Source organism: Lonchura striata, chromosome 4 (genome assembly GCF_050655825.1).
Source record: "Lonchura striata isolate lonStrDom1 chromosome 4, ASM5065582v1, whole genome shotgun sequence".
NCBI lineage: Eukaryota > Metazoa > Chordata > Aves > Passeriformes > Estrildidae > Lonchura > Lonchura striata.
The window spans coordinates 63,028,010-63,081,740 of NC_140706.1; the positions used below are offsets into that span (position 1 = coordinate 63,028,010).

General features: G+C 42.9%; 2 protein-coding genes across 7 annotated transcripts; one reads left to right on the forward strand and one right to left on the reverse strand.

Annotated features, from left to right (window-relative positions):
- Positions 1–4,447: 4,447 nt before the first annotated feature.
- NOCT (nocturnin) lies at positions 4,448–12,940 on the forward strand. Of its 2 annotated transcripts, none has more exons than XM_021548528.4 (3): positions 4,448–4,725; positions 9,750–10,019; positions 10,843–12,940. In XM_021548528.4, the coding sequence occupies exons 1-3, from the start codon at positions 4,548–4,550 to the stop codon at positions 11,676–11,678; spliced, it is 1,284 nt and encodes a 427-aa protein (XP_021404203.3). In that variant the 5' UTR covers positions 4,448–4,547; the 3' UTR covers positions 11,679–12,940. The 2 variants fall into 2 exon arrangements, with proteins under 2 accessions (XP_021404203.3, XP_085434334.1); XM_085578208.1 differs by having other exon boundaries at positions 4,722–4,999.
- Positions 12,941–17,520: 4,580 nt separating this feature from the next.
- On the reverse strand, positions 17,521–52,542 carry ELF2 (E74 like ETS transcription factor 2). 5 transcript variants are annotated; one of them, XM_077783022.2, is made up of 9 exons: positions 52,405–52,542; positions 46,669–46,864; positions 45,533–45,698; positions 25,876–25,989; positions 24,739–24,912; positions 23,693–23,779; positions 20,204–20,396; positions 19,467–19,820; positions 17,521–19,235 (listed from the first exon to the last, which is right to left on the reverse strand). In XM_077783022.2, the coding sequence occupies exons 2-9, from the start codon at positions 46,738–46,740 to the stop codon at positions 18,608–18,610; spliced, it is 1,788 nt and encodes a 595-aa protein (XP_077639148.1). In that variant the 5' UTR covers positions 46,741–46,864; positions 52,405–52,542; the 3' UTR covers positions 17,521–18,607. The 5 variants fall into 5 exon arrangements, with proteins under 5 accessions (XP_077639148.1, XP_085434332.1, XP_077639149.1 ...); XM_085578206.1 differs by lacking the exon at positions 52,405–52,542 and adding an exon at positions 51,833–52,181; XM_077783023.2 differs by lacking the exon at positions 45,533–45,698 and having other exon boundaries at positions 52,405–52,511.
- Positions 52,543–53,731: the final 1,189 nt, after the last annotated feature.

Sequence of the window (53,731 nt, forward strand, 5' to 3'; positions counted from 1 at the left end):
TGGGACTGCTCATGGATTCCTTGGACCACCAACCACTCTTTCCTTCCAGAAGTATCTGGTCTTCTGAAAAGGGAAGAAAAAGCTGATTACAGAGGTTAATGCTTGTCCCAGATTGAGAAGCAAGATGTATTCTATTGCCATCTGTGTAGCAGTTGTCTTCTGTTAAGTGAGCAGTTTTCCTTATCTCTTTCACAAGCAATCCTCTCTCAGGGGAGACGTCTGCTGGTAATGGGCTATTGAATGTCACTGCGTGATTGATAAAAAATTATAGCATTCCATTGTGAGATGCTCCGCCCAGAGGGAGGAGCCAAGCAATCCTAACTGGATATAATGTGAGTTTTGGGGACATCAGAGTCAGCCTTCCCACAGGTTTCCAAGAGGAACTGCTGGGGTTTTCCACTGGACCTTCAGAGGAAGACTACACCCTTCTACAGGATCACTGCTCCGACAGAACCACATCTGCCTCTCCAGGAGGATTGCAGCTACTCCAATTTTGACAGCTACCAACATGCTGGCCAAAGGAGTGTCAGGTTGTATTCTGACTCTGTCAGTGGTTTTTCTTTTGTATTATTGCATGCATTTTGTTTCTTAATAAATTGTATTTCTGACTCAGAGTCTCTCACTGGTTTTCCTTTCAAACCAGAACAATGCACAACAAGCCTTAGTCACAGGTTTGCCCTTTTGATAAGGGTGCCCAGACTTGAGAGCAGACAAGCCCAGTCAGGTGCAGAGCCCTGCAAGGAACCAGGACTCCCAGTCTTGCATGGCAGTCAAGCCTCCGTCTCTTCTTTGTGTATTTAAAGTGGAAAGGATATGAATCAGAGCTGAGAGTCTTCAAAGAATGGTCCACATGCTTGAAAGCAGAGAAATCCAGGCTCCAGCCTTTTCCCACCCAGGCTCTCCAGCTGCTTTTCCCACATGCTCCCTGCATTCTCTGCTGAGGCCAGGCTACTTCACTTTACAGAAAACAAGATTGGAAAAGTTAGTGGGCTACTAATTACCTACCTGCTGTTTAATTATCTTTCTTGGGGTTTTTAGTTTGTTTGAAAGCGTTTACATTAGAGTATTTTGCTTAGGGAGTGTCTTGGCTTGTAAGATAAGCATGTATTCTATTGCTATCTGTTGGAGGTTGGGCAGTTTTTTTATTTCTTCTAAGAACAATGTCTCTTTCCGGGGAGATATCTTCTGTTAATAGACTATTGAATGACTCCCTGCATGACAGGTAAAATTACATCATCCCATTGTGAGATGCTCCATCCAGAGGGGAGGAGCCAAGCATTCTTACCTGCATAAAATCAGCACTTTTTGAGACACTGGCAGTCACTTTGCTGGATTCCCAGAGAAGCAGCTCTCTTCTCTGCTGAATTCCCAGAGGAAGACCAGGCCCAACTACTCCATCACCAAACCTTCAGAGAAAACTACACCACTTCAGCAGCATTTCACCTGCCACTCCAGGAGGAGCAGCCATCATTTTAACTGGACTACTACCAACACCCTGACTCCTCAGGGTGTCAGGTTTCTGACTCCATCACTAGTTTCGTTTGTACTAATTACATTTTTTTAAATTTTTTTTTATTTAGTTTTTCTCCTAGTAAAGAACTGTTATTCCCATTCCCATATCTTTACCTAAGAGCCTTTTTTAAAACTGTAGCAATTCAGAAAGAGGGGGTTTACTTTTTCCATTTCACAAGAGGCTTTTGCCTTCCTTCACAGATTCCTGTCTTTTCAAACCAAGACAGGAGGGCTAGATGAGCATACACAGCCAGGTGTAAGTTTAAGCACCAAGATCTAGGACCCACCTTTGAAACTGCAGCTGCTTTACAGATGTTTTTTTGAAGAGAAAAGCAGCATTGAGAGAAAAACATCATCAGTAGAGGGCTTGTGAGACTATCACAATCTATGCTTTGATAATCAAAAAGGAAATGAGTAACAAAGACAAACAGATAAAATCACAGATGAGAATAACAGAATTAGCACAAGTCTCCAGAGGTGAAATTGGGATGCAATCAGTCAGCGCCGAGAGGGTTCAAAGCATCAAAATGGTACAAGTGATGAAACCCAGCTCTAGAAATGAGACAGGAAAGTCTGAACAAGGAAGTAAATCAAGCAGAGTGTGGGCAGAAAGAAAAGCTAGCTCCATGATCCCAGAAGACTCTAGGTATTTTCCCAAGTTGTCTCTGAACCCCTAACAAGTAGCCCTCCAAAATCCAGGCAAGAAGAGTGGTACCAGGTGATGAAAGAAAGACCAAAAATGCACCTGCTTTCAGAGGGGAAGGAAAGTTCCCCGCACTATGGAAATTTGTGAAGAACAACCTGACAATGACAAATGTGGCTGGAATGGAGAGTAACACGAAGACAAGCAAATTTGTGGTGGGCTGTATGCAGGAGATAGTGGTGAAGAGGTGCGGCAAGAAGCTTAGGGAGACAATAAGATTTAGAAGACATAATGTGAAAAAAAGAAAATATTTAGAAGACATAATGTGAAAGAAGCATGTTTATTTTTTATAGTGGAAAATAAAGACCAGGCCCTTGAAAATCAGTCTGCAAGATTAAAATACTGCTAGAACAATGACAGGGATCAACCAGTGTTGCCCAAGCCAAGATGCACTTCCGGCACTCAGGGAAGCAGGTCAGCTGTTATGCTTAGGAAAGACAAGCATCGTACAACAAGACAAGTCAGAGATCGTACAACATGCCAGTGGAAAAGACGAGTCCCATCTTTCTGATGGTACCTTCAGCCCTGGAAGCCAATTTAATCCCTGGAAAGGTCAGAACTCCCTTTCCCTGCACCCAAAGGCATGCCTACATATGTGCCCAAAACCAACAAGAGTTTTCTGGGAGTTGGGTGAGGTTGTGAAATCCACTTCGCTTGCAGCTTAGAACAAGGTCACATGTCACCCACAGAGGCAGCCTGCAGGCAATTCATTCTGACAGCACAAAGAACAGAGTTAAGATCTCCCCAAAACCTGACTTCTGCTTGGCAGTAGAGCCCAGCCTGTGATGCTGCTGAACTGAGACAACTCTTTTGAGGTTGCTCTGGAATGGTCTTTTTTAATGCTTGCACAAATACTTTTGAGGATCCCCATTCATTCACATTGACCAGTTCCTGAACTGTCTGGCAGTTGCAGAGGTGGGTTGTTGGCTCCATCTGGTTAATGAGGCAGGACTAGAAGCATCCTTAGTCTCCCCAGTGTCCCTTCTTCTGGTTGTCCCCCATCCTGTTGTACAGCTGGTGCAGTGGACTGCTGGGGCTTGGGAGCCCACCAAGAGAAGGATGCCCCAGCAGCCAAACAAAACCTTCCACTCTGATGATCCTCGAGGTCTTTTTCTCACCTGTATGATTCTACTATTCTCTCTTGTCTCCAGAGGATGGCTATAACCACCCTAAGCCCAGTAGACAGCAAGCTGCAGAAAAAAAAACCTTGACAACAGACACTGGAACACCAAAACACAGGGAAAACAGGGATCAGCTCCTGTGCCCTAATGCCATCTTCCTGGCAAGAGAAAGCCTGAGAAAGAGAGGGATGAGCCAGGGGTGTTTAGGCAGACCCAGGTCTAATGCCATGCTGCCAGTTCATCCTAGTTCCTGCAGCAGCATCCCTCACAGAAGGCATCTGCCTCCCCCAGGCCCTCTTGGTAGTTTATCGAACACATAAAGGATCAAGTACTTCTGGGGATAAAAAAAAAGTCACATTTTGAGAAGGAAGCTTGTTCAGACCAGCTGCAGGCACTGCCCTAATTTCAGCACAGGAATTTCGGGCTGCCCTTGGCCTGACACAGGCCGCTGGAGCAAAGAGGACACGGGAAGCAGAGGGGAACAAGAAACAAGAGCACCTAGCAGAGGCGCCCCAAGCTCTGGGGCGCAGACCCCCTTTATCGGGGGTCGCTCCCCTATTCCCCCCCAACCCAGCGCCTGGCATGCTCCCATAGGGGCGCATCCCATAGGGGATGGCACGTGCGGGATGCTGCGCTGGGGGAGAGTCCCGCTCTCCACGTGGTCCTGGGGACATGGCGGGCGTGGGCAGGGGGATGCGCCTGGCATCGCAGTGCCTCTCCCAAGCGCTGCGGAAACCCGCGCCGCTCTCCCACGCGTGCCGAGCCCCGCGGCTCCCGGCGGGGCGGGGCGGCCGCGGAGCCGTGACGTGCGCGGAGCAGAGGGCGCCCCTCACGGCCGTCACCGGCGGGAACCCGCCTCCGGGCCAGACCACTCTGCGGCGGGTAGGGGAGGCGGGAGCGGCCACGGGGCGCGTTCTTCCCACCGCAGCGTCCTCCGCCAGCGGCGGCGGCAGCCGCGGGACGGGTCACGGAAAACCGGCTCGCCGGTCTTCGCGGGCGGGCTCGGTGTGCGGGTGGCGGTGCCGGGAGGGTTTGTTGGTACCTCGTCACTCCCCCTCTGGAGCGAGGGTGGTAGTGCCCGATGTATGCGCCGCGCGAGGCGCCGCCGCCTCTATAAGCGTGTCCGCGGGGCGGGCACGGGACCCGCTGCGCCACTGATCCCGCCCGGTGCTGCCCGATCCCTGCCGGTCCCGCTCCGTCCCGCCGGGAGCATGTACCAGAGCTCCGCGCGCTGCCTCTGCTCGGCCCTTCCCGCCCTCTGCTGCGCTCCCGCCGCCGCCTCGGCCTCCCGCCTGCCGCGGCCCCGCTCCCACCCGCCGCCCCCCGGCCCCGCCGCCCCGCGGGCATCAGCGGGCGGCCCGCCCGCCCCGGGGACGCCGCCCCGCACAGGTGGGTGCTGCCCGAGGAGGGCGCGTAGGGAACCGCGCGGGGTCACAGCCGGGCGGCTGCTGTCAGAGCGGGATCTGCGCTGTCCTGCCCATGTCAGCGTGTTCCTGGTCACTCGCCAGCCACCTCTCCGGGCTGGACCGGCCCTTGGGCTCTAAAGCCCCGGAGTGAGCGGGCGGCATCCCGCAGCATCGCGGCGGGCGCTGCCGGACAGCCCTCTGGAGCTTCGGGCGCTTCTGGCTCCGTGTGAGGGATAGGGCACCCTCTGCGCCCACAGGTAGGCTGGAGAGAACCCAGGTGTCGGTGGGCTGCCCAGGCTGGGTGCTTGGAGAGAACCCAGGTGTCGGTGGGCTGCCCAGGCTGGGTGCTTGGAGAGAACCCAGGTGTCGGTGGGCTGCCCAGGCTGGGTGCTTGGAGAAAACCCAGGTGTCGGTGGGCTGCCCAGGCTGGGTGCTTGGAGAGAACCCAGGTGTCGGTGGGCTGCCCTGTCTGGTGAGCCAGAGGGTCAGTGTCCACATGCCGCTGTCAGGAACGTCTCTCGCATAGCTGAGCTACCCTCTTTAGCGCTGCCCTTTGTGTAGGATGAGCTTGACTCACAGTGGGGTCTTTTCACTCAAGACAATGTGTGGGAACAGCCCAGGTTACCCTCTGGCTGGCAGCAGCAGCCATCAGGTCCCTATTTGCCTGTACTGTTAAGTAATTAAGCCCTGTCTTTCATTCCCCACATGAGACTTGGAAAGTGCCCAGGTGTCCTTGTGTGCCTGTGTGGACACCACCTTGGTGTGGTGCACCCACAGCATCCCTGTGGTCGGATCCAGCCTTGAGCTACCTCTGTTGACTCTGGCCATGGCCAGAATGCCCACTCAGAGCCATTGCTGCTGAAAGCTGGGGCAGCAGGGCAGCAGCCACCGTGCTCCAGACTGTTACTGTGGGCGGGGTGATATGCCCAGCTCTTTATCATTGAATGGCTGGGGTTGCAAGAGACCTTAAAGGTCATCTGGTGCCAGCCCTCCCTCAATGGGCAGGGACGCCTCTCACTGGACCAGGTCGCTTAAAGCCCTATCCCAAGCTGGGCTTGGACACTTCCAGTGACAGAACAGCCACCGCTTCTCTGGACAATGTTTGAGGCTGTATTACGTATCTGGCATGCAGGAAGATCCACTTTGCCCTACTGCCTTCAGCTGGGGTTGGGTTAAAGTGAATTCATTCCCTATTGCTGCTGTTACAGGAGGAGTGTAAAAGCCAGGCTGGGGCAGGGTGCTTCCATTCCTCCTGTTGAAACTAGGCCAGATGCCATATGGCAGGATTGAAGCTTCATGACACTACAGGGAAGAGGAGAGTATGCATCTGAGAGCTGGCAGAATCGAGCTCATGATTCATAAAGCACTCATGAAGATAAAGCTTTCCAGAGCTTGTGCTCTGTACTTTTACTGATTCTCTGTATTACTGGAGGCAGGATTTTAGGTTCCCTCTTCTTTCTGGTGTTGCCTGTTGAGAACAGGCAGCTTCTGCCGTGCTCTGACAGACGCTCATTGCTGTCCCAGACAAGGTTGTACATGTAGTATGATATCTTGGTAGCTTAGATTTTGTCACATGGCGGTGGCGCCTATCAAGTTGTTCCTAGAACTGGGGTTCCAAGGAGGGCATTTCTAGCTGCTGCCAGCCTCTGGGGCCGTGGAGGCTGATGCAACTTCAGTCTGGAGTTGCCTCTGGCAACTGGTGTGTGGAGTCATTCACCTGGCAGGGAATGCCTTGTGGTAAATGGGGCTTCTGGCTGAAAGTGGTGCTGGGAGGTATGACCTGGAAGGAGGGGAAATGAGAATGTTGTTCACCTTATCCAAAAGTTCAGGGCTCAATACCTTTCTGCAGCCCTCATTTCTGAAGCAAAGTCCTTAAAGTCTTGTCTCTGATAGCTTGTTGCCTGAGATCCTAGAAGTTCATCTCTTCTGTGCTGGATGATGCAAAAAACCTTCCAACTTTATACCCTTTTCTTACATTTAATTCACAGTTTGAATTCTTCCCTTGCCCTTACTTTGCTGAGGTACCACCCTTGCTGAGGGGAAGGAACTTTTTGATTTTAAGCACCTTGAATAGTAATTGCTGAGTTGGTATTCCCTGTTACATAATGCCAGGAGAATCACTTTCATGTTTGCTATCCACTGGTACAGTGCAAGCTCAGAAGTCTCCTTGTGCCTCTGCCCCCTCCAGCACCACAGCGTCAAAGCTTTGGCAGCACACATTATCCCAGAAAGTTACAGGCCACTTAACTTGCACCGTAAGATTTCAGGGTGCTGACCTTGTATTGTACAGCTGGACTGCTGTGGACATGGTTCAGCATTGCAGAAATAACAACATGGATTCTGTATTTGGAGTTCTCATGTTCAGGTTGTTGGTCTGGTCCCTATTCTGCAGAACACCTCAGTCTGTGTTATCATGATTTCAGTACTTTGGGTGCAAAGAACTTGTGCAGACAAGCAGTCATCTTAATCTGGAATCTTTCCAAGGAGCCCCCTCCTTCAGCCAAGAACTTTCAAGCCACCTGTATCAGGACTGAAAGTGCTTAATTTGCAGTCCAGACCCTCTTTCACACAATCATCTCTGGGTCCTCAAAAGAAGACTGAAGCTCTTTTTCCTTCCTGAGACATGACTGACTTTAAGAGCTGTCAGATCAGTTCTGGGCCATAGTACAGGTTAGTCTATGCTTTACACCCCATAAAGAGGTGGATACACCATGATCCCAGGGATGATGAGATTTAGACAATACTCTGGCTTTGTTTGCAGCTTGGCAGGTGGAGGCTGAGCTTAGCCTTGATCCTGCTGTAACAGCTGTAAGCTGCTCAGGGCTTTGCCAGCAGACCTTTGACTCCAGCTGTGTCGCACCTACCTTGTCCCTTTCAACATCATCCCTCTGACTCAGGTCAAACCACAGGCAGCCTAAGAGCTTGCTAATGGCTTCTTGGAGGGTTATTATTTCCCAGTGTTCCTTTGGAGAGTGCCACATGAGCCATGGTCATTCATGGCATGGCAGGGGCTGACAGCAACCCTGATGCAGCAGAAAACACTGCTTATCTCCAGTTGCAGCACTTAGCCATGGGTTGTACCTGTCCTAAAAATAGGTGTGTGGCTCCCTGTGGAGTATCTATTAAAAGCTCTACTGATTTCTTTGGGTTTCTACATGGCTGCCTGGCAGCCCTGGCTGTGTGTTAACTGTACTCTTCTGTATCCAGCACAGAGCGTGCTTTCATTCCTGCTCCCATACCCTTCACAGCTGTGTCAGGGTCCTGCTTAGGGATTTTGAGTTTTCCCTCACTATTAAATGCCACTTCTACTTCAGCAGTACTTGGCTTCTTGAGAAGAATTGTAAACTGAGAAAGACTGCAGAAACTGAAACACTACACATGGCTTCCCTGGAAAGACATGTGTGTGAGCTCAAGATCATATCTCAGTTTGAGGAACTCCTAAAAGGACCGAGATGAGGATAAACATCCTATATCTAATCTAAATTCCCATTTCACAATATTCTTGGAACTGTTCCATGGGCTTACACACACACATTAAAGCAAGTAGTTTTGAGTATCTTTTAAAAGTACCCATTTTCCTGAATACAAGGACGTGAGGCTTGTACTGGAGAGTCTTTCTCTTCCTCCTGAGTATGTTTATTGGACTGTAAGGGTGTCCATCTTACTGCCTGCCACTCTAGCCTGTCATTATTGTATGTCTGTCACCAGCTCTTGAAATTGTAGTGCTGTAATTCAATCTGAATATGCAGCCAAATCTGCCACAAGATGTGAGCACAACATGACAATTTCATCCTCTTCCTTTTTTAAGTAACTCAAATGTACAGATAAGCCTACTCAAAAACCACTGTGGGCCAACAGCAGTGCAACACTGAAGTTCTTTTGCTCAAGATTCCCTTTGCAAAAGGCATTCAGAGTAAATAAGTAAGTTGAGACAACAAAACTCAGTCAGCGTTGCCTCTTATGCAAGTTGCTGTGGTGCAAGCACTGCCCTTCCTGCCTTATGTTTGAAGGAGCAAACCCCCCTGAGATCAGGTTGGAGAGCTCTTGCACACACAGTGTAGAAATGCCACAAAATGTGCATAAACCAAAGGGCCAGAACAGAGCAGGGACCCATGGCAGCTGTAAGCCCATGTGGGATGGGGGGACCTCCCTGTAGGAGATACCGGGCTGGCTGAGGGACAGTTGCATTAGCAAGGAGAGCTGGAGACAACCGCTTGTGTGCAGGTCGTGTGGGTAAGGTGGCCAAAGGAATAGGAGGTGGCTGGGGCCCAGGGAGGACTGCAGGGAGTACTGGAAACTGCTGGGCTGGGGCAGGGCACAGCACAAAAGAGTGAGAAGATAAAGGGAGAAAGCAGGGGGAGGGGGGTGAACATAGGGATGTGGAGCTGTGAGACATCACATCCTGAGGTCCAAGCCAGCAGAAGCATCTGGCTGCTTCATGCTCACGACAACATTACTGATCTGGGGATAAATGACACTGATCAGAGATTCCTATTAAATACTAACCTGAGGGTTAGTCAGGTTAACTGGAGTCTGCAGCCTGGAGGCATCCCAGATGGATACAGGGTGCCAGGCCATACAGAGTGCACCTCCAGCAGAAGCAAATGCTGCACATGAAATAAGGAGCAGGCAGCATTTGTCCACCTGCTGGGCTCTCTCATCTGTGAATAGGGAAAAAGCGTGCTCTATATTGTGTTTTCTACAATATATGCAGAGTTAATCTTAGCCCTGCTAATTCTGGTTGAAAGACTTCTTTAATGCCTTAGAAGACAGCAGCATGATGTCTTAAACCAGGCTGTTTGCAGGGTGCAGCCCCAGGTGACAGGCTGAACATGCCAGGCAGAACATGAGACTGCACAGGACTAACCCTATCTCTGCATCCGTATTTTGTCTCAGACTCAGGAACAGGCTCCTGCACAAACAACCAATGTTGTTGTTGCAACAAGGTACCCAAGTGAGGAGGAGAGTTGTGGTGGACCATCTCTAACACCAGTTTTTCCCTTGCAGTGTGTTCCATGGGAAACAGCACCAGCCGGCTCTACAGTGTGCTAGCCAAGACTCTGAGCAGTGGTGCTGTAGCCCAGCACCAGGACTGCCTGGAGCAGCTGGACTCAGCACAGCTGGATCCTATAGACCCCAAGGATTTGCTGCAGGAATGTCAGATTGTTCTGCAGAAGCGGCCACCCCGGTTTCAGAGGAACTTTGTGAACCTGAAGAAAAACAGCACCAGTAGCCACCGCCCCATCCGGGTCATGCAGTGGAACATCCTCGCCCAAGGTAGGAGATGCTTGTGGGCTCAAGGTATGAGCTTGAGATCAAACACAGCTATGAAAACCCTGGCAGAGCAGAGGGAAAGGAGTGAACTACGTGAGATAAAACTGACTGAGGGCCAGGGGGAATATTTTGAGCACTTGAAATAGTGGCTCTCCTTCTGTCCCATAGGAAAGGAAATAAAGGATCTCTCCTTGCAACTCTGATGCCAAAGATAGCCCTGCATTCCTGTCTTAACTGAACATAGTGTATTCTACAAGCTGTGACCCATCAGTTTTAGATGGTTGTTAACCCCACAGAAAAGTCATCCTTTTCCTGAGTTTTATTTGTAAAGTTTCTCTTCAGTTTCTGATTACTTATTGGTGAACTATCCATAAATTCAGATCTGCTACGGGAATTCTTAATACGTAAAAAAACTTTAACTGCTAGTTTTGAATCAAGGCTGTAAGTTGACGAGTGCAGCAGCCTCATCTTAAAATATTTTGGAGTGGGCAATTTCCCTCATAAGGATTGTCTTAACCTTCTGCAGTTAAGTCACTTTTAATCCACTTAATTTTATTTTGGCTTAAGCTGCAGCAGCCACATGTGGAAGTACTTGCTCTTGTGTAGTGGGCAGAGGGGGAGAAAGTCTTAATATATCTTTTATCTGTAAAAGGAACTTAATTTTTTTTGAGTGACTCCAGTGACTTGAGAAGGGGTTCTCACACCTGCTGGAAAATCTGGTACCCTTAAAGTCACTACATGTAAACTGATAAAACCTGGAGGATGAAAGGCTGTTTCAGCTATCAGTAACTCTGGGTTTTTTGTTTACCCTCCCTGCTAATTCCAGCTCTCGGGGAAGGCAAAGACAACTTTGTTCAGTGCCCCATGGAAGCTCTGAAATGGGAGGAGAGGAAGTGCCTCATCCTGGAGGAAATCCTTGCATACAAGCCCGACATCTTGTGCCTTCAGGAAGTCGACCACTACTTTGACACCTTTGAACCAATCCTCAGTCGCCTGGGCTACCAGTGCACGTTCTTCCCAAAGCCGTGGTCACCGTGCCTGGATGTGGAGCATAACAATGGGCCAGATGGCTGCGCCATGTTCTTCCTCAAGGAACGCTTTGAGCTCATCAACAGTGCCAACATCCGGCTGATGGCCATGAAACTGAAGACCAACCAGGTGGCCATCGCTCAGACGCTGAAGTGCCACGAAACCGGGAGGCTCTTCTGCATCGCCGTCACCCACCTGAAAGCCCGCACAGGCTGGGAGAGGTTCCGCTCTGCTCAGGGCTGTGACCTCCTGCAGAACCTGAAGAACATCACCCAAGGAGCAAAGATCCCCCTGATTGTCTGTGGAGACTTCAATGCAGAGCCAACCGAGGAGGTCTACAGGGAGTTTTCGAACTCCAGCCTCAATTTAAACAGTGCGTACAAGCTGCTGAGCCCCGATGGACAGTCGGAACCCCCCTACACCACCTGGAAGATCCGGCCCTCTGGAGAGTGCCGGCACACGCTGGATTATATCTGGTATTCCCAGCATGCCTTGAATGTGAACTCAGCCCTGGGCTTGCTGACTGAAGAGCAAATTGGGCCCAACAGGCTGCCCTCATTCAATTACCCTTCTGATCACCTGTCCCTTGTATGTGACTTTAGTTTTAATCAGGACCCTGACAGGCTGCTGTAATGTCTTGGAGTGCTACCTGGTATTGCAGTGTTTGAACTCACTGGTCTTTTAGAGAAAACCTTTGAAGCTAGATGCTGTTGAAAGGTGAGAAAATCCTGTTGACTAACCATTATTTCAGGCACTTGTTTGGAGTTACACTTGCTGTTCAACCCTCATTAGTGTGCAGCCTTCAAGGGAGGAAGAAGGAAGCCAGTGTTCTCGTCACACTCTTCCTGCCACATCAGGGTTTGAAAGCTAGAAGGCAAATGGCTTTATTCTTTCACTAAGCCCACTGTTTTAAGGATTTAATCCTCTAATGAATGTGGAGGCCTTAGTATTTAAATCAAAACACTTGTGTTTGTAAAACATCTTGCCCTGACAGCATGCTAATATGTATTTCATGTTAAGCTTCTGCAAGTACTAAAGGGAGTGAGGTTCGACTACCCAGTGAGATTATCTTAAATCTTTTTCTGTTGCAATATGAAGGAAGTTTAATGCAGTTTAGACAAAAAGCTAAGCTCATAATAGTGTGGTCTTGTCATTTTTTCATGACCTGAGATGACAAATTCATTAGAAGTGTGAGGAAGGAAGGACCCCTCCAGTAAGAGCAGGAGAGGAAAGAGAGGCTGGCTATGACCTAGAGTAATACCCTCACTTTTCCAGAACAGTGTGCATGTATGCAGGCTGTACAGTGTGACTGTACCTTCATCTCTTCTGTGCTCCCCTTTGGAGGACACAGCTAACCAGGGACTATTTCTTCCTCTGCTCTGAGTATTACTTTTCTAAATTGTTTAAATTTGTAGTCCTGTCAATCTTGCTGTTTCAGTAAAGGGCCAGTCTTAATATTGAAAGATTTTCTTTTATTTATATTCAGAAACTAAAGCTACACCGGAACCTGTTATAAGATAAAATTTATTAATTGAGAGGAATAAATAAGTCTGATTTGAAATCATAGAGTGACAGTGTTCAGGAGCCTCTTCCTGTGACCCAGGAAAACTCTGGCAAAGCATCTGGGCTACAATAGAGGTGTGTTAGTATAGTAACTGCTGTGATTGCTCACTGGTGACAGGAACTGCACATATGTGTTGTAAATATACCATTATGCCAGAAAATGGCATAGGAGAGAGGGAGGAAGAGGGACAGCAGTTGGAGTTGTGCTGACATTTAGATAGTTGAGGAAGATATAGCAGGGCAAATAAAGCAGTATTTTCACTTGAAGTAGGGTGCATAATAACTCTTAAATGTTCCAGGTGTTTATTAATAAAACTCTTTGGAAAAAAGTAGTATCTCAGCTGCTGTCTTTCTCACTTTGCTGTCCCAAGTTCCTGTTGCCAAGGAGGTGACCTGTCTCAACTAGTTTGAACTTCAAGTTGGTGCTGATGCTTCCCCTTCAGACCCCTTTTCCCCCATCCCTAACCCTAATCTCAGAGTGGCATGGCTGCTTTGCCTTCACAGCACACACCCTTTCTCCAGCTTGGAATGTCCAAATTTCTCAAGTGTGAAGGGAAGGGAGTTATGCTTAGCTGTTAAGCTGCTCACTCTTATAGTTAGAGAGGAAACCTACACTGTATTACTGTAAATATTTCCCTTTCCAACAGTTGTGTGGAGCTACAAACCTGCAAAGCAAGGTTCAAGAATTCCTCCCTGAGGGCTGCTAAATGTGCAAGGGAAGGCTGGCCCCTTACAAGATGCAGCTGTATCTGCCACTTTCTTCTAAAACCTCATTTGAAGAGAAGAAGTGCCACAGGCGTGAGCTTTACACAGCCCATAAATTACTATACTTGCATTGCTGAGAAGGGAAATAGAGTCTGGTGACTGGAAGTCCCAAATTCCCACAGAAACACACTCATCAGGCAAACAAATTAAGTGCTGTTGTGCAGCTGTAACATGCTCTGCACGTGTTCCTGATGCTTGCAGGATGAGGGCAATGGTTTGCTTCCAAGCAGAGACTCCTTTAGCCAGCCTGGGATTTATGTGGATTTGACTTTCCCCAAAGAAAAGGATTTTACAACCAAGGAGAGACAGCCTTGGTGAATACTCTTACCGTGCACATGCAACATGCCAGCACCTCCTTTGGCTAGAATTTCAGAAAGAGCAAATTGTGTCCCTGCAAGCCAGAAGGGTGGCACTTTTGGGGGAGATTTTGGGCAAGAAACACAACATTCCCAATGCCCCACAAAAAGACAGACCTTTGAGCATTGCTGCCATGTTTCATACCAAGTAGACACTGACAGCTTCCTTTTTATGGTGCTGGCTGCCCTCAGTCGTGCAGAGGGAGTGAGAGGCAGTGCTTCTCCTTTGCAATTATTTTCTCTTAGGAGCTTCCCTCAAATGGTCTTGCAGGGAGGAAGAAAAATACCAGTGCCTGTTAATTAACATCTGTAGTCATCTGCAGCTAAACACTTCTAAAATCAACACCACAATGTAGACCTATAAACTGAACTATCACAGCTGTAGAATTTCCACTGTCACTCTCACAGTGAGGTATATGGTATCTGTATGATTCTTAAGACATTTTAATTCATACCCTTGCTTGCAACACTAATTCTCCTAAACAAGAAATTAAACTGTTGAGAAGAGCATGATTTGTATGATACTGCCATCACTGCAGAACCTCTTCTGAAGTGGAAAGGGCTGGGATTCTTCTTTCATCCTGGACATGTTACAGTAGATGTTTGCTGCTTCAACTCCTTAAAGAGTAATTTTGAAGGCAAGGGGTGGGGGGGTGAAATAACTGAAAAGTCTTCCCATTTCAAGGCAATTTTTAATACTCTACTCAGAAAATCCCTGCTACAGCACAATGTTGAACCCTTTCTGCTGGATTTTAATAAAAAGGTAGGCTGCAGAAATTAACTGGTAAATTCCAAGGCAGTTTCACCCCTTTATTCCAGTACGTGCCATAATTTATTTTGCAGACAGACTTTTGGAAAACTTAAATGGATTATTGCTCTTGCTTTGTTTTATGCAGCAAGAGGCAAGCCTGCAGCTCTGAAATACTTCTGCCAGCTATAAATATCAGTACACTAAATATTTTTCAGAAGAAACAGAAAGGATTTTTTTTTTCCTGTGTAGCAGTATGACTCTTAACAATAATAATTGTCTTCCAAGCTCTTCTTACGAATATATGCCTTATAAGCACACCAAGGCTAAAAAAAGGCTACACAGATCCCTTGCTTTCATCTTCAATACAGCATGCCTTAGCTTTAGAAGTGACACTTTTCCCTCACTCTCAAGCAAGCTGCAGGAAGAAATGACCCACTTGTTTAATTTGCTGAGAGGCAGAAGCTGTTGCAAGATTATTAAAACACTATCTCTCCTGGAGAACAATTAGATTCCAAATACAGTGTCATTTGGATCTTCCTAATAAGCTTAATATGTGCTATTTGAACTGTCTCTACAAGGCAAAATTGCACTTAGCTTGTTCTGGCAGTAATGATCTTCACATGTAGCTGAGATCCCTGCTGCACACGTGATGAGTACCAACTGGAGGCTCTAAGCACCTCTCCATTTTCTCCTCAACTTCTGACTGCCCTTGCCTCACTCATCCCTGATCACCTCAGATTTAACTCTACAAAACCCTAAAGTTGATGAAATCAATTAGCAGAAGATCCCAAGAGCTCAGCCTTCCTTTCAGCACACTTCATCCAGGTAAGTTGAGATGTGTCAAGATCCAGACCCCTTCACTGGGAAAGATGTGCAAGAGAGCACTAACAAAAACAGCTGTTTCGGAAATGGAATTCCCCTTTCAACTTTTCTTATTTTTGATACTCAGACATTTATTCTGAGTTGCAACTCAGAGATGAGATGTTTTTTTACCCTGTGGATTACATATCATCACCCTTTTCATTCTAGAAGTTAAAAAGTCAGTTTGAAAAATATTTTTTATCTGCAAAATCAGCGGTACCAAGTCTGTGTATGTCCCAATGCCTTCTGTATAAAGCATACTCACTTCACAGAAGTTTCATTCTACCCACACATCTACAAGTTACTGCTTGCCAAGGATGAGTTAAGCCTGGACCCTTCCACCTGAACCACCAGATTCAGATGTAAAAGGGAATCCCACTTTCACACATGTACAAAACAACAGGAAATCAATGGGATTTCAAAAGCCTGGGAGTATAGCTAGATACTAACCATTTCAATATTCTAGTGTTCCTTTCATCTATTTCAGATGTTACAAACATGACCAAAGCTCCCTCATCCCTCATTGGAGGTCACATCCTCCAATACCACCAGTAAAAACATACTTACTTACAGAATCAACAGATTAAGTCCTCTTTCCATTTCAGTTACATCAGTGCATCCTCACACAGATCGAGATTCTCACAATACTTCATGAACTTCAGGTGAGTATCCTCTGGCAGCCAGTATCATGTGCCACTCACTGGTGGCCAGGGGAGAGAGCCAAAGGACCATCACAAATTCCGTGGCAAGACACAGCACTGGCAGCGTCTCAGAGCTGGCTACAAGCTGACTACCCCGCCAGTAGTGGAGCTGGGTGCATTCATTCCTCTAGTTTTTGCCATTACGTAATGAAGTCTTGGCATTGCAAGGTCATCAGCTGGAAATCCTTATCTAATTCCAAGAAGATAGTTTGTCCCCATTTGACTTCCAGCGTATCTAAATTAGTTGTTGGAAAGGTCTTAATTACAAATATTTGACATAGATATTTCATGCTGAGATACAGCATTTCTTGCAGATACAATCATGAAACAGCCATTTATAATAGGGTTTCTTACAGACTGGACTTACAACAGCAGGTTTAAAAACACTTGTTTCTTTCTTCTTCTCTTTTGGCTCAGATTTGTACCACCTGCCTCTCTTTACACTGCTCCATTTCTCTTTACACAGAATGTTTAGTGCCTCTCAAACTGCCAAATTGAGTGATTGCCTAGCTTCCCCTACTTCCCTTTCCTACCTTTCTTAGAAAAAAAAGTCGTTTTCTCTCTCCATTTCCTTGTGTGAGGGTTCTTAGTCCTCTACCCCATGCCAGAAACACAGTTCATGCATAAGAACTTTTGATTCTTTGGATTGCTGCAAATGGAAGATTGCTGCCTTATATAAGCAGCAATCTTTTTTATCTGCTTCAGCTTAATTTTGTTCTTAAACTCCACTTCCCTGCTCAAGAGGATGAAAAAGAACTGCTTTTCCAGAAGTTTTTCATAGTTCCCCCCTCAATGCTGGCCTGACTGTGTAGAGCTATTCCCACTCTTCTTACCAGTTGAAGGGAAGAATGAGCCTTGCTGCTAGGACTCTACAAATAACCTGATTCTCAGCATGTAAAGTATTTCATTCTGGTGTCTTTCAGCATTACAGAAGACCTCAGCTCCAGACAGCTGTTAAAATTGGTCCTCCAGGCATACAGTTAGATGATAATTTAGACTTTAATTAAACTTCAAAATTACCCAAGTTCCTGCTCTGAAGACTTTCCAGGGCATATCACTAGGAACTGGGGGTCCATTGGGCACCTGACTACCCACAGCCTGATGTGCCAGTGTGGTGCCCCTGAAATCAGGCTAAGCTACATTCAAAGCCATGCACATGGACTGGAAATATGGAGCCAGTACCTGGTGTAGCTGGAAGAGCAGTTAGGTAGTTCACAGATCTCATGTGCACGCTCACCATCCTGATAACGTCTAAGAACTAGACCCCTGCCAGAAGTTACCTCACCAGCTATATCAAGCTTCACAGGTATTTAAACAAATGGGTGAGAGAGCTGGTCAACCCTTTGAAGCAGGAAGGAGTCCCAAAATTTCACAACATATCATCTATATTAGGATGAACACCTGGAAGATTTCAGATAGGAAAAGAAGGTTAACAGGTTATCAGAAAGGAAGAAGGAAAAAATAAACAGCACACCAAACACCATTAAATTTTCTTTCTGTATTTCATTAAAACCTACTTGAATACACTTTGAAACAAGAGTACAACAAAATAGAATATACTTCAAATGTTGAATATACAAACTATTGTAGTTCGTTCTGAACACTGGTACTTCCCTCTTAACTTCAACTAAAAAAATTTACAGGTTTAGAACTACCTGACAAAAGCTCATGCTGGGTGTGACCTCTGAAGTGAGAGTACAGCTGAAACTGAAATGTATGCACAGATGTCAAGGCTAAGTGAGAGAAAGAGGGATGGTACAGCAGAAGGCAGAAAACCTGCTGCTACTTTGTCCACGATTAAGAAATTTAGACAGACTTTTAACTACCATACAAAATATGTTACATGTTATTCTATAACAATACTGTGCTAGGTACAAGGTTTTTAAAAAATTTGTTTTAATAAAAAAGCTTTACACAAACAAGCCATTAGCTTATTTCAAGAAAGATAACTGAAAATCAGTCTAAGGATTTCAATTTGAATCTGCTTAAGCTGTACAATACAAAAATCCCTCTATGCCTCCGTCTTCTTTTAGAAGCTCTTTAATCTTTATTTCACTTCCTACAACACCTAGTAGCATAGTTTTTCACATAGCACCAGTTGAGTACTGTGGGCACACAGTAGTAATCGCTGGTATGCACACAAAATGCATCAGATTTGCCATTTGTGTAACAATGAGACTTTCCTCTCCCCCTGAAAACTAAAAACCAAGGCAAACCTTTCACACAGCTCTCTCTTAGTGTTTCAGGTCTTAGTGTAACTTGGTAACCGGTAGCGTAGTGAAATTGTTTGGTCCCTTTTCAGTCCCTCTCTCTTTCCTTCTCCATAGGTTCAGCTGTTTCCCAACTGGAAGAGGCAGTTTTTATCAGCATATCACTGTGGATTAATTCCCACTGAAACACGGGAAAATAATTTTTTTTCCAGTAAGTCTTCAACATATGCATGTTTATTAACATTCCCAAACTCTCCTTTATGACTTGGTGGTGGCATTCACATCCCTCCCCCAATTATGTCAGTATATTCAAAACCGTAACAGTTAGAAGTCCATGCTGGAAGAAACCTATTCTTCATTTTTCACACGTGATGATTCCTTCTGTTTTCACTGTTACAGGAAGGGCAATAGCTGAGGGTGTACTAACTACCACTACATGGGTTACAGTCTTGTTTCCATCTGCTGGCTTCTCCTCTTTTACCAGCTGCAGTGTTTTCATTTCACATTCCTGTTTCAAAGCAGCTGTGTCTGATTTAACTTCTGGACCTTTGAGAACTGCACTAATCACCCTGGGAGGAGTCTGGCCAGAGGCCTGCTGAGCAGGAACCGACAGTCTCATTACTGGTGTCCCATGAGCTATGGACACTGGGGTTAGTGCTCTAACAGCCAAGGGGGCTCCCACAATGTTGATGCTTCCTGACCCAGACAGGCCCGTTTTTGTTTGCAACTGACACTGCGTGAGTTGCGTGGCAGGGATGGTGATGATTTTGGTGGGCTGCATTGTGATTTTGTCTCCATTTTCAGCAGAGGTTGGCATCACGGTAGGGATTGTCTGAATTACTACCTTTGGAGTTGTTGCTGTGGTTGGACTTGTGTTGGTTATTAACGGTGACCCTGCATTTACTGATTGCACAGCCACAGTTGAGATTTTCTGTCCCAGAGAGGTCATGACAACAGGCACTTGCATTGCCACACGAACAGTCCTACAAAATAAATGTGTGTGTTTAGGCCAAAACACAGGGCACTATTACAGATGACAACAAGGACAGACAGTTCTAAGAGAGACAGGTTTTTAACTGGTGCTTAAAAAAACCCAAACCAAACCCTAACAAGAAAATGAAAAAGCCAAACCGGCAAGCAAAAAACCCAACCCCAAACCTTTTGCACATCTAGCAATAGGATTTTGGAAATTTAACAGCCCCATTAACACAGACCTGGGAGCTGTTGTTGCTGGGACAGTAGCAGTGGTAGTAGAAGGATGAGATGAGGATGTGTCATGAGCTGGTGAGGCAATATTCACAACTCTGGTGACTGCTTTTTCTGTTCTGGTACAGCTTAACTGAGAGGAATTTTTTCCTCCACGTGCAGAGGTTGCTGCTTTTAAAAGGTTTTCTGCAGATAAAGACACTCTTTCCAGGGACTTTTCATCTGTAGGCATTGACAAATCTTCATTGCAGGACTCACTTTTGTCATCATCTATGACAACTATATTTTTTGGCATCTCCTTAAACTGATACACAAGCCTCTGTCCCTCAACTTTTGCCAGAATTCCTCTTTGATAGTAGTACCTGCAAGGAAATTACAGTTTAGTAGTAAGCAACATAGTCACAGATTTTAAATAAAACTTCATTCTGTGCTAACAAGAAAACCTGAAGTAATCACAGTAAAATCTACAGTGTAAGAAGGTATGGAAAGAAGCAGTTAGAACACACTGGCAAATTATCTGAAGGATCTCCCTGAAAAAAAACCTTACCTTTCAAATACATACTTCAGGAATTAAAATTGCAAAATTACTGGTATCATAAAAAGTTACAAGGAGTGCAAGACTGAAGGCTAAATCTGCAAAATGGCAAAGTTTTTGAAATTTCAGAACCTTTGTATTTCTGCAGGCAAAATTAATAATCAGATTTTAAGTTGTAGTAGATAACTTAAGGGTCTAAAGAGTTTTTACCTCAGAGCTCTTCCCATCGTCTCATAGTTCATGTCAGGTTTGTTTTTGTGTTTTCCCCAGAGTTTGGAGACAGCCTTTGAATCCACAAGTTTAAAGATTCCTTTCTCTCTCTGAGTCCATTTAATGTATCGAGGACATGTATTTTTGTCCTGAAGAAGGTCCAATAGGAATTCCCATAAGTACGTTGTATTTCCTATCATCAGAAAGCATTTTTATGTTAGAAAACCATTTTTAAAGATAACAGAAACTTCTCCATATGACCTGCATTACAAGCAATGTTATATAGAGGATGTAACCTGCACATATTAATTCATTCAGCTAAGTTTAATAAAGTTTCCATAAATATTTACATTCTGAAACGAGCTAATCCAAGTGATCTCCTATACAGCACAGGGGCCTGCCTGTTCAATCCAACACCCATTCTCAGTGAGAAGAGAAGAGAAGAGAAGAGAAGAGAAGAGAAGAGAAGAGAAGAGAAGAGAAGAGAAGAGAAGAGAAGAGAAGAGAAGAGAAGAGAAGAGAAGAGAAGAGAAGAGAAGAGAAGTATGGAAGGATGTTCCAAGTCAGTACTCATCTATTCAGCAGCACGAGCACTAGAATTTCCTTCTCATATTTGATTAAACAGTGCATGAAAATGCCAGTATATTTTTTGACACTGCAGAACAGGAGGATATAAATAAGTAATTTTTTAAAGGCATACAACCTGCAGCAACAATCCATCTCAACTGCAGTTAAGTTTGTCCAGGATCCGAGGCTCTTACACTGACTGGGGGCAGCCCCATGTTCTAACCCGGACCAAGGGTGCAAACCCAGTCCAACTACTTAAAAGTGAGTATTCACAGGGCAGAAATCCCATGTACCCTTCTGTAATTAGAGAGATATAAAATGAAATCAGGCTAAAGAATTTAATGCACTTGTCAGGTATTGCAGAGGTGCACCATCTTCACTGGAGAAGCCCCAGGAAGGGGTTTGTGACAGCGACTATCAGGACACCACAGAATGTTACACAGCGTCTGTCTGCACTCTGACCAGACCGTGTGCATCTTGGAAGAGGGGAAGAGAACCCAAAGAAACAAAGCAGATCACATTCCAAATTTACAGCTGGAAAAGACTCCTTAAGTTTCTGAGAAGGGAGAGAACTAAGACAGATCCCCAAAAATAATAACCTTAGAACATTAATAACAATTCTCTACCTCCAAAGACATGGACCAAATTGTATTTTTGTGTGTGTGTGAAAAAAGGTCATTAATTCTTGAGATTTAATGGCCTAGCATTGTACTTGTTATGCCATGCAAACATAATTAAAATAAATTAAGGCATATTAGAGACCACTGTTGCAGATTGTGAGAAGTCAGCTATCTTTGTAAACCTCAAAGGGTAAAAAAAGATCACAGGTTCCATTGAAAAGCACCTCATGGAGAAAAACTGCACTTTACAATGTGCTCCAAACAGCAGCAAGTACCTACTCAAGAGCTACCAAGATTCAAGTAGATTTCAGAGACATTTGAGTAAGACCTATATGAGGAAAGAGTCAATAAGAGAACTCGGGAATCTTTAAATCATCCTCGATTTTAGGGAATTCATCCCTGGGGTTTTACTCCTTAGAAAGAGAATTTCTAGGTCGACCACCAAGTGCTATAGGTCTGCAACAGTTTTTGCAAAAATATAAGTGGGTTTCATGATTAGAAAGCAAACAGGAACTTCAAGACAAGAAATAAACTGTAGGACCAAATTAAATCAGATTAACAGCTGCCTCACTTTGCACCAGAAAGTACCCAGAATGCACAAAGGAAGGAATGCCAACAATGGATCCCTTTCCAGATGTGTACAATCATCTCTCCGTCTCCATGACTTAACTCTGATAGTACTAAACTGTGGAATAATTCCTGGTTTTCCAAAAACATGCTGCATATGAAATAGTCTATCTTTGCAAGTGACTTTTTAAAGTAAGTAACAAAACTTAAATCTGGTCAACAAAATATTTTGCAGGATATCAAGAAAAAAAATTAATTTACTCCAGTTGTAGTATAAAATATGGAATGAGGTAGTTCATGAGAACATATGTAGGTCATATAAATATAATAAATTTAAAAGAAATAGAATAGAAATAGAATAGAATAGAAATAGAAATAAAATAAATTTAAAACAAAGCTAAAAAAATCTCCCAAAAAACACAGAGCAGTACCATCTCCCACTTTATAAAACAAGAAGCTACAGAGCTGAATTCACCAGCACAAAAAAGGAGAACAGAAAGAAATTCAGGCCTCCTTTTTCAAATTATTTGTCCAGGAAACTAGGACCTGGGACAGCTGGAAAGTACTGTTCAGGTAAGAGAATGATGTAATACTAAAATCTGAAACAGAATTAAAGGTAAGGATTCCAGAGACTACAGAAAAAGGAAATAATTAAACAAGATGTATTTTTAAATACAACAAATACAAAAGTCTGTTATCTCCACTGAAGTCCATTGCTACACCAAATCTAAAACAACTGTGGGCACTGCAGGGAAGCTTAATTAGTGTTTGCACTGGTTTCCATGAGCAAACATCTCCATGAAGTCAGTCCCATTCTTCCTTGCCCTACTGACAAACATGATGACTCGGGAGCTGTAGCCAGATAAGGAATTACGTAAACAGCAGAGATCTTGCTTTCAAACAAATGTCAAAATAGTAGAGCTGACTAGTGCACGCTTTCAGCCATCATGTTGCTACTCCAAGTCACTAAACTTTGTTACTCCCAGCTATAGCAACATCTCAGAACAACTTTCAGCGCACCAAGTGGAGGTGAGATCCAGGTTTTTCACCTGTAGCCAGGGAAGAGCTGATACACTGCACACCACCCCAAAGGTAACCTGTGAGCAAGTGTCCCAGTCTATCTTCTTGCTGAATGAATAGCAGGGGCTTGGAGTCCAAGAAAGGAACCTCTATTTATCAGGAGAAACATTAGGAAACTAGAACTCTTCTGCACTAATTCTCCACTCAACCAATATAAAAACACATCAACACATCATTTGTTTTTCTCCTTAAACTAAACTGAACCTATTAGTCAAAGAATATATTCCCACTGAAATTTGTCAATTAACTAAGAAATCATATTTGCAACCTTATTACCCTTACTTCCAACCATCACCTTCCTAAATGCCCAAATGCTGCCTCTACTTGAAAGCAAGTCTTACGCAGTAGCTTAATGAACTGTGTGCAGCATTTAGTTGATACACAACACAAAAGACATCATAAGTCAATAACAACAAAATAAAGTAAATAAAAAATGAGAAAGCTTATTAACTGTGGAGGGTACTAGAGGAGACTCCTAGAGCATACATCCTTGTGCTAGATCTTGTACAAACAAATTTAAAGACATTGAATAAAACTCCAATAAAGTCAATACAATCTCATCAATAACATTTTCAAACATATGGGCATTTCCTGTGATAAATACCATGCAGATGCACTGTTTATTTTTAAAGACTCAATGAATAGAAAAATATACCTTTGCCTTCTCTAGTTTTCTTCTTTATACCTAGATCTGGAGACCCTTCAGATAAAGCTGATTGCTGAGTTTTGGGTTTACGGCCAGCTGCACATAATACATGGGGAAAAAGAAGTATTAATAATATGCAGAGTAAAATTTTATAGTTTGCCTTTGCTGAAAAAAGCAATTTGTCTATTTCCCCCCCCCCACCCCCCACTGTTTCCTTGCTACAGGCACGGATATACTTCAATTCTTAGATTACTACTGCACATCCAGTGTAATTATCATTTGGTTGCTTACTTCATAGGCAGATTTAACTCAATTGCAGACAAGTTAATGTGCATTTTTATTAATTCTAAGACTCACAGATCTTGGATTTGTATCATTTTATCACTATATTGCATTTGTTTCCCTCTAAATTACAAGTAAATATTCCATCTCAGCATATCTGGAAACTCTATTCAATCAATGTTCCTAAACTGTATTGATGCCTCTAACAAAACTGCTAGACCAGAGAGAGCAACCTCACCAGGTGCCAACCTCTCATGTGATAGCAAAATGCTTTAGAAATCAAACATTCTTCTGAATTGTTTCTCCTCCAAGACATGCCAAATAGATAGGAAAGACAGAAATTTCACAAAGAAGATCTTATAATGATTTTGTAAACTGATTTATATTTTTAAGTTAGTATTTACCCTGTTGCTTCATTGCATGAACCCCAGGTCTACTGTCTCAGCAAATAAACCCGCATTTCAGACAGTAGTGGCTACCTACCACAAAAGTCCTCTTTGAATACTCTATCTTTTCTCCACTTTGTGCTAAAATACACAACACAGAAACCATCTTCCTTTATGGCTTGTCAAAGCCCATTCTCTTGCTCCCTCTTTTTTCTTGATGCTGACACATGTTTCTAAGAACTCACATTTCAGTCTCCCATCAATCTGTTTATATGAGCAAGAGATCAGACCATCCAATCCATCCACCCCTGCATCAACTGCACCATCCACAGCAGTGGACAACAGAAGAAAAATTTTGAGATTGCTCCTATGAAAAGCCATATGTACCCTTTTTCTTTTTCATTGGTTCATGGATGTCAGGGGAAGTTGGCACAGGAGATACATCCATTTGTTCAGATTCCTCTGTTGATACTTCCACCACAGTTTCTGTGATCACATCAGGTCTCATGGCTGCATGGATAAATTCTGGGGTGGATACACAAGGAGGGACAAAAACTTCCACTACAAGAGATGAAAAAAAGAATATCTGATTAAGTTTCTACCTGATTGTTTTAATGTATTTTACATAAAATCATTTTAAAGAAAGCATATGAAACAGCGTAGTAAGGTTCTGCTCCAAAATCCTGTCACCTTGAAAATCAATCCAACTCCCTAAAACACACACATTTAGCAGTACCTTTAGGCAAAAACAAGTACCGCATCAATATTCTTCAGAACTAAACTCAACTTTAATTTAAACAAATTAGAGCTTCATCTTTGATCATTACTCTGATCGCTACTTCCTATTTTGTAGCTTTTGCATTTCAGTTTGACCATTATTTCATCCAACATATATTAAGTAACTTCAGAAGGGACATCAGTTAAAGTAACCATCAACATTAAGGTTTGGTTTTTCAAACTGGTAACTTTGCAACACATTGGGTTTGGGTATTCTTTCTAAAATAGAAAGATGAATAGAAATACTTTTCCCTTAAAATAACTATTTCAGCAATTTAAAATGTTAGATTCAGAGAAACCAGAATGTCTGGGGTTAGAAGGGGACGTGGTCCAACTCCTTGCTCAAGCTGTGCCACCTAGAGCTGGCTGCCCAGGATCCTGTACATTTTAGTATCTCCAAGGATGGAGTCTCCATGGCCTCTCTGGTCAATCTGTTCCAGAGCTCTGTCACCTTCACTGTGAAAAAGTATTCCATGGTGTTTAGGGGGGAAAATTAATTTTAAATATGCAATTACTCAGCTATCTCTTCCCAACAACCCATCTCAAATAAATTATTTAATCTGTAGGTGCACTTGTTGCAGGGTGGGGAAATTATGTAAAACTCCAACAAATCAGTAGTTTTTAAATATGCAGGCAAATGTTTTAAATAGCATATAGCTCTCCACAGAAACAGTTTCCCATTTTGCTTGTTTTATTGATTAGTAGAAGAAGAAATGGCTCCCAGAGTAGAGACTTTGGCTGGCATACCAGGACTCCTGGCATCTCTCAGGCAGGTTGGAGACTCCATATGAAGCAAGGCCTCTGCAGCTTCAATTGTCTTATCTGTGCAGTGCACATTACTGCCATGAACTGATGCTTCTACTGCAGAAGGATACAAAAAAAATTATGAGAACAGGTTACTTATAGAAGTCCACATGTATCCCTGTACAACTATACTTCTCAATCTTTAAAATGAAACACACAAAATTATCACATGTCTTCACACCTTTTATACCTTCCTGTCAACAGAAATATTTAGGGAAGACATAAGACAAGCAGAGCTGACACTGTAACTTCCTAGATTAGATTTCTGGTTCACAAGAAAGCTACTCATTTCCATGAGGAGTTCAAGAGTTTACAGAAGAAGACTGAGATTTGTCTTCTGCCTTCAGATTAACCAGAAAAAAACAGATTGTGATGAGGATAATTACAAATTACCACAGCGGAACAGAGAAGTAGTACCATATCCAACTATTATCCCATTAAAATCTAAAGGTCACCTCTTCAAATTTTCAGTCTGTTGGATAAATATATACACATACATGTCTATGTATATACATAGACATATATATATATGTAAATACAAGACTAGTTTCCAAAACATACATCCTGTTTTGATTTTTGACATTAAAAACAATTTTGAGTTCATTTTAGCAGGTTGGTTGTTAAAAAAAACCACAAAGCACAACGAACAGTATTAAGGGTGTGCTTTATGCAAAAACTAAGGGAAGAAGGCAAAAATAGTTCAAGTTCTGAAAGTTTAGGAAAACTAATTAAAAAAATAATACAACTTCAAGTGAGCACAGTTAAGTAAGATATAGTGCAGAACACAGCAGCAACACTAAAAACCTCAGTGTACCATGTAGAACTACAATTCTATGCACAGCTAACTCCATATTCCTCGCCCTTGTAAGGGTTTTGAAAAGCAGTGACTGCAGAAACACCTGTTGCCCATTATCCACACTCTGGCCAAGGTAGCTGTCTCTCTTCAGTTGCTCTTTCCATTTATGGCCATGTGCTCTAAGCCGAACCACTCCAGCAAGGCAGCCAGCAACAAGGAGATCTATCTTTAGCCTAAGCGAGTCACCTATCTCTAGTATCACAGAACTAAAGAGGATTTGGGAATAATTCTCTACAAAAACTTCAAGTCACATATGCTGTTACTGAAAACAGAAACAACTCAAGGTTTGTTTAGTGAAAAGCAGGGAAACATAATGCCAGAATTGCTTCTGACTTAAGGAAACACCGGATACACACATATTCCCTGCAGGCTCACATGGGGAAGCTTTCTAGCATGTTGCAGTTTTTTTTTTTTTTCCAAATGCAGGGATTAAAAACTTGAAAGACCTACTAGCCAGCAGATTAAACATATCAACCAGAAGATGAAAGTGGATAAAATGTGGAAGATGCACAAACGCAAAACTACAGGTGACAAAGTTCTTCCTGAACCAGCCTGCTGCTCACCTGCTGACTGGCTGATGGGATTCCCACCACAGCATATTAGCTATGGCCTGGGATGCTATTTAGAAGGCTTTATCTTTATGAACAGTAGATGCCTGTTAAAGCTGACATTCCAACACGGATTCACCCCAGGCTGTGAACAACAAAAATTTACCTAAGAGCACAGGAAAATCAGGAAAGGGTCTTTATTTTGCACTCTGTTTCTTGGATAACCAATGGCAACCAGCACAAACTATGCACTATAAGCCCTTTCCCCAGCTGCAAACCCTGCATGCTCCCCATGCTTGGCCAAGTGTTTCCTTCCCAAACAGCTGTTTGGGCATATCCAAAGTCAGGGGCTGACCACCTGCACTGTAAGAAACTGGCCCTCCTGTAGCAGGAAACCCTCTGACTAAACATTTCTCTTTCTAAATAAAAGTTTCAGTTGCACAGAATTTGATTACTAAGTTTCCCTCATCTACCTGATAAAAATTTTCACTGATTATCAGAATACAGGAACAATATTCAGACAGTTGATAAAAAATGTATAAATTCTACAAACTACTGAAATTAGAAAGTCCAAATCAGTATTTAATGTGTTATTATTCTAATGCATCTAGTAAGATTCAAAGCATGTCAAGCAAAGCTTCTCCAATCAGATAGCTGCTCCCGTGCCATTAGGTTCAGTATACAAAGGACTTCTGTAAATAAACTCAAACTTAGTTGACAATTTTCAATTGTAACAGGGTACTGAATTCACTATCTCCTAAATGTTTAAAAGTATACAAAATTTTCCTACAGAGAACAGTTTAGATGCTGCACCACAACTAAGAGGTACTTAGCAGAGGGCAGGAACCAGGCAAGAAAGATAGCAGACAGCATCTATGTACTTTTCCTGTATTAGGATATTCTGCTGAAGGACTAGAGTTGAGGGAAAGGAAATACAACCACCATTAGGGACTAAGACTGCAAAACTGTAATAGCAGAGCAAAGGAGCCACTCAACCTCTCCCCTAAGCAACCCTTCAATTTCCAATAAAAATACACTATCTCCTCCACAAAAGTCTCTGACACTTGAAAATACACTCTTCACAAACGCTTTTCCAATGGGAGCTACTTGGGACTCCACTAAAACTGTCAACTAAAAAAAAAATCAAGCAAAAAATAGTAACACTTCTGGCTTTGGCTGCACAACACATGCTGTCTGTCTATCACAACAGTTAACAAAGTAATCTAACATTGCCTAAAGGACAGCTATGAAAACACTGACTAAATTCAGTTCTGCTACCAAGTTTCAAGTCTTCTCAGCTAACTAATTCTCCTTTACCCAGTACACAGTTTTCACCTTAGATGCATTTGTCTATCCAGTGAACATCAAGAGCTTGCATCTTCTCACAGGGAATGTTTACTACACCAGCACAGTGGGAAGAAAAAAGGAGAAATTTGTAAGCCAACACAAATGTATGTAAAATATCTTTCTGACATGCTAGTAAATGTCTAACAGAAGACAGCATGTCAGAGTGCTCAGATAGAAGACATGATACCCCAAAACAGCTAAAAAAGACATAGAAGAGGAAGTGGGGAAGCAGGCTCTCTCAGAGAAGGGATGGGACAAGAAAATAACAGGCAGCTCTTCTTGCAAGTTACTAGATCAAGTGTCATCAACTAAATTACACTTGTATCACAACAGTTCTCACAAAAAAGATAGGGGGAAAAGGAAAACGAAAGGAGTAGGATTCCACAATTAAAAAGACAACTTCCCAAGACTTTGATACACAAGTATCACACTTCTAACCAAAGACTGAAATATATCACCCATTTCTCTAAAAATGCCCAATTCTATTTATATTATATTTATACTATCAACTATATGCAAGACCCAAAACTAAACTAGACTGTACTTAAACAATATAAGGTGTAGGTCTGTTATATTATACAATTGTTTCAGAAAGAACTGTAACTTGCCCAAATGAAACAAAGTAGTTTATGTGAATGGAAGTAAATTTTCCACACTTTGGTAACTGAATAACATGAGAACTGCCGTTTACTGATCTAGAACACATCAGAGCTAATACCACTACTTATGTTCCATTCTTTAAAATAAGATCTCTTCTTACTGCTTTTATGAAAGAATCTGAGTCCTTGGTACAAATATTTTAGAATATTTAATTTTAAAAATTTGATCTATTTTTAGAAAAAAGAACTCAGAAAACAAAAACAGATCGACAGTGTAAACAGGTAAATAGGCTAGTTGATGTCTATCTTTATTGTTGTCCTAATATTTGCTAACTCCACTTTCTACCCAAGTAGTATGTATAGTAGATTATTCAAGGTTCTCAACAGCTGTTACAAAATACTAACCATAGTAATTAAGTCTGAAAGGGCTGTACTTTAAATTTACAGAAAAAAACAGTGGCAACATATTCATGTGGTAATAATGTCCCCCCCCCTTCTAACATAAGACTAACAAAAATAATGAAAGCAATTTATGAGACAAAAAAAATGGACTGAAATTTTCAAAATGGTACACTTTTGCACTGCACTACAGCCCCGCAAGCCCCCTTTTAACCTGAAGTGCTATGAACATCTGCTTTTACAAGGCCAACACTTGTAGCACCTGCAATAGCCTACCCTTTAATACTATCAGGCAACCAAAGCAACATTTGAATGAAGAATTCACAATTACAATCAAGTAAAGAGTGACTACCTATACACTAACAAACCTCATTAAAGTTTACTGGCATTCACATGCTTGTTTTATTTCAGCATTTAAACAACAGTGGAAGTTAGTAACAGTGTTCAAACAACATCTTAATTAAAAGCAGTTGAACTGCCTCTATAGGTAATCCCCAGAAATCTTTCTGTATGCAAAACATGACTGCAAAAGAAAACATTCTTCAGTTTACTGCTTGTTTCATGGTGGATAAATATTCGGAGAACAAAAACCAATTTCTTGAGTTTTTCAATACTTCCCTAAGCCTGCCTCTGTTCAAGACTCTCAGCTGCACACAATTTAAGAATGATGCCTAACCTACTGCATAAAGGCAAATCAATAACAAAGATGAGATCAACCATCTCAAAACACTTGTTTCACTGTGAGCCATATGTTATCAGCCCAATGTTGAAAGAAATATTAACTACAAAGCTAAAACATATATCTGTAAATTCATTTAGGTGTTGCTCTTAAAACTGGCAATTAAGACAACAGTAAGTGGTAACAATTTTGGTCCATCTTATTTCCCAATTATAAAACATTGAAGTTTTGTCAACAATGAAACCAGCAGGCATGGGAAAAAGCAACATATAATTATTATAATCCCTTAGGATAAAGAATTCCTCACTTAAATCCACGTGATACCTACATACAAAACTAAGTAAACAGATATGGTATATTGATAGTATGATGATGGGAACACTAGACATGTGTAGGTTATCATTCACTGCAATACAAATATAGAAAAAAGGAATGAAATTGGTTGGGCTAATGAGACCAATAATGACAAAGGACATCAAAAAGAGCAAAGCAAAGGTCACTCATTATTTATCTAAGGGCTCGCTCTCAAGCAATCTAGTTACAGTGACTTAAGGTGTTGACACAAAGATCAGCTACTTAAACGTTCTCTATTCACAGACAATCGAAAGTAAAAAACAACTCACTGAAATCTACAGTAGTGAGACCTGCAGAAATGAAAGCTGTTTTACTGGCAAAGTCAAGCTACTGCTCCATCCTAGACCCAAGTGTCAAAATGCTTAGGACCTACTCCCCTTCTGTCATGCAGCAGAAAAGTTCTTCACTGCTTTGTAGTGGGGATTTTTGTCATGTCTGGGGTGTGGGTCCTCTGAAAAATCCTGGGTATTTTTCCACATTAAGTATAAATAAAGTATGATGATTATGTGATTTGGCCCTTTCTGAAAGCATCTTAATACACTGATAAACGACAGAGTGTATCTTTAGGCCTGTAAAAACCCACTGCCATGTGAATGCAAAGCCAGTATTAGCTTGACTCTGTCTGAAAATTCAAGTTCAGCTACTGCACAGTTCATTACCTATAATGCCATACACTGTACTGCTTATGGTTCCAAGGACTGCTTTTAGAAGTTGAGCTTCATGCAGTAAACGCAAAAATAAAATCAGATCTAGTACAATTTTGGTGGAGAGCTGATTGCTCTCCAAACACTGCATTTGAGGTATAGGCCAGTTGTAACCTTGCTCGTTCTCCAGGGCTTTGCCACACTTCAAAACAAGTCCCGCGATCACTGGAATATCCTGTTGTCAGACAGATATAACGAAACGGAAAGAGGCCAAAACATGCAGGACTCTGAACACAACCCCGAAAAAGTGCTACAGCTCTGGTAAACGGTATCCCGGCAGCGGCTGGGCCCGGGTGCCGCAAGATCTGACGGTGCGGAGGAGCGGGCACAGAAAGCGCGGCACCTGCACGGCCGGCGGTAGAGAACGGTATTCCCGCCGCCTCGCTCCTCCTCAGCCCGCCGTGGCCGCGGCGCTGCCCGGAGGGAAGGCTCGGCCCCGCACGGCGCAGCTTCCCACCCTTCCCCCGCCCGCAGGCAGGTGCGGCCACGTGCGGCGGCGGCGCGGCCACTTCCGTGTTTACAGTCGGCTTCCCTCCGGTGCCGCGCGCGCCGCCGGCGCCGCGCCGCCACTCCCGCGCCCGCCGCGCGCCCATTGGCGGCCGGCGCCCCCCGCCCGCCAGCCGCGGCGGCCCCTCCCCGCGCGGGGCCCCGGGGGAACGCGCCGCTTCCGCTACGCGGCGCGCGTGGGGGAGGGGGCGCCACCGCCCCCCCGCCTCGCACACGTGGGGCCGCGGCCCTGCCGGCGGCGCCTCCTCCCGCCGCCGCCAGAGCAGAGTTTAAAAGGGCACGGGGGGCAGCCGCCGGAATAGCGGGGGACGCGCGCGGGGGTGCGGTGCCCGGGGAGGTCGGGCCGCAGCCCCGCGTGCGGTGCGCGGCGGCACTCGGCCTGCCCGCTCAGACAGCGTGGCGGCAGCGCTCGGAGCGAGCAGAGGGCCGGGAAAGGCGGGAGGACAACAGCCTCGCGCACTTCCTGGTTCTCGTCCCAGCCTCCAAAAGCCCGCTGAACTCCTCCGTGCGCCCCGCCGCAACTCCCGGCGGCGCCGCCCGCGCCGGGAGGCAAGTGCCGCGGGCGGGCCGCTGCCAAGGTGATCACTTCCTGATTGCCCTCCATTGCCTCCCGCTCGCCGCCGGGGCGCGACGCGCGCCGCGTCTTTCCCCCCGCCCTGGCCCGTCCCCGCTGCCGCCCCGCGTCGGCCCGGTGCGGCGCTGCTCACCGGCCCGAATGAGGAGGTCGAGCTGATTCGTGGGCCCCTCATGCACGGACGCCGCCATGTTTACGCTGCCGGAGCGGCTTCACATTGACGGATGGACGCGCGCAGCGGCCGGCGGCGAGGCGCGCTCCCGCGGGCGGGCGGAGCGCTCACCGCCACGGCGCGCGGCGCGGGAGCGCTTCCTGCGGGGCGGCGCGCGCGGTCCTTCCGCTGCCCGCCCCAGACAGGAAGTGCCGCGCCGGCTCCCGCCGCAGCGCGGGGCCGCCCGCGGGCGGGGGAAGCCGCCCGCCGCCCCCCGGTGCAGGCAGCGCCTCCCCGCACGGCTCCAGAGGCGCCCGAGGGCAAGGACGCGCCGCGGCCGGCCCCGCACGCTCCGAACGCCTTCCGCTCCATCTCTCCCAGCCCTCGCCCAGCCGCACGCCGGTGACACTTTCGGACCGGAGCTAACCGCCTACCGGTACAAGCCGGACAGTCCTCACCCAGGCGACCGCTACGCGTTAACAAGATTTCTCCTTGACAAGTCCCTGAGGCACCTATGCTAGTAACAACTTGCCAGAAAAGCTCCGTGCCTGCAATCCACCTTATCTCCGTTAGAGTAACAGGGCTTATTCCAGTCAGCCAGACGTCCCATCCATGCTTCATCTCTAAAAAGACTTGTGGGGTGAAAAAAAAAATTCATTGCCCTCTTAATTTAAAAAAACCCAAACCACTACCACCACTTTTTAGGGTTGCATCCTCTCTCCCCTGAAGAACCCCTGTTTCAGTAATGCCACAGCATTGCCTGCCAGGCCCCTGGACGGAAGCACCAGTAAGGAGAACACACTCTCCACACTTCCTACCCAGTCCATGCGCTAATCACTTCCAGGGTAAACTTCAGAGCTGCATGAGAAGAGCAGCTGCACCAAGAAAAGCCAAGGGGGTCTGACATAGAGCAATGCATGGAAATCACACAGAGGAATTCCTTCATTCACACCACACACCTGAGTAGGCCTACATTGTTAAACCAGAAGCTAGCAAACACCTGCTGCCTACAGAACCTTCATTGAACACATCATCTTCACAGCTCCATTAGAAGAAGGTGAAGGGATCCAGCTGCAATACACAATCTCTTCCCCTCTCAAGTTTCAGTAGTCTTAGGACCTAGAGCAGAAGGGACAATTTAGAAACAATTTTCCCCAGCACCAAAATCACAGAATCGTATACAGCAAAAATTAACTCCAGCTGGTAAATTCAGTGCTTCAAATTCCTGACAAATCCTACTTATCCACTAGAACTCTCAAGACATTATAGGAATACATTTTCATGCATGTATTTATACTTAATGTTTATAATACACAAATAAAAAATCAGGCGTTTTGTAGATAGCAGTCATCTATTCCTGGGTTTAAGGAGTTAAATTTGTTCAGTGCCTCATCAGATAAAGAGCAAGACCTGCAAGCAACATCATTCACACTCACATTCATGAGAGAGGCCATGATATCTAAGGGTAGGTCTGTGCTAAAATTTTGGCAGTCAAGATTCTTCCACAGCCAGAAGCACGGACAAATAAGGCACCTAGCCAGCTGTGAGGGCAAAAAGCTCTCATGCAGATCCATCTCTGCCAACAGCAGAGTGCTCCTATCAGCTTTTGTTATTCAGAGAGGTGGAACAACAGCACTAACAAGAATTCCTCCCATCAGCATATTTCCACTAGGGGACTCTGCTGTATTCTCCAGCAGAAATTTTCCTAGTGGAGACAAGCCCAAGGACAAGAAAAGGCATTTTAGGTAGGCACATACTTAAATGTGCAATAAAATGTAATAGTCGTTCATCCTCAGATTGACATGGAAGCCTTACATGGTGTAGTTTAGCAACACCATAGCTTCAGCTTACATAGAGTACTGGAATAACCGTGAAGTCCTGTCACTTTGTCCCGTGTACTTCCTTTTGTTAAAAACTATAATTTAAAAGTTTGTCTGTTTAGATCCAGATCAAAAGCTGTACTGAGATGCTAAATGCCTTTGAAGATCCACACCCATGTCAACAGGAGCTCACACTACCATACTTTGGAAAAGGTGCACTCATAGTTTTTTCCTTTTTTGAATGCTGTGGATTTTGAATGCTGAGGATTGTTTACTGATTGCAACTTTCAGTCAAAAACTGAAGTGTTTGACTCATACCCAATGAAGTTTTGCCTGAGATGTGTGGACTCCTTGAGTAAGTGCACGCAAGTAATCAGCACTGCGTAACTTTTGACAAACTCCATAGGTCCAAAATGGAATAAAAAAGAGAGTATTAAACATGAAGTTCTTGCTTTAATACCAGTTTCTTAAGTAGCATTTAATGTTTGCCAATGAAACAGACTTGAACAGCTGCACAGAAGTGCTCTGATTCTTTCCTCTCTCTGACCATACACAAGAGAGAGTATCACTGGATGCCCAAGGGATTCCAATCACTTGAAAGTGAAAACAATCTGAGTCTGTGCACTTTCAAGATTAATATGTAAAATGCCACAACAAATTATGAAGTGACCTTCATAAGGTCACTTATAAAGGTGTGCATACCTTATCTATATTAATATTAAAGCATAACACTATTTAAGGAGGAATGCAACATTCTCCATAAGTCCTACAGTTTCATCTGTTTAAATTATATTATTTCTAGTATTTTATGAATGCTGATTGATTTGTCATGCTAATAAAATCTTATTATTTCAGGGGAAAAAAGGACAGTCACAGGAAAAAGGTAAATGGGCATTTAACTTTTTAGTCTATTTTAAAGCCTCCTTTCTAGGCTAAAAAAGAGGGCTAGAAAAATCTACTCAGTGGGTGGCCCAATGAAGCAAGAAATACTGTAATGAAACAGGGCCACAGGAAATTGCAGACATTTTATTTCTCTGGCATTAAAAAAGTAAAAAAAAAAAAAAAAAAAAAAATTAGAGGAACAGATTCCAGACCAGCATCAGTCTTTGTCAGACAGAAACATGTTTATTTACCCCAGTTTATTGTTGAGGGGTTTTTTGTTTGTTTTTACTGTTACTATACACAGACTAAACATTATTGTAATTTTTTTACATGCCAGTTCAGCTGTCAAAATAGCCAGGTAGATCTACATGCTACATTTACCAACTGCCAGGAAAAAAACCAGTCAAGATATTTAATAAGCTGGAAAGTTACAATTCAAAATTATGCTTCTAGTTACTACATTCCTCTTTGTGATAAGCTTTAAGTAACTTCAAGACAAGTGAATTGTATCTCTGTTCTTGTATAAACACAGGAGTAAAATATCTATCAGCTCATGCTTTCTGGTCAAGGGATATGGACAACTTTGATCACAATAAAGGAAATGTATCACTTCTCTGCAATATACACTAGTTAAAACTCATTCTGATTCTTCTGAAAAACCGAGAGGCAATTCAAAAAAAAGCAGCTGGATGTGACTAATTGGATCCAAAACAGCAGATGTAAATTCAAAATATGAAAAACTGATGGGTTTAATCAGATTTGCAGACTTGGATTAGAATAGAATCATCAATTACCTTAAGCATCTCCTTGAACAGTCCTCAAAACTAATAGAGCATTTAGTGCTTACAGAGGAATTGTCATTCTCCACTCCCAGTATCCTACGCAAAGTTGCGTTTCCTACAATTCCCTCCAATATTATGAGAACATTCTCTAATAACAGACTAGTTTCTCTTGAAAAACTACTTCACAAGCACTGTAGCTTGAAATGTTGGAAGTACAGCCTTACAGTGGCACCTTTTCCTTCCACTGACAGCAAATAATTAACCAAAAAGAAAAAACTGTGTGCATTTAATTACTTTTAACCTCAGAGGATTCCAGTTGTATTCTAGAAAGACAAAGCTACCCTGGGAAAAGGCAATTATCTTAAAGCACTTGCTTATTCTTAGAGAGGTGACTTGTTTGAGTGAGCTTAAGTAAGTGGAAAGTTGATGGCAATCTCTTTTGTGCTGAATTGATTTGTGGTGAAGAGGGAAAAAGTCAGCCACCCAAGTGGTTCTCTGTGAGGAGCTGCTAGCAGCTCCCTCCATGCCTGGCAAAAATCAATTGCTGGCTAGCTCTTAGAATTAGCACACTTGTAAGCCAATTAGAAAAAAGCTGATAACGCCTCTATGATAACATATTTAAGAACAAAAAAACGCGGGAAGCTGTCTTGCTGCCTGCTCTCAAAAGGGGGGCTGGCTGGGCCCCCTTCCTTGGGGAGCCAGCCCGGGCCCCTTCCCAGAGGGGGCCACTGGACCGTGTCCCAGCACAGCCACCAGGCCATGCTGCCGGGGCAACACGAGCTATCCAGCCCCGTGAGCAGATACGCAGCCTGGGTGGCACCGCATGGCTGCAGCTGTCTCGGCATGGCCCGCAATGGACTTCATTTACTTAGCTGCTTTTAACCAGCCGTGTTGCGGACAGAAAGACAAAAGCAGAGGTGTAGCTTTTCTTTTTTCAGTGTCCTGCATGAAGAAAAGGCACGGAGTGGAGCTGCCAGCCAATGCAGCTTGCGCAGTGCTGGCAGAGACCACATCCAACATAGAGAAAAGCACGGCGAGAGATTCCCCAGTTGCAGGGCCTGGACAAGATCAACCTTTCAGCACTGCAGAACTCTATAAAAACATTTCAACTGATAGAATTTGAGAACAAATGAACTGAACCTACAGACACCAATTCTCTCCCAAGTCAGAGAAAAGGAAAAGGTGAAGACATGTGAGGAGAACAACATGGTGACACCAAGGTTGGTGCAAAAGAGGGAAGGGGAGGAGGAGGTGCTCTGGACCTCAAAGCGGAAATTGTTCTGCAAGCTATGGTGAAGACTGTAATACAATAAACTGTTTCCCTATAATTCATGAAGTGCATGTGGGGATGCAGCATTCACCCACAGCCCATGAGAAAAGACACTCATGCTGGAGCATGTGGATGTTGAAAAGCTGTGATTGGGTGAGAAGCTTGAACAGAGAGAATGAAAGCCCTTGCTTTCAGAAATAGAGGAAGAGGACCCTTGCTTTTATATTAGAACAACTTATCCTTAAAAACTGCATCCCATAAGCTAAATGGCCACAAAACGCAGTTGTGGGAAGACTGCTTGCCTGTAGGAGGGACTTCACATTGCAAGCAGGTTCCAGGCAGACTGTTTGCTGTGAAAATAAAACCATGTTGGAAAAGTTCATAGAGAACTGTTTCCTGTAGGAAAGACCCCACAGCATAGCAAGAGACTCCTCTCCCTAAGTAAACTGAAGAAAGACTTTTAGACTGACTAAAAATCCTATGTTTTGTCTCCCTATGCTGTCAGTGGGAAGGACAGAAAGGCTGGGAGGGGAGGATGAAAGTGTTTCAACTGTTTATTTTTTAGTTCTCATTATCTTCTTTTAATTCTCTTAATAGATTTTTCTTTATACCTTTTAAAATGTTAAGGCTGTTTTCCCTTAAAATGTTTTTTTGTCCTAATCCTTATCTCGTCCCATGAATTTTCTTTCCCCCTCCTCTGCTTAACTATAGCAGAGGAAAATTAATAATTATTTTCATGGGTGTACTGGCACATGACCAGTGTCAACCTATTACAGTCTGAGGGCAATACCTGCAGTCTACACAAGATATTGCAAATTATAACAGAGTAAAAATCCTGAAATGCCAACCACTTCAAAAAGCTGCAAGTAATTTCAGAAGTCCAGGCATGCCCTGTCCCAAATGCCTAAATCATCTACTAATTTTAAGGTTACAGAAAGGTCAGTTTTGCCCAGGATCCTAAAGAAATTCCAATCTAATAATTACAAAAGCAGCTGTTATCTTCGACAGCAGGCCATCACTGTTGAGAGCGATTATTGCTTTGCAAAGGTAACAATACAAAGAAGCATTTTCATCACTTAAATATCAGAAAACATATAAGAAGATGCAGCCATCTGTTTTATCAGCACATCAACATCATCATTACCATCCACTGTGGATTTGACAGTAGAAAATATCCCAATAACAAAATAATATCCAAATAACCCCAGTGTCCCTGGAAGACACAGGGAAATATTGAGGAAAGTGGTCCATGACTATTCCAAGGCTCCTTTTCTTGACTACACCATCCAAAGTCTAACAATACCAAAGCCAAGTGTCTGTCACAATCTGCACTTTTGAGTGAACTCAGGGTTCTGACGTCACTATTCATACAGGAACTAATAATTCCAAACAGAAAAAACAAATGTATCCTCAAGAATTGGCACTATTTCTGACAAACTGAAAAAGAGTTAATCAAAACAACAAGTGTCTACCTTCCAGTACTACTGCTTGTGTATGCAGAGTAAGAAAATTCAGCTGTCTTGAAAAAAATAAAAAAAAACAAACTACCAACACACAACAATCAATATTTACACTTCCCTGCTTTATAAGGAGATTCCTTCTTTCCAGGGCAGTCTATCAGACAATGATAAGTCAGGTATTTGCATAGCACTCTATATGATTTTATAAAATTAACAGTATTTGAGACTGGTAATAGGCTGGCATATAAACTATGCCACACTTGAGCAATTTATCAGTCCCAGATGCATAATTTTGAAGTCCTTAAGGCTTATCTGATAACAACAATCATCTGTTCTATAAGTCCACTGAATGCTTTTAAGGATTAAATGTCCTGCTTAAACACAGCTTTATCTCATCCTAGAGTTTGCTGTCAACTACAATCTCCCTTTTAATATGCAGATCACCTTTAAAAATTATTACTTTCAATAGCTTTTCACTATCTTTTTGATCAATAAACACCACTAACTCTTGTGCACTCATACCACAATGAGTTTGGATGCCCCACTGCATTCTAATTTCAAGGTAAAAACCCCCAGATTTTTTCAGCTTACATTAGTAAAATGTTGTGACTGTTGTCTTCACAGTAACAGCCTACAAATTTTCACTCCCAGCTGCAACTGGAGTCTAAAGAGAGAATCCATCTGTGCATCTGAAGTCCAACCCATAATGCCCCACACTAGCAAAATGTTGAATTAGCCTCACATTAGCCTCAGAAAGTAAAAATTATGCCTGAAATGTGTAATTAAATTACATTTAAATAGTTCATCTTGCAACATGCATTCAGTATGAATGGAGCACTGAATGCTACACAGCAGAAACCTGAAATCGAGAAAGAACTGGACACCACAACCCAGCAGTTACCATTATGTTAAAATACTATTGTCCATGGAGCAGTTGTAGAGCCATTTTCCTTATTTTCTCAGAAAAGAGAACACCAATAAAGATGACATAAAGTCTAAGTTGCAGTTGCATTTTGTTTCTGAATTAAGAATGTTACTGAAAACAAAGATATATATACCCTTGGCATAACTGCTCCAAGCACTACACAATAGTACATGCAATAGGAGGGGAATAATTTTGCTTGTCATCAACATTCAACTACTAAAAGGACAATTAATTTCTTGGCAAAATAAGGATTCACATGGTAGCAGTACCAGCATGGTGTGTAAAATAAAATTAGTTGACATGCAAAGGACAAACTCTTAACACATTAATGTGTAGGAGGCAACTAATTCTTGCAGTAGAGCAAGCAAAGTTTCATCTTGCTTATCTAGCTAATAGGCTTCATCTCAGCTCTTTGAGAAATGTCACAGCTGCAGCAGGTCTGAAGCTGCGCAGATAAATATGGCCATAACTGAACCAAATTTGGCTTGCCTAGGTCATTCTAGAATAAAAGTAAACAAGTCCCCAGGTGAGGCAATGATAGGTTGGATTTGAAACCAACAAGGAACCCCAGCTAATCCCATTCAACACTGAATGCAGATGCATCACTGGCCAGTGAGCTCCAGTGAGCTGGGCAGCGCTGAGTCCCCCACTAACCGGTTGTTCAAGCGTGGGAATTTTGGACCTGTTGTTGCATGATCTCAGTGTGTTCAGTCATGTGCCTGTCTCCAAACCGCAACCCTAATGTAACAGAGGAAGACAGCGCCAACTTAAAATGAGAGTTTAATCAAGTTCCTAGAATGTTCATACTCTTTTTTTTGTAGTCAGCACTGTCCTCTAAAGCAAATGGTCTCTCTGCATGTGTAAAGTTCTCACTGAGCTATCAGTGTAAGGAAATGAAATTCAGTCAATAGGGTATGTCAGCACTAACAAGAAGTACACCATATGATTGTGTTAACTCATTTTTTCTAAGAGGCACTTTAATCAAATAATGTCTGGCCAGAAATAATTATAACACTGCTTTATCTATCCCTTACACACACAGACCATAATCGCAAAAGTTAGATTCTAACCAGATCTAATACCAAGTTCTTAGTAGATGATATTTAACTGATGAAAATGGCTATCAATATACATGATAGTTTCAACTGAACTTCCTGGTCTTTGTAGCCCAGTATTTTATCATCCTGGAAAGGGTCATTTTCAGATCCACATTTTTTTCATACAGATCTTCCACCCCCCTGTGGCAATAACAGCTTTAGAATCAAAACAGACTTTCAACTTTTATCACAGGGAGGATTTCTAACAGGACATGAAATTAAAAAATCTGGTGACAGTTCACAACTTGAATGATACTTCAGCTTCTTGAAAATAGTAGTTTTGTTGTTTCTTTAATCATAAATCTGCGATGAAAAAATAAATCCCAAACTTGTACTTGGTGCTTTGATGATTAATAAAAAAATAAGAGGAAAAATAGTATTCATACAAGGTATTAGAGTTACTAAAACAATTAAATCAGGGTCTACAGTGGCAATACTTAAATACATGTCTTGGTTAACTAAAAGAGTAGGCATCCTCCATGTCCAAGATCTGCATCCAAGACCATGACCGTTTTACCTTCTGTACTGCTCCTATGGTAAATTCCAAAATTCGATTACCCCATTATAACCACATTACAGGTTCTGTGTGGTGACAAAATAAACAGAACTGTAGCAGTTGTTAAATTCAGACACACTGCTTCTTTAAAGAAAGCAGCTTCTGGTATTATGTAAACTACAAATGTTTTGTTGAATAAATCCTAAAACTGAAGGGCTAATTACTTTTAGGGGAAAAAAAACTGTGCAGGAAATGAAAGCCAATAGACCATGAGTAATATTAAAAACTTGTTAAGAAGGATGTGTCTTTTATGATATAAACATGTTCACTGTTGCAGTAAACAAAATTTTAAGGTTGTAACACAGTTCTCAATGATCTAAAGGTACTAATCCCAAGAATATAAAATTAAAACTGAAAGAAATTAAAATACTATGTCAATCTAAAGATTTTATTTCCCCTTCCAATCATTACAAAAGGCACTCGCTACTTCCACAAAGAATGTCATATGGTCATCCTATATTTTGATTTTCTAGAAAATTCCTTTTTCTATTCCAAGCAAATAGGTGTATTTTTCTGGAATAAAAACAATGAACCACTAAGTCTTTCTTATTTGCTAAAAGACACTTGGGTTTTACATCTGTATTTAATGGATTAATTTTACAGTTAAACGATTAATTATAAATAATGATCCTTGATTAATCAAGATAGATTAGTGGGAACGAGTCTCATGGGGGGCAAACCCCCCCATACTCCACTAGAATTAACTAAAAATTCATGAGTACTTATAATGATCATATAGCATATTTTATTTGAATTGTCATTTCATAAATGTGAGAAATTTTTTAGTTAAAAATAACATTGCAGACCCTGATTCTGCCCTTGGCTCAGCACTGACTGTCCTTATAGTTCATACAGTCTCAAATCCATTTGTAGAATAGTAAACCACAAGTAGAACCATAAAGTGAACGGTATAGATCATCTTTTTAGTGTCCTAAGTAAATTTTCCCACAGCGGCTTCCCTACAACATTTTTCACATAGGATACTGATTCCTATCTCTGGAGGCTAGAATAATGCTATATTTTAATAAATTATCAAGCTTTAAATTAACTGCAAAGTAGCCTGAGGCTATGTGATTGTGTGTTGTAATGCTATAAATCAGTAATCATTGGAATTGCCAATGAACTGTCACAAGAAAGGGAAAATCACGTTCATGGCCAACAGGAAAAATACTGACAAAGGAGGCTGTATTATGTGAAAAGGGATCCTTTTCAAGTACTGCCAAGGATTCTTCAAGATGGGTTTTAATATTTACCATGCTGTCTGTAGAATCTAGAACCACCAAAGGTATTAAGTCTACTCATTCTTGATGCAACAATGATACATTTATCAAATAACATGAAAGTTTTTGTAGCAATTAATTCAGTCATTTATGAAGTAGGATCTATTCAAACTACTTTAGCAATAATCAATTTTTCTAAGATGTACAGAAATCAAACTTTTGCACCTCTCTAAACTGGGATCATTAGCATAATAAAGGCATGTACTTCAAAAAATTAGCACCTTAAAATGTTCTTTAAACATTGTACCTTGTTACTGCCTTAACCTGCTTCCTCATTAACAATTACCATTGTTACCACCTCTCTCGTACATTAAATTGCTACCTACCCACAGCCCACTATCTCTACTATGAAATTAAAATTTAAAAACAGCGCACTCAGATTCACTGTCCTGCAATTCATTGCTAATTGAATGCTTCTCGGGGCTTTCATATTTTCTCTCTATCTTACCTCTCTGTATGAGAAATAATCCAGAAAGACTCCTGGCTGTGTCAAAACATGTCGCTCACAACACATGCCCCACAAGACTGCCTTCCTCCAAACAGCCTAAACCAAGTACTCCTTTCACCAACACTGGACATTAGCTCTGTGCAAGGACCACTACTCATTGTCATGTGTAATTACACCATGACAACCACACTGGATTAATGGGTGTATACACACACAAATAATACTTAAAAGACAGACAGTAGGAACAGATGTGCATTCATAATTTTTAAAATCTTCATTAATTTTAATTTCTTTTCCACTGTTTATTGGCTTTTCACTGCCCATTAATTCTTAGATCAAAACTATTACAACAAATAAATAGTTAAACTGATTTAAATATATCATTATCTTACCATACTAAATTTTTAAGAACCTATTAATGTCAAACTGAAAACAAAAACAACGCAGAAAACACCAACAAACTGCACACAGTCAAGACATATCTCTTAACATCTCCAGCCATAGACACCAAATTATGAGATCAACTGTCCTATAAATTTTAAGACTATACTTTAAAATATCAAGGCTTGGAAGCATCCACATCCCTTTATTTGAACAGCAGCTTACATAAAACTATTCCTATAGAAGAGCTACAAGTTTTAAATTGTAATTACTCCCAGTTTATTATGGCCATAAAATTATGCTTAAAAACATAAGGAGTTCATTTGCAGCAGCTCTTTATCCTAAAAGAGTTGTTCTGTTAGCCATTAATCTACAAAAATTTTACTAGAAACAGCATATTTAATGTTTAAAAAGCAACTTCTGAATCCAAAAACCTTTGAAGTATAAGCTCTTAAAGGTTTTCAAATATAAACTGAAGTTGTAAAACTCAAGTTTGCGAAGAACACTCTCACTTCTCACCTTATTCTTAAAAGTTTTGTTACCATAGTCAAAAAAATTTTAAAAATACACTATTTCATAACTTCTCTTTACATTTATTTGTTTAACTTCTAATTAGCATATTTCTTTCAAAACACATTTCAGTTAACTGGAATTGTAAGTATTGTCCCAAAACCTGCATCACTAGTTCACGGTCACCTTGTGAAGTTGATGCCTACGATTTTCACTGCAGAGCTGCAGGATAACATCCAACTTGAGAAGGATGTATGAGGAATTCCACCCACTGTTTACTGAGAAATCTGCACTGAAACTTACCTAATCTGATGGGAATGCATACAGACTTAATGGGATCCCAAGTTAAGCAGCTGAGACAGTCTTCCACCTTTATTTTGCTTTCCTGACATCAGGAATTTAAACTCCAGCTCTAAATTAGGCATCTGCAGGATAGGAGCATATGCTACCAATGTCAGGTGGGTCTCACCAGTTACATTTGGAGTGCCCAAGAGGACCTGTCCTTCGGTCGCAGTTCTACGTACACCCTACCCCAACATTCTGCTAATCCAGCAGAAATTTAACTCAGCAAAAATACAAAACAGTTGAGGGTTTCCTTGCTATTTTTCTTCTTGCAAAATTAGCACAGAGAAGTATGAGAAGCAACACAAGAGAGCAAGACAGAAGGACAGCAGGAATCAAAGCCCAACAATCAGAGGTTATTAGGCTGCCATAACAGCACAGCTTTTGTTTCTGCAGACACTTTAAACATACTTTGGTGCCCCTCAGAAAATGCAAACCAGATTATGTTCTGTAGAGAAAGGGTGTACAGAAAGATTTGTGCTTATCACTAAACAGTTCAGTTTTCACAGCAAAGCTCCACTCCTTTCTTCATTCCTAACTTGTTATTTTATAGACAGATGTGTTAACTTCAACCTATTAGGCTTTTTACCCAAAAAGAGATAGCCTAACTCCATTCCTCATAGCCACCCACTCCTGCAACCAAACCAGCAATAATAAACTCTTGCACCAAAAAGGCAGGATAGGAAGGGACAGACAGGCAGGGCAGGGGCAAGAGATGGAAGATGGGGTAACTTGAGCCATGCAGTCTCTATTTCCAGCTGTTCTGCAGTTGTGTGGCTCACACACAATGTAAAACTAAATTCTAACCAGCTTCCTGGCTCAGCTGATTTTTAAAAACTCCAAGTTTGGTTGTCTAGTAAAGTCTGCATAAGTACATAGCAAAGATATAACTGAAGATCTGCCTGCTCATGAGGGAGGAGACACAGTGTTACAATGCAGCATCCTGAATGTAATGGGACATTTTTACCTGCCAAGGTAATCCTGTCACCAATGAAGCCTAAGCAAAACTAAGCTTAGAGGAAAGAGATATGAACCCATGTCAAGATCTCCATCCCGTGGGTAGACACATTCCTTGGGGATTTCTAAAAGTACAAAAAACTCATGGAAGAAAAGAATTAAGTAAGTCTACCTGTTTCCACAGTTTCAGTCTCAATTTCTTGTTCCTCTGCTACATCTTGCATCAGGTAAGTCTCATCATCATAAACCAGGACCTGAGCAGCATAACCCTGTTCTAGTCTGGCACTAGGAACTGGCTCCACAACCACAGCTGGGAATTCAGAGACAGGCTCATTTTCCTATAGAAAGGAAAAAAAAAGGAAAGAAAAGAAAAAAAATGCTCTAAATACTGCACTATTCAACTCTATGTCAATATTTTCCTCTTATGTTCTCAAATTCTTTATGAAATAATGATAATAATTTCAAATATTTTTAAAGGAAATTTTCTTCCAAAGCAAGAGATTAAAAGAATAACAGATAATTATCAGCCATTAGAGGGGGCTTTCTAAATCTCAAAGTTCTCCTGAGTTTAAAGAAAATTTAAAGCACCAGACAGTTTAAGATATTAGAAAAGAGCACACTTTCTAATGAAGATACTCAGCTACTCAGCTGTGAGAAGTCTTTCTCCTCCCTCTACTTGATGAAAGGTAACAAAGGCTTTGACTATGCACTGCAAGGTACCTACATCTGATCTGTGTCTTTTGGACACATGTTTTGGGTTAAACACGTAAGTTACTACAGAAGAACTGACTACTTCAAAGCCTATATGCTCATCTCTACTTATTTAAGGATCAAAATGTCTGTAAGAGCATATATAATCAGTTAGTGTTGCAGAAGTAGAACTGTGCCAGATTACCTTTATTAAAAGCTACAGTAGAGTAGAATATATTTATTATTTGATTATAAGAATGCAAAATACAGTAAAATATGCCGTGCTGGCTAACTTTAAAAGAGGTCTGTGGATTGTTCTGCTCAACTTGTTCTATACTTCACATCTGAGATCTTTAAAGAAAGCTTAGTACGCAATATAATTTTGTAAACCCAGTCTACTGTTGTACTGCAGACTTCAAAACTTCCTGCTTCCACTGCTGTGACAACAAATTCTTCTACTAAAAGATACTTGAAAAATGGCTGCACTCTTCCTCCTTACACAATAATCTCAGATCCATTTCATTCATTTTCACAGCAAGTTTACAGCAAATTTTCTTTCAAAGTAAGATAAAAGGTTTCAACGTTTGATAGTAAATAAGTGCTATCTACTTTTCTAACCTCTTGATTTTTTATTTCATTGCTGTCAAACTCCAGAGCGGGGCCTCCATTGTCAATCACTACTGATGTCATGGTGCATCCCCCGAAGATTCTTTGAGAACTGTTATCTCTCTTGAAGATACTAATGCTGATAACCTCAGGATATCAAAGGCTTGAATTCACAGTCCACTGCTCTTAAACAGCTAGGCAGAGGTTGCTGAAACAGAAAATAATTTTAAGTTATTCACATAATTTATACTAAAGTCTTCCAATATTTATGAAATCTCTTGCATACATCAAAATAGGGCATCAGCAAACTCTGAGATCAGTGCTTGATAACAAAAGACAGAATTTTTTAAATAAAATCCATCCATTAGAAGGCTACAACAATCACTGAGGTCTGCAAGAAAACAGGACCACCTAATATGCATTGAGGAAAGAAATCATCATCAATACTCCAATGGCCAAACTCAATGAGTTTGCTTCTCAATAGCAGGAAGCTGGTTCAAACTAAACTAATGTTGCACATTTAGGGAAATGCTTGTTTGGCTTCATGCAGGGTAACTGGGCTTCCTACAGGTAAGGTTACACTAACAAAAATTGCAAATGCTGATCTCCCCAGCCACATGCAAACTAAGCAAAGAATAAGCACAAGACACATTGCAAAATAAAGAAGAAATATACACAATTTAGAAAAAAAAATATGGCTTTTTTTGCTCACATAGGCAGTTCACTTTACATGATGAAGCATGACTCATACCTAACTATATTTAATTTGTAACAGCACAAACCCTCCCAATGTTACTACTTTATTTTCCATTGTTTCACTTGCAAAGCTAGCACCACTTTTTGATGAAGAAGAAACCTAAGACCTCCTCTGCTCCCCAAACAAGACTCAGGTTGAAAAGCCTTTAACAGGCATCCCATGGAACCATATACACCTGTCACCTTCCAGATTTTTAGAACAAAAAGACTACTCCTTACCTATCCAAAAGTCTTTAAATTCAAAAATATGTAAAGTAGAAAAACAATTGCTTATGAATACGCAAAAAAAAATCAATCAGAAGAAAAAGAAAATAAATTTTATTGCAAACCTTTTCTTCTTCTACAGTTTTCCATTTATATACAGAATAGAAATACCAATTATGCCAATGAGCCATAACCCAATATGGAAATACAAAGAAATTAAACTGCATTTTAATTTGGAAACACATATGTTCTAATCTGTTTCAAACATCAGCATTATTCCTGCAATTCAGACAGGTACGTGAACATATGGTGCTTCATAAAGTACCTCTGCTTAAGCACATCACAGTGTTAATTTCATTCTCATGCAGAATATTAATGCAAACAATCAACAATAATAAATGTTAATGCAAATAAACAAACAAATACTAGACTGACTGTATATTTCTATTTTACGTACTATAATCCCACACAGGTGGCCAAGTAACTGCCAAATTTCAGCAACTGAAAACACCCAATACTGTTTACAAGATCAGGTTCTCTCAAAAACATGTTATTTCTGTCTCCTAGGTTACAAAAGGTTTCAATTACTTTTATGCTGATCTATCTCTACATGAATCCCCGATTTCCTATAAAAATGAAATTAAGGCAATGCAGTGACATAAATTATAATCCTCATTTTTCAGTTGGGACAGATATCATAGTAAGGACCTTACAGGGCAAAGAAAGTACACAGAAGAATGTGTGAGATGCAAAATCTCAGCATTCATTAAAAAAATGGTGTCTTCAGACTGAATATGTGGAATAGTCCATCAAGGTACTCAAAGTCTTTATATAACAGGATATGAACTTCATACTGACATTCAGTCAACAAGGTTTTCAAAACTCTGCCAGGGTAGAGAAAACAACAAGCCCACTCTTCAGCACATGAGAAAGTAAAAGAGTTTCAGCCCAGTCTGGTTTGGAAGTTGTAAGTTAAAGCAGACACCCAAACATAACCACGCACCTACATGTATGTGAGATTCTCACAGACACAGCCCCTTCTCAAGGAACCAGCATTCCCCTTCTTCCCTTTCCCTAAAGAGTATGTCTCTATGGAAGACTTTTTGTTTTTCCTTCAAATTTCATTAGGATGCTGTATCTATTCCCCATCCTCTCTCTAGCAAGTCCCAACTCATTAGATTCCTGTAAAAGGAAAATGCTGCCCGGTCACTTCCAGGAATCAGCTCAGAAATTCACATTTCCCAAGACTAAGTTAGCCAAAAAGGCCAAAAGACAATTAGACTCTTAAAGTAAAAGACAATTCAGGTTTGTAAGAGACTAGGCTGTCCCCAGTGATACAATTAGCAAGCACAGACTAGTACAAAGTACAACTAGGTTTGAATTACAGAACAACCTGCAGAAAGATTAAAAATAAAAACAAAAAAATGCCCATGACAAATTCAATTCCTCTCTGGATAGATGCTCACAATAAAGCAAAATACAGAATAACATCAGAGGAGAAAAAATTAATTTAACATTTCCAAAAGGAATCACTAAATCATGTTACCATTCTGACATCCAATCCTGTTCTTCCTGGTAATGGAAAACTCAGAGAAAAACTAGTTCTGAAACATTTGGAAAATGCTTTACAATTACAAAAACATCCTGTTATTTTTATACATATCTCATGGGAAAACAAAAATAAATCTACACACTCCCATGACCAAATAATAAAAAACAACGTAACCCTAACCCCAACCAAACTAAAAATTCTGGATCTTGAATACTTTGCCCCAACAGCAAGAAGTTTCTAACTACTGACCACACCAAAACACTGGTCAAAATAACCAATTAGAGCAAGTCTTCAGAGGCTGCAGAGCACTTGCAATAAAGGCTGCAAAACACCAGTTCGTTCACATATTGAATAGTACAAGTGTATCCAAGTGTGTGCCTCCAAGAAATCCAAACTGTTCTCATATGTTGCTGGCAGAAAGCTTAAAACCACAGTAAATCACAACTGTGATGAACACATCCCAGTAAAAACAGTATCTTAAGTTGATTCCCCTGTGCATGATCACCTATCAAATTAACAGGGAAGCAAACATGCAGCTCAACAGAATAAAAGATAACAATTGAAAAATGGTGTAGAAAGGATGGTAGAGAAGGTCATCTCTTCTCGGCGAGACTTCAAGTTCTTTAGAAGCGATTTCAGAACAAAACTCTAAATACAGGTCTGCAACTAGCTTTAGCACACTGTCATTTTAACTATAAAAGAAACTAGCCAAAAAAACTCTCGAAACACAGCGCTTGAAAAAAGATGCCCACACATGAAAACAAGACAAACACACAGAAGTGGGCAGCAGTGACCAGTCAGCTGCTCCTACAGCACTCAGAACCACAAGAGTACTTGGAACACATCCCCCTTTTATTCCGGTCGCATCCTAAATCCTGAGGAGAGATTTATTCAGATACCTACACAGATGCAACCTGCAAGTGCAGGACTCCAGCTAGCAGTAGCATCGCACACACGGCTTTTTTTTTTTTTTTTTCCCAAAACAGCTTTATTTTGCTTTAATTTAAAAAAAAAAAGTTAAGAAAGTTGGCTTAAAAATTAAGTTAGTTAATTTTCAGAAATACACCAAGCCAAGATCACTGCAGAATCCCATTGAGAGCAACAAGGCTTCCTAAGGGCACGGAGATGTTCTTTCATAGGCAGAACCTCAAATACAGCAGTAAATGCCACTATCAGTCTAATACATATAAACCACAGCACACCCTGTGAAACATTTCATGTTGACTGAAAAGTCTTCTTAAAGATGTTTTCCCAGATCATATTTACAGTTCTGGCTATCTGATTCACACTGGCACGTGCAGAACAAACAGCAAATTGGCTTTCTTTTTCTGAAATTCAGCAAGTCTTAAGAATTGAAAAATTAAGTTACTGAAAAACTTTTCTGTCTGAGCATAAAAAACTCCGAAGCTTCTTGCTAAAGTTTGTTGCACATGTTATACCAAAATTAGGATACAAAGTAAATCTTTGCATCCACGAGGTAGGTCAGGGGAGCATGCAATCCATGCAGTTTACACTACTTCACAATTTAGACCAAGCACTAAAATTTATAAAACACAAACCAAAATAAGGTATGGGCAAAGTAGTCCTAGCCACATCATACTTCATAAGTTTTCATACAAAAAAGCAGCAAATTTATTTCTGAATGCACAGAAACTATTACGCTGGATTAAATTAATGATGCATCAAATCCAGTAAAACACTAGAAGACTTCCTTCCATACAGATATAATTTGATAAGCTGAACATCCAAAGTTTGCTCTGAAACCTCAACAGCTAAAGCTGACGAGCTCCAAAACATGTAAGCTTATAATCACCTAGAAACTATTAAGGTTCTGCAAAAAGCTTTGTGGCTTCAGCAGGCTTTTCTTCTGGACCTTCCTGCATCTCATCCTATTAGTAGCCTCTCTTCCCACTCCTCTCTATTTAAAGATATCTTGGAACCTTCTCTTCCCTCTGACAGAAGTCTTGCATACTTTCCCATAACTTGTACCTCTCTTTCCAGTGAATTGATTGTTGGTCCTTAACATCATTTCCACTCCCCCACAAACCAGAGTACGGAGGAATTATTCATCCCTCTACATAATAAAGCAGCAGAGACTATTAAATTAAACAGTGAGGGTACAGGTTTAAAACACAAACCCCCAACACACACTCTAAAAAGAAGCAGTGTGCAGAAATTCCATAATTATCTTTGGTAGTATATTCTAGAGATTTAAGTAAGATTGAAGTTAGACAGCTTTATGATGGTAAAGCCCATGAGTTGCTTATGAGACTATTGAACATAAAGATGGTGTAACAGTCTAAACTTCAGGCATCTTCTGAAACAGATACTACTGAAACCTGAGAGATTAAGAGTATAGCACCATGCAAAAGATCCATCCTTTTTCCAGCACCTTTCTGAAAACAACTAATCCTGTCCACTATAAAAGATGGAGTGATAGAAGTAAAAGCAATAAGGACTAGACCCAGAACCTGTTTTTAAACTTGCAGTAAGGTTGTGCTGCCTTTGCTAAATAAGTTAAATTACAAAAGAAAAGTCACAAGAAAGGTAACAGTGAACAGCCATAAGCGGGGGAGCAGGCATAAAGAAAAACTGAATTATTCAAGTGGGGAGAGACAAGAGGGAACACATCCAAGGCAACAGATAAACACGAACTGGGCTCACGCTTTACAGTCACGGTATAATGAAAAGTACGCCAGTTTATCGCCAGAAGTCTGCCGTTTATCTGCGGAGCGAGCAGCGCAGGGCGCACAGCGATGCAGGGACGAGGCACGGCAGGAGCGATCACGCATGACAGCGAGTGTCCAGCACACCCGGGCTGCCATGTTCTCCCAATGCCCTGTGTAAACAAGGCGCTGCCCCTTGGCGCTGCCCCAGCCGCCGTGCCGCTGCCAGCCCGGTCCGGGGCCACGCTGCCTCGGGCTGTTCACCGTGACAGCGCCGGGCTCCCGTGCCACCGCTCCGGCGGGCGCGGAGCCCGCGGGCAGCGGGGCCGGGGCAGCGGGACGGCCCCGGCTCCTCCGCCGCGCCCCGCGCCAAACCGAAAGTGCAGCTCCCGCGGTGGGTGGGAGGCGCCGCCCGAGCGGCCCCCGGCCCCGCCACCTCCAGGCCATCCCACGCACCCCGGCGGCCTCCCCCGAGCCGAGCCGGCCCCGCGCCCGCCGGCAGGGCAGCTGCCGCCTGTCAGCGCCCGCCCGCCGCGGCGGCGGCAGCGGGAGCCCACACCGCGCCCTTACCGTGGCCGTGCGCCCGGAGGCCGCGTCTGCCGCCCGCCCGGGCCGGGAGCAGGAAGCGGCGGCGCCGCCCGGGCAGAGCCGGGCCGGGGCCGGGCCGAGGCCGCCCCGCGCGGGAGGGGCGGGGGAGCAGCGCGCGACCTGCCCGGCCCGGCCCCCCCCCGCCCCGCCGCCGCCGCCGCCGCCGCCGCCGCCGCCGGGCGCGCGGGGGCGCTGCGGGCATGCGCGGCCGCTCCGCGCCTGCGCGGGGCTCGCCCGGGAGCGGCGCGGGGCGCGGAGCGTGCCCGTGTGGGAGCGGCGCCTCGCCCTTCCCCGCTCCCGGTGCCTCGTCCCGAGCAGAGGAGCCCGCGCTCAGGAGGCACGGAGCAAGGCTGAGCGCACCAGCGTGTCGCTGCCCCTCCGCCGTGTGGGAGCAGGTGCCTGTCCCGGCAGCGGATCTGCTGCCCCGCGGCCGTGTGTGGCCAGCTGCGGAGACCCGGGCGTGCGGCGCCGATCCCGGGCGGCGTCCTGCCAGCGCAGTGCCGAAACGCCGGCCCCCCAGTTCTGCCCGCCGGCTCACGGGCCGCATGGGTTTGGAGCCGGTCAAATCCAGTTTTTGTTGTCCCCTGGCAGTACGGGATGCGCTGTCAGACCCTGCTCACGAAGCATCGGGACTGCCTTGATCCAGACTGAAGTTTTGAACAGAATTGGTCTTCTTTACAAACAATGGGCTCCAACCGTTACGCCGTTCTTTGGCATTTCACAGAAATAAACGGAAGAGCTTTAGCTGAAGAGGAGGCACTACATTTTCATTACAGAGAGAAAGAAATCCCTACATTGTCAAGGAGATTTTCTGCAATGAAAAGCCACTTGCTGTAAGGGGCTCTAGGATGATGGTTTTGTTCACTCTGTATTGGGTCCCTTGTGCCTGTACGTTGCAAGGGTCTGATTTAAGGATCTCCCTTCTGACAAGAGCCTAGCCCCTGTGACAGGCAGTTCAGTCACACACATCTGCTCCTCACCTCCATCTGTGTGCAAAAGTACCTCTGCTACATCTCAGTTTCCATCTGACTATCTACATCTACTGCTCCTTTGGCACTCTCTGCATCTCCTGCTTCACCAACTCTCATTTCCAGTCTTCAGCTTCTGCGTTATGCATGTTGCCACCCATTGCTATACTGCTCTGGTTTCTCTTCCTTATAATTTGAACAGAATATTTCTTCCCTCTGCATTTTTAGGGCATCAGCTTCCTTTCCTATGGAAATTAAATCTTTCAGGGGTCTTTAGGTTCTGGAATCTGACTGACTTTTACAAGTTACACACGATTTGAGTTTTCCAGGAAAATAACAGT

What these genes read in the sequence shown, in the direction of transcription:
- ELF2 (XM_077783022.2), bottom strand. Translation starts at nt 46,740, where the DNA reads ATGACATCAGTAGTGATTGACAATGGAGGCCCCGCTCTGGAGTTTGAC. An exon ending in GAAAACTAGAGAAGGCAAAG is followed by an intron (nt 20,397 to 23,692) that starts GTATATTTTTCT and finishes TTCTGATGATAG; the next exon opens with GAAATACAACGTACTTATGG. An exon ending in CCAGCAACAACAGCTCCCAG is followed by an intron (nt 19,236 to 19,466) that starts GTCTGTGTTAAT and finishes TTTATTTTGTAG; the next exon opens with GACTGTTCGTGTGGCAATGC.
- NOCT (XM_021548528.4), top strand. Translation starts at nt 4,548, where the DNA reads ATGTACCAGAGCTCCGCGCGCTGCCTCTGCTCGGCCCTTCCCGCCCTC. An exon ending in GGGGACGCCGCCCCGCACAG is followed by an intron (nt 4,726 to 9,749) that starts GTGGGTGCTGCC and finishes TTTCCCTTGCAG; the next exon opens with TGTGTTCCATGGGAAACAGC. An exon ending in GTGGAACATCCTCGCCCAAG is followed by an intron (nt 10,020 to 10,842) that starts GTAGGAGATGCT and finishes TGCTAATTCCAG; the next exon opens with CTCTCGGGGAAGGCAAAGAC.